General features: G+C 42.3%; 2 protein-coding genes across 2 annotated transcripts; one reads left to right on the forward strand and one right to left on the reverse strand.

Moving 5' to 3' along the window:
- Nucleotides 1–20221: 20221 nt before the first annotated feature.
- Nucleotides 20222–54175, reverse strand: LOC311117489 (E3 ubiquitin/ISG15 ligase TRIM25-like). Its single transcript, XM_084192413.1, has 13 exons — nucleotides 53555–54175; nucleotides 53035–53130; nucleotides 45587–45820; nucleotides 45321–45480; nucleotides 45136–45195; nucleotides 44389–44899; nucleotides 29075–29084; nucleotides 28686–28859; nucleotides 28177–28272; nucleotides 21490–21723; nucleotides 21210–21369; nucleotides 21025–21084; nucleotides 20222–20788 (listed from the first exon to the last, which is right to left on the reverse strand). Exons 1-13 carry the CDS (start codon nucleotides 54134–54136, stop codon nucleotides 20283–20285), a joined length of 2883 nt encoding a protein of 960 aa, XP_084048539.1. The 5' UTR covers nucleotides 54137–54175; the 3' UTR covers nucleotides 20222–20282.
- A 6194-nt stretch (nucleotides 54176–60369) lies between these two features.
- LOC311117490 (G2/M phase-specific E3 ubiquitin-protein ligase-like) lies at nucleotides 60370–64642 on the forward strand. Its single transcript, XM_084192414.1, has 9 exons — nucleotides 60370–60380; nucleotides 60691–60770; nucleotides 61045–61097; nucleotides 62176–62212; nucleotides 62291–62358; nucleotides 62480–62569; nucleotides 62669–62982; nucleotides 63129–63307; nucleotides 63537–64642. The coding sequence occupies exons 5-9, from the start codon at nucleotides 62345–62347 to the stop codon at nucleotides 63711–63713; spliced, it is 774 nt and encodes a 257-aa protein (XP_084048540.1). The 5' UTR covers nucleotides 60370–60380; nucleotides 60691–60770; nucleotides 61045–61097; nucleotides 62176–62212; nucleotides 62291–62344; the 3' UTR covers nucleotides 63714–64642.
- The last annotated feature ends 630 nt before the right edge of the window (nucleotides 64643–65272 follow it).

Genomic DNA, 65272 nt, shown 5'->3' on the forward strand with positions numbered 1-65272 from the left:
TTGCTTTCAAATGTACTCGGTTGCACAACAACAGTCCGTGGGAAGCCAGAAGTTAAATACAATTCCATTTAAACTTAATGTGCCGGTGGGCAGGGCGGTTGGTCATTATGAGAGGGGTAATTTGAGACAAAATATCTAAAGGATAATATTATTGAACAGACTTTACAAACGTGGGTCTGTTGTAGACCCACTTCCTCTCGGCTTACCTCATGTCAAAATAAAAAACTCATTTTTTGTCCACCTATGGCACAAAATCAAGGACTATAATTGCTGGATAGAACATAGACTTAGATAGACATGGCATCATTGTATCTGTCCCATTATGGCGTCTGTGAGAGCACGGGCACTGCCATTAAGGCCATCTCCATTTTGAAGTAGTCCATTTTCTTCTACTACTACTTTTATGAGTTGGTAAACAAACTGAAAGGGTCCATACTGCCACCTGGAGTGTGTTGTTTGAACAGATATAATGCCAAGGTTGGCGATTTACTGCCACCTGTAGTTATGGAATGTTTGCTCACAAGTATAATTCATTGGCTGATCCCTCTTGGTGACCTGGATGGAATTCTGTGATCCTTCCTTAACCCCTAGGAAGTCCCATCCAGTTCACTACTTCAAAATGGTGAAAGTCCTCAATGGTGCTGCCCATGCTAAAACGATCAGGCTTTTGGCCACTAGAGTCCTCGATCTATCTCTATTGGATAGAAGTAGTAGGTCTAACATGAAAGTGAAATAATAATGGTCCGTTTGAGTGTCATTCTGACGTTTTTAAAAGACATAACACTTATTTAATTGTATTTATTTTACAAATATACACATAGGCCTACAATCATATTAATTATATTTTATTTTATTGAAATATTTGCTCTCTGAACAAGCTCATCTCAAAGCCTCTTTCTCTAGCACCAAAATTGGAATACGTCGTGACGTCAAGCGTAATTTCAGCCCGTCCCCTTTTGGTGAATGGAGAATCCGCTGTCCAATTGTGGCAGTCGAAAACAGCAACATTGTTTCCTTGTGTAGAGAATGGGTCTCAGTAACCCGATAAATTACTAAAGAAATGCTTAGATTAAGATAACATTGATACGCTCTCTAAGTCACCTAGTGCGGTGACTTATTGGTGAAGACATGGAAAAACAACCGAGGTTATTGGCATCCCAACTCCTCCTGAAAAACAGCGTCTTCGAAGTATTGTTAAACCATGTGATTCTGACATGGAAAGAGATTCCGGCCAATAAAAAACGCGTTTCAGGCAGTATACATCACCCGTTCAAAGTCGGTAAGTGTCAAAAGATAAACTGGGTATTAAGTGCAAAGATATATGCTACTAATATATTCCGACTGAGACATCTAGGGACAGATAGGTGATTTATAGCCTATAGTATGTTCTCTTTGTTGGATATATTCGCTATCCACATTCGCGTAAACACGTAACGTGCGCATTCACAATTCTCTGGATCTTAGTCTCAAAATATATAAATGTTTTGTTGCCTGCCCCTAACCTTTTTGCTGATGAAAGACAATACATTATTGTTATTGTCAACGAATGACATGGTATGTTAAAGCCTAAATTAGGCGTAGATGTAAAGGGCACTCTATAGGCCTATCTGAAACAGACAACAAGGACAGTTTAGTGCAGTCTTTTGTTTTTATTTTATAGATGCATTTGTATCATAGCAGCGAGACTATCCATTGCCCAGAACTTAGTTTTGAAAGCAAGCCAATTCTGAGTTGTTGAATGTTTGACAGCTGGGCCGCGGAATGCGGCGGCGGCCCTGGCTTGGGTAGATTCACTATGTCGGGTCAATTGGATGTTACGCGATTTGTTCTTGGAGTTTGCAATCACCTCATACGGTAGGCCTAATAACCGCTATAGCGCTTGCACGGTAGCCTTCTATTCCCACTGCATTTAAACGCACAAACCACTGCAAAAAAAAACGCATGAACCTACAGGATCGGGTCACCGCCTTGATGTTAGCGGAGAACGACAGGGTGTTGTCCAGGGTCACGCCAAGGCTCTTCGCACTCTGGGAGGAGGACACAACAGAGTTGTCAACCGTGATGGCAAGATCATGGAACGGGCAGTCCTTCCCCAGAGTGCGAAGAGCCTTGGCGTGACCCTGGACAACAACCTATCGTTCTCCGCTAACATCAAGGTTCAGCTTGAGGTGGTTATCCGTCATCCATACTGATATGTCTGCCAGACAGTAGATTAAGTGAAGCTTCACCTCCATTCAGAGCCTGCTGATCTTCACATATGTTGCTCTTTATATGCCCCCCAACCATAATCTGGAAATATATTAATTTCAGACTTCTGGACATAAAACTTACATATTGTGAAAACCACACACAGACATGTGAAATCCCTTAGCTAGATGAGCCTCAAACATCAGAGCAATGGCCTAGGCGACAACACCTTGGGTGGGCAATTGTCTTCCAAATGAATGTTCATATATAACACGCCATTCTCCAAATCAATATTTCTATATAACATGCCATTCTCCTTGCATTATGCTGTTGGGTCAGGGAGGAGGGAGGTTGCAATGCTGGGAAAAACACCTCCACAGCAGATCAACACAGCATTGCAACATTTTTCGAATGAAAGTAACAGCGCCCTTTAACATTAAACATTAATTCAGTCACCTCTGCTTGACAAAAACATATTTTTCTAGTACATTCATTGTCAAATTCATCAACCAGCATCGAGCCACTTTCACTTGTATTTGTACTGAGCTGTTTGTTTGAACTACTGGCACACAGGTCGGACACCCATGCATACCCCACAAGTGAGGTCAGTGGGATTGGAGAGAGTCCCCTCTCCCTGTCTCCCTATCTCCCTATCTCTCTCTCTCTCTCTGTCTCTCTCTCTCTCTCTCTCTCTCTCTCTCTCTCTCTCTCTCTCTCTCTCTCTCTCTCTCTCTCTCTCTCTCTCTCTCTCTCTCTGTCTCTCTCTCTGTCTCTCTCTCTCTCTCTCTCTCTCTCTCTCTCTCTGCCTCTCTCTGCCTCTCTCTCTCTCTCTCTCTCTCTCTCTCTCTCTGTCTCTCTCTCTGTCTCTCTCTCTGTCTCTCTCTCTCTCTCTCTCTCACTCTCACTCCTCTGTTTTTTTTTTATAAAGCTAGAAAAAAATATTTAAAAAAATAAAAAATATGAAGAAAATATGCATCACTAACTGTAAGTCACAGCATCAGTTCCTACACAGACTCTGAGGCACCATGCAGGTCTGACACCAGAGGAGGCTGGTGGGAGGAGCTATAGGAGGACGGGCTCCGTAATAATCCCCGAGTCGACTAGGTGAAAAATCTGTCGATGTGCCCTTGAGCAAGGCACTTAACCCTAATTGCTCCTGTAAGTCGCTCTGGATAAGAGCGTCTGCTAAATGACAAAAATGTAAATGTAAATGTAATGGCTGGAATGGAATCAATGGAACGTATCAAACACAAAACACATGAAACCACATGTTGGACTGAGTTCCATTTATTCCATTCCAGACGTCACAATGAGCCTGTCCTGCTATAGCTCCTCCCACCAGACTCCACTGCCTGACAACCATTCTATTGTCTTGAGGACTTTACAACCATTTGGTCTGATCAAAGACCAGGACACCCTTTCAAATAGATACATCCTCTCAGCCTTGATGACTAAACTAATCAAAGACTAACACACACACACACACACCACAGTAATCTGATCATGGTGACTCCACAGTAATAACATTTATAACTCATAAGTCACCAGGTGTGATTTACCTTTTGACAGATGAAACCCTACATCAACTACTGATGACTCTTATGGGTGGAAGTGAGCATTTCACATATTGCAGTTTTTCTCAATTGCTAAAACACTAAACCCTATTGTCTGAACCAAATGCTCAGTTGCCTGAACCCACTGATTGAATCAATCACTCTTTTGGCAAAACCATAAGCACTTTTCACCTGTTTAGACATAACTTGCCAACACATTTTCATTGTGATGCACCCGTGCTGCATAATGGTGAGCACAGGTGACAAAAGTCAAACACAATTAGAGCACAGGTGTCACCACTTGAACACAACAACTCAAAATTGATCACACGTGTGGCTAATGATGTGAAGGAACATATACAGTAAGCCAGTTCAGAGAGCACTGGTTTGTGAGGCCCTACAATGGATAGAAATCTGAGAGGAAGAGTTCGTGTGAGAGGAGGTCAAGGTGGTCGAGGTGGTCAGCGAAGACAAAGAACAGTAATATCTGATGAAATCAGAGCTACTGTGATTGACCATGTTCTTGTCCATGGTATGAGCATGAGGGAGGCTGGACAAAGGGTACAACCAAACATCAGTAGATTCACTGTGTCCACCATAATCCGAAGATTTAGAGAAGAGAACAGGTAATTACCTTTTTTTGACATTACAGTACAGTATGTAAATGTTGACAGCAATTACTGTATGACATACTATATACTGTACCACAGTATACTGTAAGTAAATATATGTTTCAGTACATCACTGTACCAATGTACTGTAGTATTGTAATGGAGGGTTGGTCTAACTGTTTGTAGGCCTAGTATTCCATGTATATTTTTTGTAACTCCATGTTCTCTTTTTGTAGAATTGAAAGACTGCCACATGGGGGTGGGAGGACAGGTATGTTCTCCCCACACCAAGAGACCCTAATTGTTGATATGGTCCGTGAGAACAATGCCATTAAACTGAGCGAAATTCAGCAGAAGATCATTGAGGACCATTTACATTTTGAGGGTATCAACAGTGTCAGCCTCTCTACTGTTGACCGTGTCCTCAAGCGCAACAGACTGCGCATGAAACAGCTATACAGAGTGCCCTTTGATCGCAACTCAGACAGAGTCAAAGAGTAAAGATTCCAGTATGTACAGGTTGGCATATATCCAGACACATTCAATGTTGATTACTCTAAGTAGTGATTTACTGTAGTGGCCTAAATCACTTTTTCCGTATCACTTACAAAACTATATCTATTTCTACAGAGGGTTTTTCAACTGGATGCAATGGAAAGACCCCATCAATACATCTACATGGATGAAGCTGGGTTTAATCTCACCAAAAGGAGAAGGAGAGGCCGTAATGTGATTGGCCATCGGGCCATTGTTGGTGTTCCTGGGCAGCGTGGTGGTAATGTCACATTATGTGCTGCCATCAGCAATCATGGGGTTGTCCACCATCATGCCAACCTGGGGCCCTACAACACTCACCAGCTCCTCATTTTCCTCAATCACATGCGAGATGCTTTGTTAGGGCAGCAGGATGAGCATCTATCTATGTTGTTGTTTGGGACAATGTGAGTTTTCACAGAGCCCTCCAGGTTAGAGAGTGGTACAATATGAACCAAGGTTTTATCAATCTTTGCCTTCCACCGTACTCCCCTTTCCTAAACCCCATTGAGGAATTCTTCTCCTCATGGCGGTGGAAGGTATATGAACGCCAACCTTACACCGGGGTAAATCTCCTGCAAGCCATGGGACTTGCCTGTGGTGACATAGGTGTGGAGGCATGCCAAGCCTGGATACGGCATTCCAGGGTTTTTTTCCCCCGTTGCCTGGCCAGACAAAATGTGGCCTGTGATGTGGATGAAGTCCTGTGGCCTGACCCAGTACGGAGACATGATGCTGTGGCTGAGTAATGCACTTATTTGAATATTTTTGTACTTTATTTTTACATGGGCTTACTGTACACAAGTGGCAAACGCATAAGATTTCTGTTTGTTTTTACAAGTGCTACATGTAAATGCACAAGATTTGTTTTGTCTTTTTGTACAAGTGCTAAATGTACAGGTTTTTTTTGTTTTGCAACATGCATTTAGCCTACAGTGAACAATAAACATTTATTTCTCCAGCTTCATGTCCTGAGCATTATGTTTTCTATTTTTCTACGTAGTGTTTAGTGACTGTTCAGTAGTGTTTTTTATTTTGATTGACTCGGGTTGACTCACGATTTGACAACATAGTTCAGTTTTGAGCACAGATTGAACTGTTTTGAGGTGAAAGTTTGGTTTTGCAAGAAGAGTCTGAGGTTTTGTGAATGTAGCTTGAAAATTGGGTTTTGTGTTCACAGTTAAGAGAAAAGGAGAGCAGCTTTCAAGAAATGTGTCTTAGCAATTGAGAAAAACTGTAAGATATAATACAAGGATACTTCCTTTGTGTGTTGTACTTAGTCAATTGAAAATGTGCTTAAAGTTTTGAAAAAACAGCCTTTTTGATGATCTGTTTTGTATTAAGAGTTGTGAAATTTTACCACATACTTGTGAAAATAGTACAAAAGTGATTATAAAATCTATAATACATGGATACTTCCTTAAATGTACTTATTTTGTGTTATGCAGTTATGTTATTGAAACAGAATAAGTCTAATGAGAGAATAAATAAGTCAAGTCCAACCATTACCTCTCTCCTCTTTCACATCCCTCTATCATCACTCCATGGGTGTGTCCCAATAATCTCTCCTTCCTCCTGAAGTGTATCATTCCTTCACTACTCCTCTCAAATGTAAAAGCATTGGATTGGTGTTGGCATGGGGTAGAGGGAGTTTACATATACCAGTCATTTCCTTTTAAATCCATGAAGGGAAGTGGACAAGTTCACACTTAGAAAGGAGATAATAGTTCCACACCCCATGTGTCCTGATAACTACAGGAATGGAACCATATTGAGGTTGTCTGCTTTCTATACGGTTTGATGGGAGAGAGAGAGAGAGAGAGACAGAGACAGAGAGAGACAGAGACAGAGACAGAGACAGAGAGAGAGAGAGAGAGAGAGATAGAGAGAGAGAGAGAGAGAGAGAGGCAGAGAGAGAGAGGCAGAGAGAGAGAGGACATCAGGTAAAGTTCTGGAGATGAGGGAATATGTGTGCAGAAAGAAACCCTCCAGTATGGTTAACCCCAGTTAGGCCCAGTATGGACTATCAATACAAGTGACCATTTAGAATGTGACCCAGTTCAATGGGTCTTAACAGAACTGGGGGATGTCAGCCATGAAGTTGTCTAAACACAACTGGAATATAATTTGTTTGTGATTCATTGTTAATGGATTTTCCATTAGGAACACAGGGGGAAAACCTAACACAACAACACACATAACACACAACCAATAAAAACAAAGGGGGAGGAAACCACTAAAGTCATTACCATATTGTCATTTTCTAACGACAGGGAGAAAACATGTAAAATCTAGAAGACTACTTTAGATCTGGTCAGAAGAAGCCTAGTGCACTACGTAGGGAACAGGGAGAGATTTGGGACAGAGACAGTAACTCCTGTATGGAAATCTTCATTCTAATGACAGTGAGCAAATCTCCACCCTATTCCCTATGTAGTGCACTACTTTAGATCTGATCAGAAGTAGCCTAGTGCACTACGTAGGGAACAGGGTGTCATTTGGGCCAGAGTCAGTAACTCCCCTGGGTATGAATTGTCTCTCTATCTTATCTGTCTATGCTTGGTTGACCTAGCAACTGGGTCTGTTTTAATGTCCAGACAGCATGTACCCAACAGTGAGGTCAGTGGGATTGGAGAGAGTCCCCTCTCCCTCTCTCTGTCTCCTCCCGAGTATCATTTCTTACTCGGCAGGATCCGTCCACGTTATCGGAGGACTCCTGGCAAGCGGGGAGTCGCCGACCCGCGTTCAATGTGCCGGTCCGCTTAGCGAGTGCGTCCCGCACGCCCCCATGTCTTCTTTTTTTTCATTTTCATATTTTTCAAAAAATAATTTTTCATATTTTTTTTTCTGCTTCAAAGTAGATTAAGTCAGCTTCTCCAACATTACGGTTTTTTCTCTGCTTCAAAGTAGATTAAGTGAAGCTTCACCTCCATTCAGGCAGTTATCACACCCCCCCACCCGGATTCGACCCCACTGGTCATTTAAAGACGTGTTTGGCTACGGGCACGTGGTAAGTTATGCGTTCACCTGGTAGTCGTCTTTTTTTTCATTTTCATATTTATGAAAAAAAATATTTTTTATTTTTTTGGTAGTCATTTAGCAGACACTCTTATCCAGAGCGACTTACAGTTAGTGATGCATATTTTCTTCATATTTTTTTTTTTTTTTTATATATATTTTCTAGCTTTATAAAAAAACAAACGGATAAAAACCTGGTTTTCCTATTTGAAAAAAGTTGAAAGGCAACGTGGATCTACTGTGGTGTAGTTCTTCCCAGCATTGCAACCAAATCAGATTTGTATTACATATTGCCTGGAGTGATTTAAAAAGGAAAGAAAGCTCTAATCTTTACCCAAATGGTCTCAAATTATAGGCCTGATCACCCTGGACCAATGCCTGTTGGTAATTTCAGTAGAACCAAGCAACTCAAGTAGCTATTCAACCTCAAAACTACCTGGTTTTGCTATACATTCAAAACAGCAGTATAATGTGAATTTTTTGTGGGCATTTAAAAATGACAGAAAATCTTTTCCAAAATGGTCTCAAATGAGCTGTACTCTCAGGCCCATGGGAGAAAGGGTTTTACTAGGCAGGGAGTGTAGAACAAGATGCATGGAGCTCCAGAGGTCACAAGGTCAATGTGGGCCTGCATGGATGTCAGCAGGGCATGAGGGAGAAGGCCCAAGTGAATAGGTGTGTCTGTGTGAGTGTGTGTGTGAGTGATGTATGTTGTTAAGCTATGGAATTAATTGTACAGCATTGGATTGGTGTTGGCATGGGGTAGAGGGAGTTTACATATACCAGTCATTTCCTTTTAAATCCATGAAGGGAAGTGGACAAGTTCACACTTAGAAAGGAGATAATAGTTCCACACCTCATGTGTCCTGATAACTACAGGAATGGAACCATATTGAGGTTGGCTGCTTTCTTTACGGTTTGATGGGAGAGAGAGAGAGAGAGAGAGAGACAGAGACAGAGACAGAGACAGAGACAGAGACAGAGACAGAGACAGAGACAGAGAGAGAGAGAGAGAGAGAGAGAGAGAGAGAGAGAGAGAGAGAGAGAGAGAGAGAGAGAGAGAGAGAGAGAGAGAGAGAGAGAGAGAGAGAGAGAGAGAGAGAGAGAGAGAGAGAGAGAGAGAGAGAGAGAGAGAGTGAGAGAGAGAGAGAGACAGAGAGAGAGAGAGAGAGAGAGAGAGAGAGGACATCAGGTAAAGTTCTGGAGATGAGGGAATATGTGTGCAGAAAGAAACCCTCCAGTATGGTTAACCCCAGTTAGGCCCAGTATGGACTATCAATACAAGTGACCATTTAGAATGTGACCCAGTTCAATGGGTCTTAACAGAACTGGGGGATGTCAGCCATGAAGTTGTCTAAACACAACTGGAATATAATTTGTTTGTGATTCATTGTTAATGGATTTTCCATTAGGAACACAGGGGGAAAACCTAACACAACAACACACATAACACACAACCAATAAAAACAAAGGGGGAGGAAACCACTAAAGTCATTACCATATTGTCATTTTCTAACGACAGGGAGAAAACATGTAAAATCTAGAAGACTACTTTAGATCTGGTCAGAAGAAGCCTAGTGCACTACGTAGGGAACAGGGAGAGATTTGGGACAGAGACAGTAACTCCTGTATGGAAATCTTCATTCTAATGACAGTGAGCAAATCTCCACCCTATTCCCTATGTAGTGCACTACTTTAGATCCGATCAGAAGTAGCCTAGTGCACTACGTAGGGAACAGGGTGTCATTTGGGCCAGAGTCAGTAACTCCCCTGGGTATGAATTGTCTCTCTATCTTATCTGTCTATGCTTGGTTGACCTAGCAACTGGGTCTGTTTTAATGTCCAGACAGCATGTACCCTACAGTGAGGTCAGTGGGATTGGAGAGAGTCCCCTCTCCCTCTCTCTGTCTCCTCCCGAGTATCATTTCTTACTCGGCAGGATCCGTCCACGTTATCGGAGGACTCCTGGCAAGCGGGGAGTCTCCGACCCGCGTTCAATGTGCCGGTCCGCTTAGCGAGTGCGTCCCGCACGCCCCCATGTCTTCTTTTTTTTCATTTTCATATTTTTCAAAAAATAATTTTTCATATTTTTTTTTCTGCTTCAAAGTAGATTAAGTCAGCTTCTCCAACATTACGGTTTTTTCTCTGCTTCAAAGTAGATTAAGTGAAGCTTCACCTCCATTCAGGCAGTTATCACACCCCCCCACCCGGATTCGACCCCACTGGTCATTTAAAGACGTGTTTGGCTACGGGCACGTGGTAAGTTATGCGTTCACCTGGTAGTCGTCTTTTTTTTCATTTTCATATTTATGAAAACATTTTTTTTTTTTTTTTTTGGTAGTCATTTAGCAGACACTCTTATCCAGAGCGACTTACAGTTAGTGATGCATATTTTCTTCATATTTTTTATTTTTTTTATATATTTTTTTCTAGCTTTATAAAAAAACAAACAGATAAAAACCTGGTTTTCTAATATGTACGGGTTCATGAGGGTTGCCTAATCACACATGTGACATTTTGGAAGGATGTGACCTTTTCAACCCTTCGAAATAGCACCTATGACCACAATGTAAGGCACTTCCGCTTGTCACAGGAAGCTGTAATTAAACACATATCCTCATTGCGACAAGCTCTTACAGAATCCTGAGTTTCAGGTCAATCCGTGAAAAACTAAACTTTTTACAGAGGTTTGAATGTAGCGTTTTCACTATCTGCTGGTGGATACATCTAAACCATGTTTAGGGTCAATCTTCCCACTTCCGGTTGCTCCAGGAAGCTTAAACTCAACACAGGTAATCCTTATAGTGGCCTGATGGGTTGACAAAGAAGACAGTTTGATATGGCAATATAAACCCACATAGGCATCAAGTTGAAGTTAGGGCAGCAGGCAATGTATTTCTATGGAAAAGAGTTCACGGTCAACTGTTTGAATAAATGCACCCTGTTTTCACTGTTAAGGATTAATTCCACATGGTCATGGGTAGGCTTGCACAGATCGGGAGAACCTTAGGAGCGTTCCTGTGGTTGAAATGTTTTTCTATCCTTACCGGATCTACTGCTCTCACCCAAAAGCACCTCAAATTTAAGACCAGGCTTCATTTTGGGCCTTGTCCTGAGACCTTTCTGGATGTCTATATTTTAGCCCAAAAAACGTCAGAGCCTGCTGATCTTCACATATGTTGCTCTTTATATGCCCCCCAACCATAATCTGGAAATATATTAATTTCAGACTTCTGGACAAAAAACTTACATATTGTGAAAACCACACACAGACATGTGAAATCCCTTAGCTAGATGAGCCTCAAACATCAGAGCAATGGCCTAGGCGACAACACCTTGGGTGGGCAATTGTCTTCCAAATGAATGTTCATATATAACACGCCATTCTCCAAAACAATATTTCTATATAACATGCCATTCTCCTTGCATTATGCTGTTGGGTCAGGGAGGAGGGAGGTTGCAATGCTGGGAAAAACACCTCCACAGCAGATCAACACAGCATTGCAACATTTTTCGAATGAAAGTAACAGCGCCCTTGGGCACCCCTGTAGTTTATTTTTAGTCATTTAGCAGACACTCTTATCCAGAATGACTTAATATATTTTTTGTGTAATTATTTTTTTCATACCTGCCCCCCAGTGGGAATCAAACCCTAAACCCTGGCATTGCAAATACCATGCTCTACAAACTGAGCCTCATCCCTGCCACAATTCAGACTACTGGACATAATTATAATTCCTATCTAAACCTAACGGCTTGTGAAACCCCCACACAGAGGTGTGAAATTCCTCAACTTGAGGAGCTTCAAACATCAGAACAATGGCCTGACAACACCTGAGACATTTTTTAGGAAGATGGCATCATCTGGTTCTATTGCCAACATGATTAGCTAAGTTATAAAAAAGTATATTACAGAGTTAGGCTTTCACAATAACATTCCTGGAAACAGATTGTAATTTTGATGCGCATAGGAATCATGAGTGCATTCAGGTGCGTATGCCACGGCTAAGTTTATTCACAGTAGACAAACAGGCTCATTCTGTTCAGAATAACCCAGGGTATGACGTCATGTCATCTTGTAACTATACATCAAATATAGTGATCATAAATGTTGACACTGTATTTGACATGAGTTTTATAATAAGAAAATTTGAAGTGCACATTTGGACTCATGGGTGTTTTGCTTGCTTGTATGACATCCAAGCAGTATTTATTATAGTCCTCAACGTCTCATCTTTCAAAATACATTTAGTCCTCTGAAGCGTAGAGCCTGTGGTCTGAAGTCATGTATAGCATGTTACTGTACAGCCACTGCGTACCAATTTAGGCGTTTATCAGTGCCATTTTCAACCTGTATACTTTAAAGGGCTACATACAAATTGTGCAACAATATTGCATTTTTAAAAGCCTGTTATATTAAATGAAGTGCCCTTTAATATAGACCACATGTAAAATTCAATAAATCAGATTTTTTTATATGAATAAAGACTTGCAAAAGTGCTAAAATTCTGCATTTTGGCATGTCCCTCTGTGCACCCTCTGTGACTTCTAGGACTAGTTTAACCCACTTAACCCCAGAATTCCCCCAAGTTTTCAGGATCATTGTAAAGCCCTAGTTATTCTGTTGCTTTGACAAAGTCATTTCGGGAGATTGTGATTTATTTAATGTGATTAGTGATTCATTTTAAAGGGGCAATCAGCAGTTGCAACATCCATTGATTCTTGAAGAATATAACCTATAAATGAAGAGTGAAAACAGTGGAGTGAGGCAGAGCGAGAAAGAAAGAGTGAAAACAGTGGAGTGAGACAGAGTGAGAGAGAGAGAGAATTGTGAGGAGAGAGAGTGAAAACAATGGAGTGCGACAGAGTGAGAGAGAGAGAGAATTGTGAGGAGAGAGAGAGAGTGAAAACAGTGGAGTGAGAGAGAGAGAAAGAGAGATAGAGAGTTGTGAGGAGAGAGAAAGAGTGAAAACAGTGGAGTGAGACAGCGAGAGAGAGAGTTGTGAGGAGAGATAGATTGAAACAGTGGAGTGAGAGAGAGAGAGAGAGTTGTGAGGATAGAGAGAGAGAGAGTGAAAACAGTGGAGTGAGACAGAACGAGAGAGAAAGTGAATTGTGAGAAGAGAGAGAGTGAAAACAGTGGAGTGAGTCAGAGCGAAAGAGAGAGAGAGCTGTGAAGAGAGAGAAAGAGTGAAAACAGTGGAGTAAGAGAGAGAGAGAGAGAGAGAGAACTGTCCACAATGTTAATAGGAACAAAGATTTGTGTTCCTAGGTTAGGGCCCTTAATATGGAATACATTAAATAGAGTGGTTAGAATATATAAAGGGTAACAGTTTCTATGAAGTACATCCAGTCGTCTGAAAAAGTTTGGGCACCCCTCTGAGGCTGCATAATAATTTACTCTGTCGTCACAGAAAATGATCACAGTGGCATGCCATTCATTTTCTAATAAAAGCTGAGTAATGGGCTATTGTCCAGACAAATATTTTTAGTGTAGCAATATTAAGTTGTATGAAATTAAATCAGATGTGAAAAATAGGCTATGCCTCAGCCCAATAGGGAATGTCCTCTTGGTGTAACGGTCAAGCTGTTGCTTTCTCCCGCGGTAGACCTGGTTCATATCCCGTCGGTTACATTAAGCAGTCTATTCTCTGAAAATAGTCCAGACAGCATGTACCCAACAGTGAGGTCAGTGGGATTGGAGAGAGTCCCCTCTCCCTCTCTCTGTCTCTCTCTCTGTCTCTCTCTCTCTGACTGGAGTAGAGAAGTGAAATGGTGTGTCTCCTTTGGTCAACAATACTCACCTTGAGACACTCCACAGCCTGTTGGAGCTCCTTCAGCTCCTTCTCTCTCTCCTGGAATCTCTGCTGGACTTTCTGCTGACTCATCCCCAGCTGCATCTGTGGAGAATCACTCTTCAATGAGCTATCAAGCTTTATTTGTCCAGTAGATCAATAGTATAGTAATGTGACATAGGGCACATAGAGAGGAAAGTCTAAAATCTTGAGGAAGTCCCTTTACCAAAATGCCAGAAAATCTTTTCCAAAATGGTCTCAAATGAGCTGTACTCTCAGGCCCATGGGAGAAAGGGTTTTACTAGGCAGGGAGTGTAGAACAAGATGCATGGAGCTCCAGAGGTCACAAGGTCAATGTGGGCCTGCATGGATGTCAGCAGGGCATGAGGGAGAAGGCCCAAGTGAATAGGTGTGTCTGTGTGAGTGTGTGTGTGAAGTGTGTGTGTGAGTGAACCTGTCCTACATCACCTGGTATACTCGGCAGCTGGGTAAACACCTCCCGAGTATCATTTCTTACTCGGCAGGATCCGTCCACGTTTTCGGAGGGCTCCTGGCAAGCGGGGAGTCGCCGACCCGCGTTCAATGTGCCGGTCCGCTTAGCGAGTGCGTCCCGCACGCCCCCATGTCTTCTTTTTTTTCATTTTCATATTAAAAAAAAAAAAAAAATTAATATTTTTTTTTCTGCTTCAAAGTAGATTAAGTGAAGCTTCACCTCCATTCAGGCAGTTATCACACCCCCCCACCCGGATTCGACCCCACTGGTCATTTAAAGACGTGTTTGGCTACGGGCACGTGGTAAGTTATGCGTTCAGAGACAGAGACAGAGACAGAGACAGAGACAGAGAGAGAGAGAGAGAGAGAGCGAGAGAGAGAGAGAGAGAGAGAGAGAGAGAGAGAGAGAGAGAGAGAGAGAGAGAGAGAGAGAGAGAGAGAGAGAGAGAGAGAGAGAGAGAGAGAGAGAGAGAGAGAGAGAGAGAGAGAGAGAGAGAGAGACAGAGAGAGAGAGAGAGAGAGAGAGAGGACATCAGGTAAAGTTCTGGAGATGAGGGAATATGTGTGCAGAAAGAAACCCTCCAGTATGGTTAACCCCAGTTAGGCCCAGTATGGACTATCAATACAAGTGACCATTTAGAATGTGACCCAGTTCAATGGGTCTTAACAGAACTGGGGGATGTCAGCCATGAAGTTGTCTAAACACAACTGGAATATAATTTGTTTGTGATTCATTGTTAATGGATTTTCCATTAGGAACACAGGGGGAAAACCTAACACAACAACACACATAACACACAACCAATAAAAACAAATCTTCACATATGTTGCTCTTTATATGCCCCCCAACCATAATCTGGAAATATATTAATTTCAGACTTCTGGACATAAAACTTACATATTGTGTAAACCACACACAGACATGTGAAATCCCTTAGCTAGATGAGCCTCAAACATCAGAGCAATGGCCTAGGCGACAACACCTTGGGTGGGCAATTGTCTTCCAAATGAATGTTCATATATAACACGCCATTCTCCAAATCAATATTTCTATATAACATGCCATTCTCCTTGCATTATGCTGTTGGGTCAGGGAGGAGGGAGGTTGCAATGCTGGGAAAAACACCTCCACAGCAGATCCACACAGCATTGCAACATTTTTCGAATGAAAGTAACAGCGCCCTTGGGCACCCCTGTAGTTTATTTTTAGTCATTTAGCAGACACTCTTATCCAGAGTGACTTAATATATTTTTTGTGTAATTATTTTTTTCATACCTGCCCCCCAGTGGGAATCAAACCCTAAACCCTGGCATTGCAAATACCATGCTCTACAAACTGAGCCTCATCCCTGCCACAATTCAGACTACTGGACATAATTATAATTCCTATCTAAACCTAACGGCTTGTGAAACCCCCACACAGAGGTGTGAAATTCCTCAACTTGAGGAGCTTCGAACATCAGAACAATGGCCTGACAACACCTGAGACATTTTTTAGGAAGATGGCATCATCTGGTTCTATTGCCAACATGATTAGCTAAGTTATAAAAAAGTATATTACAGAGTTAGGCTTTCACAATAACATTCCTGGAAACAGATTGTAATTTTGATGCGCATAGGAATCATGAGTGCATTCAGGTGCGTATGCCACGGCTAAGTTTATTCACAGTAGACAAACAGCCTCATTCTGTTCAGAATAACCCAGGGTATGACGTCATGTCATCTTGTAACTATACATCAAATATAGTGATCATAAATGTTGACACTGTATTTGACATGAGTTTTATAATAAGAAAATTTGAAGTGCACATTTGGACTCATGGGTGTTTTGCTTGCTTGTATGACATCAAAGCAGTATTTATTATAGTCCTCAACGTCTCATCTTTCAAAATACATTTAGTCCTCTGAAGCGTAGAGCCTGTGGTCTGAAGTCATGTATAGCATGTTACTGTACAGCCACTGCGTACCAATTTAGGCGTTTATCAGTGCCATTTTCAACCTGTATACTTTAAAGGGCTACATACAAATTGTGCAACAATATTGCATTTTTAAAAGCCTGTTATATTAAATGAAGTGCCCTTTAATATAGACCACATGTAAAATTCAATAAATCAGATTTTTTTATATGAATAAAGACTTGCAAAAGTGCTAAAATTCTGCATTTTGGCATGTCCCTCTGTGCACCCTCTGTGACTTCTAGGACTATTTTAACCCACTTAACCCCAGAATTCCCCCAAGTTTTCAGGATCATTGTAAAGCCCTAGTTATTCTGTTGCTTTGACAAAGTCATTTCGGGAGATTGTGATTTATTTAATGTGATTAGTGATTCATTTTAAAGGGGCAATCAGCAGATGCAACATCCATTGATTCTTGAAGAATATAACCTATAAATGAAGAGTGAAAACAGTGGAGTGAGGCAGAGCGAGAAAGAAAGAGTGAAAACAGTGGAGTGAGACAGAGTGAGAGAGAGAGAGAATTGTGAGGAGAGAGAGTGAAAACAATGGAGTGCGACAGAGTGAGAGAGAGAGAGAATTGTGAGGAGAGAGAGAGAGTGAAAACAGTGGAGTGAGAGAGAGAGAAAGAGAGAGAGAGAGAGAGAGAAAGAAAGAGAGAGAGGGAGTTGTCAGGAGAGAGAAAGAGTGAAAACAGTGGAGTGAGACAGCGAGAGAGAGAGTTGTGAGGAGAGAGAGAGTGAAACAGTGGAGTGAGAGAGAGAGAGAGAGTTGTGAGGAGAGAGAAATAGTGAAAACAGTCGATTGAGGCAGAGAGAGAGTTGTGAGGATAGAGAAAGAGAGAGTGAAAACAGTGGAGTGAGACAGAACGAGAGAGAAAGTGAATTGTGAGAAGAGAGAGAGTGAAAACAGTGGAGTGAGTCAGAGCGAAAGAGAGAGAGAGCTGTGAAGAGAGAGAAAGAGTGAAAACAGTGGAGTAAGAGAGAGAGAGAGAGAGAGAGAGAGAAAGAGAGAGAGAGAACTGTCCACAATGTTAATAGGAACAAAGATTTGTGTTCCTAGGTTAGGGCCCTTAATATGGAATACATTAAATAGAGTGGTTAGAATATATAAAGGGTAACAGTTTCTATGAAGTACATCCAGTCGTCTGAAAAAGTTTGGGCACCCCTCTGAGGCTGCATAATAATTTACTCTGTCGTCACAGAAAATGATCACAGTGGCATGCCATTCATTTTCTAATAAAAGCTGAGTAATGGGCTATTGTCCAGACAAATATTTTTAGTGTAGCAATATTAAGTTGTATGAAATTAAATCAGATGTGAAAAATAGGCTATGCCTCAGCCCAATAGGGAATGTCCTCTTGGTGTAACGGTCAAGCTGTTGCTTTCTCCCGCGGTAGACCTGGTTCATATCCCGTCGGTTACATTAAGCAGTCTATTCTCTGAAAATAGTCCAGACAGCATGTACCCAACAGTGAGGTCAGTGGGATTGGAGAGAGTCCCCTCTCCCTCTCTCTGTCTCCTCCCGAGTATCATTTCTTACTCGGCAGGATCCGTCCACGTTTTCGGAGGGCTCCTGGCAAGCGGGGAGTCGCCGACCCGCGTTCAATGTGCCGGTCCGCTTAGCGAGTGCGTCCCGCACGCCCCCATGTCTTCTTTTTTTTCATTTTCATATTTTAGAAAAAATAATTTTTCTTTTTCTTTTTTTCTGCTTCAAAGTAGATTAAGTGAAGCTTCACCTCCATTCAGAGCCTGCTGATCTTCACATATGTTGCTCTTTATATGCCCCCCAACCATAATCTGGAAATATATTAATTTCAGACTTCTGGACATAAAACTTACATATTGTGTAAACCACACACAGACATGTGAAATCCCTTTGCTAGATGAGCCTCAAACATCAGAGCAATGGCCTAGGCGACAACACCTTGGGTGGGCAATTGTCTTCCAAATGAATGTTCATATATAACACACCATTCTCCAAATCAATATTTCTATATAACATGCCATTCTCCTTGCATTATGCTGTTGGGTCAGGGAGGAGGGAGGTTGCAATGCTGGGAAAAACACCTCCACAGCAGATCAACACAGCATTGCAACATTTTTCGAATGAAAGTAACAGCGCCCTTGGGCACCCCTGTAGTTTATTTTTAGTCATTTAGCAGACACTCTTATCCAGAGTGACTTAATATATTTTTTGTGTAATTATTTTTTTCATACCTGCCCCCCAGTGGGAATCAAACCCTAAACCCTGGCATTGCAAATACCATGCTCTACAAACTGAGCCTCCTCATCCCTGCCACAATTCAGACTACTGGACATAATTATAATTCCTATCTAAACCTAACGGCTTGTGAAACCCCCACACAGAGGTGAGGAGCTTCGAACATCAGAACAATGGCCTGACAACACCTGAGACATTTTTTAGGAAGATGGCATCATCTGGTTCTATTGCCAACATGATTAGCTAAGTTATAAAAAAGTATATTACAGAGTTAGGCTTTCACAATAACATTCCTGGAAACAGATTGTAATTTTGATGCGCATAGGAATCATGAGTGCATTCAGGTGCGTATGCCACGGCTAAGTTTATTCACAGTAGACAAACAGGCTCATTCTGTTCAGAATAACCCAGGGTATGACGTCATGTCATCTTGTAACTATACATCAAATATAGTGATCATAAATGTTGACACTGTATTTGACATGAGTTTTATAATAAGAAAATTTGAAGTGCACATTTGGACTCATGGGTGTTTTGCTTGCTTGTATGACATCAAAGCAGTATTTATTATAGTCCTCAACGTCTCATCTTTCAAAATACATTTAGTCCTCTGAAGCGTAGAGCCTGTGGTCTGAAGTCATGTATAGCATGTTACTGTACAGCCACTGCGTACCAATTTAGGCGTTTATCAGTGCCATTTTCAACCTGTATACTTTAAAGGGCTACATACAAATTGTGCAACAATATTCTATATAACATGGAGTCAGTAACTCCCCTGGGTATGAATTGTCTCTCTATCTTATATGTCTTCTATATGATGTTCTCCTCTCCTCCTCTCTTCTCTCCTCTATTCACTCTATTCTATCATCCACACCACATGCCAGCTTCAACACAATCCATTTACAAGTTAAACACACACCTTGGAATAAATAGCAAAGGAAAACTACTACTAGATGTATTTTTTATTTCCCATCACCATAAATCATATTTAATAACTGAACAGTAGCAGACCTAACTTCATCTGTTCCTGACTCTGGGTAGTGGATTAAAAAGACCATCAATCTCCAATGATATTAAAGTACAATTCTGAACATTACTGATATACTGAGTGGCAAGTCAAGATATCTGCTGGTTTTATTGCTGGGTTAACAGCACCACCTGCTGGACAGGTTTAATGTTGCTTGACTGAGCAGTACGGGAGAATAAAAGATGCCAAACTTAGGGCCGGTTTCCCGGACATCTCCATTGAACATGCTTTTTAGTCTAGGACGAGGCTTCATCTGTGTCCGGGAAACCGGCCCATATAGTTCCATTAGCAAGTAAGTAACACTACCTGTTCCATGATACTGAGGAAAATGACATTGGGACAGAGAACCAATTGAGAAAACATTTCAATGGTTCTGAATGCCAACCAACATACATTAACAGCACACATCATGATTAATGTAAATGTAGCCAATTAAAACATTGCATTTGATAAAAATACGTTAAGTTTTAATTAAACTCTGAAGATTAAATCAGTCAGACAAAAATAATTGTACAGAAAAACAGAGTATTATATCTGGGGACCATCACCACCAGCATGACTAGTATCTATGTGGACCCTACTACAGTTTAACCAGCTCAGCTATAGACTACACCAGCATGACTAGTATCTATGTGGACCCTACTACAGTTTAACCAGCTCAGCTATAGACTACACCAGCATGACTAGTATCTATGTGGACCCTACTACAGTTTAACCAGCTCAGCTATAGACTACACCAGCATGACTAGTATCTATGTGGACCCTACTACAGTTTAACCAGCTCAGCTATAGACTACACCAGCATGACTAGTATCTATGTGGACCCTACTACAGTTTAACCAGCTCAGCTATAGACTACACCAGCATGACTAGTATCTATGTGGACCCTACTACAGTTTAACCAGCTCAGCAGTACCATTATTGAGCCAAAACCCAGGATAGAGGGGCTGAGTGAATGTGGTCTGGACTCTGTGGAGGAGGGTCACTGTGTCAGAGACACTGTAGAAGGACAGAGTACCTGCCTTGTGATCCAGGTCCACTCCTACTCTGGAGGACTGAGGGCCTGATACTTTAGTCACAACATTATTGTGTCTGAAACAATAACCACCACTAGAGCACACTAAACACCAGGACTTGTCATTGTGTCCAAATCCATCTGTTCTGCTGATGTCTTTATATGAGACTGCTGTATGAACATCCCCCCCACTCCACTCCACCTCCCAGTAACAGCGTCCAGACAGACCCTCTCTACACAGAACCTGCCACCAGTTGGTGAATCTGTCTGGATGATCAGGATATGGTTGGACTTGGCCTGTATTGGTCACCTTTCTGTTCCCTTCAGACAGAGAGAGGCGTTTGTGTGCTGTGTTTGGGTCCAGTGTGAGCTGACAGGAATCTGGGAGAAGAGCAGAGCAGAGACCAATGAGGGGAGTTAGAACAATAAGTGAAGTCAGATACTGTATCTACCCTGTCTTTGATTAGAGCACAGCAGAGATCAAATCAGAGAAATATGAGGAGTCAGATAGATACCCAGTCTTTGATTAGATCTACTATTGCTATATATTTCTAGAGGGATTGTTAGGAGTGTCAGTAAAAAGAGACTGTTAGTTACTTCAGAATAAAGAGACTCACATTGTAAGAACTGTTCTCTGGTCTTGGGCTCTGGAGGCAGTACAACATCCACTATATTCACTACAGACACACAAACACATTCACAGAGAGAGGGAATGTTATCATCATACCATATTCCACATGTATATGACTAGTAGGGAACTTTCAATGGTCTAAAGTTGATGTTCTTATTATTTTCAACACACCTGTAGTGGAGATCTTGGTCCATTCTCCTTTAAGGACGTCTTCTAGTTTCTCTCTCAGTTCAGACACAGTCTTACTCACATCTCCAAAGTACTGAAGAGGACGGACAACGATGCTGGGTAAGTCTGAAGATACACTGGTACCGGAGAGAGACTGATAACTCTGGAGACAGAGACAGAGACAGAGACAGAGCCAGAGAGAGAGAGAGAGAGTGAGAGGGAGCAGAACCAAATGATTGAGAGTTTTAATTTCATATCACATGTATCAAGGCAGTTGAGTTACCTGGAGGAAATGGATGTGATCCTCTGTGTGTGAGAGCTGCTCCAGCTCAGTTCTTCTCTTCCTCAGCTCAGCTATCTCCTGCTCCAGTTGCTCCAGGAGTCCTTCAGCTTGACTCACTTGAGCCTTCTCTTGGGCTCTGATCAGCTCCTTCACCTCAGAGCGCCTTCTCTCAATGGAGCGGATCAGCTCAGTAAAGATCTTATCACTGTCCTCCACTGCTGCCTGTGCAGAGCGCTGTTAAGAGAGAGAGAGAGAGAGACTTGTCTTACTTTAATGAGCCATCCTCATTACACTAACACCCCCACCCCTAAAAGCACATTGCGTGCCACCACAACCTCCACACAATCACATTATCCAGTACCCAACACCACAGTACAATACACCATCCAGCACCACATTCCAACCGTCCATCCAACCCCTCCTCTCCAGCCGTACAGACAGCCCCCCTGAGCCCCCATACCTCCTGAAACATCTCCACACTGTTGATCATTTTGTACAACTCAAACTCAACCCTAAGGCGTCAACAGTAATGGCATTACCCTGGCAACACAGAAAAAACATGATGAACAGTCTGTCATTGCAGAAAACGGACACCCCTCCCCAACTCCCAGGTCAACCCGAGCCAACCAGCTATTGGTGTCCAGGGCTCCATGTAATACCCTCCACTGGACGACCCCTGACCTTTCCAGCACTGGGAGCTTATAGAGCACCCTCCACCTATACCCTGCCATGCTCTCAGCCCCCACAACCCCCTGCCACTGATGCCCCTTCACTCCCACTAAGCTCAGAGTGTTAAAAGTCAGTAAGTCCTCCGGACTCTCCTGCCAGTCCCCAGTCTCTGCTGTCACTTGCAGTGGTGGAAACGGTGGTGGCCCCTCATGTGCATACATTTTTAAATATGGGTGGTCCCGGGGATAGAACCCACTACCCTGGCATTACAAGCGCCATGCTCTACCAATTGAGCTACAGAGGACCACAGAGTTCTGCCCTCTATAAATCAGAGTACAACTCCACAGCCTCATCTCCCCCACAACAGAAGTTACCCACCCATCAGGCTCCCTCATCTCCCCCACAACAGAAGTTACCCACCCATCAGGCTCCCTCATCTCCCCCACAACAGAAGTTACCCACCCATCAGGCTCCCTCATCTCCCCCACAACAGAAGTTACCCACCCATCAGGCTCCCTCATCTCCCCACAACAGAAGTTACCCACCCATCAGGCTCCCTCATCTCCCCCACAACAGAAGTTACCCACCCATCAGGCTCCCTCATCTCCCCACAACAGAAGTTACCCACCCATCAGGCTCCCTCATCTCCCCACAACAGAAGTTACCCACCCATCAGGCTCCCTCATCTCCCCACAACAGAAGTTACCCACCCATCAGGCTCCCTCATCTCCCCACAACAGAAGTTACCCACCCATCAGGCTCCCTCATCTCCCCACAACAGAAGTTACCCACCCATCAGGCTCCCTCATCTCCCCACAACAGAAGTTACCCACCCATCAGGCTCCCTCATCTCCCCACAACAGAAGTTACCCACCCATCAGGCTCCCTCATCTCCGCCACAACAGAAGTTACCCACCCATCAGGCTCCCTCATCTCCCCCACAACAGAAGTTACCCACCCATCAGGCTCCCTCATCTCCCCACAACAGAAGTTACCCACCCATCAGGCTCCCTCATCTCCCCACAACAGAAGTTACCCACCCATCAGGCTCCTTCATCTCCCCACAACAGAAGTTACCCACCCATCAGGCTCCTTCATCTCCCCACAACAGAAGTTACCCACCCATCAGGCTCCCTCATCTCCCCACAACAGAAGTTACCCACCCATCAGGCTCCTTCATCTCCCCACAACAGAAGTTACCCACCCATCAGGCTCCTTCATCTCCCCACAACAGAAGTTACCCACCCATCAGGCTCCTTCATCTCCCCACAACAGAAGTTACCCACCCATCAGGCTCCTTCATCTCCCCACAACAGAAGTTACCCACCCATCAGGCTCCCTCCTCTCCCCCACTACAGAAGTTACTCCCCCTTCTGCTGTCCCCATCTCTCCCAAAAGCCTTGGAAGCTTGAGCAAAAAGTGACATCTTGGAAGAGCTTTACATGGAATTTCCAATAGGACACCTGCCTGGGTCCTGTTGAAACAGAGAACTGAGCCCTGTACTAGGTGCAGACACATTTTGGAAAGCAAAGACAAGGTCATTGATTTAGGCTCTAACCACTAACAACCTACCCTTACACACCTCTTTTTCTACCCCTGCACTAAGATTTGTGCCATGGCTCAGCACCTGCGCCCCCTTCCACCAGACCCCCAATACACTTAATTAATCACATCACTGTGTGTCTCTTGCAAAAAAATCACGTTTAAATGTTTTGGTTTGACATATTCCCCCAGTCTCTGCCGCCGTTCATGTTAAGGAAGTCTAACCGTGAAATCTCCATAAGAGGTGGGAGGGAAATCACCACAATCAGAAACCAGTAGAGAAGCCCATAAAGCCGCCATGCCAGAAAAAAACATCAATTTAAGCAGATTCTGAAGAAATGCCCTTAAGAACCCATGACCCATTTTCTCAGCCTATACCGCTTCCTGGGTGAGAGGACACTAAACCCCTCATTCTTCATCACGTGTTGTACTGACCTTACAAACCTTCCAGGATCAATCAAATAAGACTCCAGCAGAACCTTCTTTTTCCCGTTTAGTCTCCATCAGGAACCTAGAAAGTTCTCTCACTGTATATACTGGGCCCTCAGCCTGACATCCCTCTGGATCCAATGAGCCATCTGAAAACGAGACCGCCTTGTCCTCCGCTCCCGCAGACTCACCTCCCCCCTCTTCCTCCTCCTCCATTGGCACGGTACCGTCCTCCTCCTCCCCAGTCTCTGCCCCCCTGCACTTCCCCCCTGATCAGTGCCTCTTCCCCAATGACAGGCAATATTTCCTGGGATGAGCCCACCAAGCCTTCGCCCACCGGAGTCTCTGTTACTACAGAAACCTGCCTCAGCTCATGTAGCCCAGCTGCAACCCTCCCCACCACCGCTTTCTCCACGGCCTGCGCACCACCACTTGGCCATGCACTACTACCGTGTAGCTCAGTTGGTAGAGCATGGCGCTTGCAACGCCAGGGTTGTGGGTTCGTTTCACAGGAAAACTCCTGCCTGAGCTTTTTACTGTCCCTTTCCACACTGCTAACGCAAGAGGAAGGACTGAAAGTAATATAATGATGATTCATGTTTATTATTACCTGTTTTTATGGTCATGTTTTGAAATTATACTTCATTACTATAATGATTATCAATAAGCCTAAACATTAATTCAGTCACCTCTGGTCGACAAAAACGTATTTTCCTAGTACATTAATTGTCAAATTCATCAACCAGCATCGAGCACTCTGCCTTCTCAGGCAAGCGAGGGGCATGTTGAGGTAAATATGCTAACCGCCAAGGTTGCATTATGTCATTTATTGGTGGGCTGGAAGATGCAGTGTTTTTTCTTTTCTATTCAGAGGCTATTTACTCCCAATATGAGATAATTTTATATAGAAGGTTTTTATAATCCATGTTTCCTAGGGTTAAGGTTAGCGCATCTAAGTAGGGATTATTTGGGTTCAATACCTGTCCTACCTATCAATCATATTGCTGCTTGTAGCCTATAACTGATGATCCCCACACTAGAAACACCCAAAACTATCTGTGCTAGCAAACCCTGTGTTCCACCCCTCCCCTGTGTAACCTTGAGGTTTGTTAAGAAACAAACACTTGTCTACGAAAAGAGACAACATGTTTAACGGATTCCGCTTGGCACCCAGCCGAGAGCACACGGAAACCACTTGCAAATTTACCAAAACTAACCAACTACTTGCGGTCTGTTCGTAAGCAATAAACGGAGGCAGATTAGCCACCACAACTCTTATCGAAAGAGGCGACATCTGCACCAACACACCCCTCACAACAAGACAAACCTTTTTCATTAACACAACCACCGCCTTGTTCATTCTGGATGCAGAGTCCAGATGTTCCGCTCCAACCTGTTCGCCGACCATGAGCAAAACTTCCTCCACACCTTTCTCCGGAACGGACCCGAAGCGACAGCGTTTCTTCTCCACTCGGTTGAGGCCATCACGCCGCCCTAACAAACTACCCCTACTCCCCCCTCAACTCTAAACGATAAACAGTGGAAACCAATAAACAAACCCTCCACCATCAGAAAATAAATTCATTAAATACGCAAGAACCAAAAGAAAAAAGAATAGTAGCCCTCCTCACGAACCACAAATCTCTCACGCAACCAACTTCTTCTTCTATGATATAATGGCGGTCCACAAACCAACGTTAAAGGTGCATGCCGCCACCTACTGTGCTGGAGTGTGTGGTCAATCACGGTTTCCAACATTTCTAAATCCTCCTACCTAACTCAGTACTTCTGAGAAAATAAAGAAGAGCCCTACTAACTTCTAATAGACCCTCCCCCATCCCCAAAATCCCTTCCAAACCCCCCCAACCCCGTCCAACCTCAATGACCCTACACATCTTTCCCTCTCTTCAACATACTTACAACAATATAACAACACATGCTCCACCGTTTCATCGACGTACCCTCCAGACACAAACCATTCACATGCTTGCCAACCAGATGTAATGACGAGTTCAATGTACAATGTTCTAAGCACAATCGAGAAAACACCACCTCTTCCTTCCTAATCTGACCTTTGAATCTTGGTCCACCGACATTTCCCCCAACTGGACTATAATATAAATCCATTATACTTTGTGATACAAAATGGGAAAAGGGGAAATTATAATGATACAAAAAACACCCTTCCAACTAACCCTACACTCATTAAATACCCACTACCCCATTCCACTACTTTGACCCTATCTGCTCCTGCATCATGCCAACGGCCTGGGAGGACGGGACACCACCACTCAACACACCCTGTAACTCTTCTGAAGTCTAATCTTGTATGCCCAAATACTTCTCTGCAGCTGCCACCACAATATCTATTTTCTGTGATTTACGTTCCATTTGTGCGGTACAGTTGATAACCATTGCTATGAACGCTAAGAAGCTAACTTTACTAAAGCATATATCACTCGTTGGCCTATCCCTCTGTGCTGGCACAGATCTACTACTCACAGGGATCCTCTCAGGATCTCTCACCTTTGACCCATCCTCCTCTACTTTCTTCACTGCCTCAGCATACGACACCTTCTGCACTACTCTGACTCTAGCCACCTCAACCTGCCTCTCTCGCACCGGACACTTCCGATCCCCTTCAACATGGGCATCCCAATAGTTGACACACAACTTTATCCACCGAAACTACACAATCCTCTATCCCATGCCCTCCTGCACACTTCCCACATCTTGGATCTCCCTCCTACAAACTGCTGCAACATGACCATAAACGTTGCACCTGAATCAGCACAGTGGATTCGGCACAAAAGCTCTAACAGGATAACTGATATATCCTACCATGACTTTCTCTGACTGACAGTGACTCCTCTGTTTCACCACGCTCAACACCAGGTCTGCACCAAACGGCGGGCATCACAAACACCAGGAATCTTCAACTTGAATTGCTCAACCTCCACACTTAACGCTACTCCAGAAATCACTCCTTTCAATGGTGCCCTGTTCCTAAGAGCAAAGCAAGAAACAGATCTTGACCCAAGTTGCGTGACACAGAGCGCCCACTCCCTCTGATCAGAAGAAACACCAACAAATATCACAAGTCCACTACAGGTTACCTTCACTGATTCAACTGCACCCAACTCCTTTCCCACCCACCCTGAAACCACAAATGGATCTACCAAAAGGTATGGATCCACGTTCTCCTACAATGTAACTCCTACTGCACCAGATTCTTCTTTATCATGTCCATTGATGCCAGGCTCTGGTTCTGAGCTCTTCACCACACCTTCTACCTCACTTAACTCTCCCTCATTCATTTCCATTTCACCTCCAGAACTCGGTCTGGCGAATGGCTCACTCTGTTTGCACTTGAGTTATAACATGTGAAATGTCTCTATTCCTTTGGAACTTTTGTGAGTGTAATGTTTACTGTTCATTTCTGGTGGTTTATTTCACTTTTGTTTATTATCTATTTCACTTGCTGTGGCAATGTAAACATATGTTTCCCATGCCAATAAAGCCCTTTGAATTCAATTGAATTGAGAGAGAGAGAGAGAGAGAGAGAGAGAGAGAGAGAGAGAGAGAGAGAGAGAGAGAGAGAGAGAGAGAGAGAGAGAGAGAGAGAGAGAGAGAGAGAGAGAGAGAGAGAGAGAGAGAGAGAGAGAGAGAGAGAGAGAGAGAGAGAGAGAGAGAGAGAGAGAGAGAGAGAGAGCTCCATGTTAATGTATAGGGGACATGAGTCGGTCATGGTTACTCATGGTTATGTGATGAGGTAGCCCCGCCTTCGACTTCAAAATCAGTGTCGGCCCTCAACCCAATAGGGAATGTCCTCTTGGTGTAACGGTCAAGATGTTGCTTTCTCCCTCAGTAGACCCGGGTTCATATCCCGCCGGTTACATTAAGCAGTCTATTCTCTGAAAGGGGACCAGACAGCCTGTTCCCAACAGTGGGGTCAGTGGGATTGGGTAGGGGCATCTCTCTCTCTCTCTCTCTCTGACTGGAGAAGAGAAGTGAAATGGTGTGTCTCCTCTGGTCAACAATCCTCACCTTGAGAGACTCCACAGCCTGTTGGAGCTCCTTCAGCTCCTTCTCTCTCTCCTGGAATCTCTGCTGGACTTTCTGCTGACTCATCCCCAGCTGCCTCTGTGGAGAATCACTCTTCAATGAGCTATCAAGCTTTATTTGTCCAGTAGATCAATAGTATAGTAATGGGACATAGGGCCCATAGAAGATAGGGATTAAAATGTTGAGGAAGTGTCTGTGTGAAATTATATTATTACATTTTTATGTGAATGATTATAGTTTTAACAGTGCACAAAACAGGGGAGCTGATTGGGTGTTTGATAACAAATTACAATGGTGTTTGACTTTAGAAAATGGTGATACATTTGGAGACTCAGGGTTAACACATCTATATAATCAAGGTTTGTGTTCATATTTATTCTGCTGTGGATTGATTTCATTTGAATGATCTCATATTCAAACAGCCTTAGTTCATACTCTATCTTTAATTATTTGATTATCAGACAGTCACCAACAAGTTGTTCTGGTCTTACCTGTTTCTCAGTCCTCTCTGCTGCAGCTGACACTGTATCATGGCCTTTATGTTCATCCATTGTACACAGCATACAGATACACTGCTGATCGGTACGACAGAAAACCTCCAGCAGTTTGTCATGATGAGAGCAGATCTTCTCCTGTAGTTGTGCGGTGGCTTTGACCAGCTTGTGCTTCTTCTAGTTTAAATGAATACTGTATGTATTGACTGATCATTGAGAATGAGGTAATACTTTACATTACAGTGTGGGTATTACAGTTAGGCCTAGGGTCAGGGTTAGAGTTACTACATTCAGCAGTAACCCTAACCCTAGCCATATCTAGGACTTAAAAGAGAAGACGTTTTATAATCAGAGTTCTTTGTATCTCTTCTTAGTCAGACAGAAACCCCCCAACATCTTATAGGTGGACGGGGTTATGAACATAACCAATGAATTATTTCTGCAACCAGATGAAATGAAACTGCCTTTCAGCAGGAAAAGCTTCTCTAATAATCCTAACCATTGCTGGGTGTCTTCAGAGACTGAGGTATAGAGACACACTGTCATTATGTGGTATTGTGGGTAGAGTGATGAGGAAAATGTTTTATTTAATCAATTTTAGAATAAGGCTGTAACGTAATAAAATGTTGAAAAAGTCAAAGGGTCTGAATACTTTCCGAATGCACTGTATGGCAGCTAGAAATCAAAACTGGATGGTCTTCAGAGATAGATGAGAGGGGCTGAGGGTAGCTGAAGGCGGGGACTAAAAACAAACAAAAGATAACTAATGTAAAATGTAGTGTCTGGGAAATGTATGTAGTATGTACATTTATAAGCTGGAAGTGGAAGCCTAAGTATTGTTTGTCCATTAGTTTAGGAGGGGTGGTAGGGTTAGGGGAAAATAATAAAGAAGGAAAATATATTTAAAATAATATTTACAAAACATATATATGGGGGATTGGAAATGATGCAGACAATTACACAGATAGAAGCCCCAATATATCTGCAATGTTAAAGCTGATCCTATAGCTGTACGGTGGCTTTGACCAGCTGGTGCTTCTTGAAACCAGGAGATTCATAGTGAGGTTGGAGGTGAGTCTCACAGTAAGAGGCCAGACACACCAGACAGGACATGAGGGCTTTCTGCTTTCTGGTCCCAGTTCTCCACCACTTAGGCGAGCACAGCACTCCTGTTCAGAATAGGTCTTGGGGTGAAGGTATGTCTGCACTGCACTCAATCTGGTTTATTTAGTACCCCAGCGCAGGTTAAGTAGTGGAAAGAACATGTTGGGTTATTTTGACCCAGACAGTTTGGTTGCGTGAATAACCCAATATGTTGGGTTGTTAGTATTAACAGAACACGGGTTAATTTAACCATCAGTTGGGTATTTTTTACTCTCATGCTTGGTTGACCTAGCAACTGGGTCTGTTTTAATGTCATGCTCGGTTGACCTAGCAACTGGGTCTGTTTTAATGTCATGCTTGGTTGACCTAGCAACTGGGTCTGTTTTAATGTCATGCTTGGTTGACCTAGCAACTGGGTCTGTTTTAATGTCATGCTTGGTTGACCTAGCAACTGGGTCTGTTTTAATGTCATGCTTGGTTGACCTAGCAACTGGGTCTGTTTTAATGTCATGCTTGGTTGACCTAGCAACTGGGTCTGTTTTAATGTCATGCTTGGTTGACCTAGTAACTGGGTCTGTTTTAATGTCATGCTCGGTTGACCTAGCAACTGGGTCTGTTTTAATGTCATGCTTGGTTGACCTAGCAACTGGGTCTGTTTTAATGTCATGCTTGGTTGACCTAGCAACTGGGTCTGTTTTAATGTCATGCTTGGTTGCCCTAGCAACTGGGTCTGTTTTAATGTCATCCTTACTGTAGGTTATTTTAAGGCGTTTACATACTGTAAACTCAATTTTTCCTTATTAAATTCTTCTATAATATGTAGAGTATTTATTACATATTATAATAAGGTATACCACTGTATTATAGCCCAACAATGAGACATACGTGGACTTTTAGGAAACTCTATAAGCATCATTGAAGCTACAAAAATGTCAATGTTCAACCTTAACATGTGCTAACTACGAAACAGACCAGATGAACAGGAATTATATTTACTCTCATGGGTGGCTAAAAATAACTATCTGAAAGCCACACCCCTACTAAACTATGCCTACAGTCTTCTGATCTGACCTGATGGGTCATATCTCAATAACCAAGCAACAATAACCCAACACCCAGCATCCATAACCCAGCAGTTTTTAAAGAAAACAACCCAACTAAGTGACCCAACGCCAGCAACCCAACATTTGGGTCAAGCAAACAACTCAGTATTGTTTAGAGTGTGGGGACAGGTGTAGACACCTTTCAGATCATCCTGATCCCAGCTTTCTTTAATACAGCCCATACAGTAGCTGTGTCCACAGGCAGTAGTCACCGGATCCTTCAGTGGATCCAGACAGACGGAGCAACAGAACAGTTCTAGATTGTCAGCCATTTTAGTGCTTTCACCTGAAGGTTGAGCAACAGGGTGTCAAAAATGACTTTCTGTTTCATGGAACTCTACACCAGAGGACAGGGAGTGGCTTCCTCTTGACTGTGTACTCTGTATCTACAGGTTTTTGGGGGATGGAAGTCAAGCTAAGAAGATGACGTTGCATACAGCTGTGTCCACAGGGAATAGTAACTGGATCCTTTGGTAGATCCAGACAGCAGAGTGGATATTTTAAAAGGGCTTCTGCAATGTCCATACAACAAACTGCACAGCAGAGTATCAGAGATAACTTTAATTTCTTTGAAAGTCTGAGTGGTGGGGGAGGCCTTTTAGATCTGTTTGGAGACGTTAGTCCTGGATGGATGCACTGAGGTATATAGGGATGGAAGCCATAGTGACGTGTAACCAAATATAAGGTTGTGGTAAAACATTACAACGTTTTAAAGGTTCCATAAATGTACAGTGACCTATTCAGAAGCCACAGTGGTGAATGATGAATATGTAAAATCAAAAGTTCTCTTTCATTTTCAGTCATGTAAAATGATCATAAATTGTAAAGAAACATGTGGATGCAGTGGGGTGCAAATACCTCTGTATAATTAATTAAGCGAGAAATGGCGGTGGAAACGGCTTTATGCACAAATATTGATATAATAACCATCATATTGAAGTAAACTTGGAGTCACACGATGATATGTGGTGTGGTCCTCCCATTACGACTCGGGAAACCATGCAGTTTATTAAGCTACAGATGAAATAAGTTATGCTGAACTTCACAGGGTGGTGAAAGTTCACAGTGAAGAGCTTGATGCTCCTTTCCAATAAATATCGAGGGTATTTTTGTCCATAATAATGTCATCATGTAGGTAGCCTGTCCAGAGTGGGCACGTTCGCTATATAATGCACAACCAAATCTGACAAAACCATCGGTAGAGTTGAAAATGTGATGGAAACCCATTTAACAGAAAGTTTTTAACCGGTTTTTGTATTTTCCCAAAAATATATTTGTATGTGCATTACATCATCATGCACAGCCATTTATCCTCAACAAGTCAATTTGATGGAAACATCTCTGCTGGTAAAATTCACGTTTTTATGAAGATTTTACAATATTCAAATGAAAATCTGTCGCCAGTCGAATGGAAACAGATTTTCATGCGAATTTTCAAAAATCTGCATAAAAACAATATCCTCATCTATAACTGGGTCTGTTTTAATGTCATGCTTGGTTGACCTAGCAACTGGGTCTGTTTTAATGTCATGCTTGGTTGACCTAGCAACTGGGTCTGTTTTAATGTCATGCTTGGTTGACCTAGCAACTGGGTCTGTTTTAATGTCATGCTTGGTTGACCTAGCAACTGGGTCTGTTTTAATGTCATGCTCGGTTGACCTAGCAACTGGGTCTGTTTTAATGTCATGCTTGGTTGACCTAGCAACTGGGTCTGTTTTAATGTCATGCTAGGTTGACCTAGCAACTGGGTCTGTTTTAATGTCATGCTCGGTTGACCTAGCAACTGGGTCTGTTCTAATGTCATGCTTGGTTAACCTAGCAACTGGGTCTGTTTTAATGTCATGCTTGGTTGACCTAGCAACTGGGTCTGTTTTAATGTCATGCTCGGTTGACCTAGCAACTGGGTCTGTTTTAATGTCATGCTTGGTTGACCTAGCAACTGGGTCTGTTCTAATGTCATGCTTGGTTTACCTAGCAACTGGGTCTGTTTTAATGTCATGCTTGGTTGACCTAGTAACTGGGTCTGTTTTAATGTCATGCTTGGTTGACCTAGCAACTGGGTCTGTTTTAATGTCATGCTTGGTTGACCTAGCAACTGGGTCTGTTTTAATGTCATGCTTGGTTGACCTAGCAACTGGGTCTGTTTTAATGTCATGCTTCGTTGACCTAGCAACTGCGTCTGTTTTAATGTCATGCTTGGTTGACCTAGCAACTGGGTCTGTTTTAATGTCATGCTTGGTTGATCTAGCAACTGGGTCTGTTTTAATGTCATGCTTGGTTGACCTAGTAACTGGGTCTGTTTTAATGCCATGCTTGGTTTACCTAGCAACTGGGTCTGTTTTAATGCCATGCTTGGTTTACCTAGCAACTGGGTCTGTTTTAATGTCATGCTCGGTTGACCTAGCAACTGGGTCTGTTTTAATGTCATGCTTGGTTGACCTAGCAACTGGGTCTGTTTTAATGTCATGCTTGGTTGACCTAGCAACTGGGTCTGTTTTAATGTCATGCTCGGTTGACCTAGCAACTGGGTCTGTTTTAATGTCATGCTTGGTTGCCTTAGCAACTGGGTCTGTTTTAATGTCATCCTTACTGTAGGTTATTTTAAGGCGTTTACATACTGTAAACTCAATTTTTCCTTATTAAATTATTCAATAATATGTAGAGTATTTATTACATATTATAATAAGGTATACCACTGTATCATAGTCCAACAATGAGACATACGTGGACTTTTAGGAAACTCTATAAGCATCATTGAAGCTACAAAAATGTCAATGTTCAACCTTAACATGTGCTAACTACGCAACAGACCAGATGAACAGGAAATATATTTACTCTCATGGGTGGCTAAAAATAACTATCTGAAAGCCACACCCCTACTAAACTATGCCTACAGTCTTCTGATCTGACCTGCTGGGTCATATCTCAATAACCAAGCAACAATAACCCAACACCCAGCATCCATAACCCAGCAGTTTTTAAAGAAAACAACCCAACTAAGTGACCCAACGCCAGCAACCCAACATTTGGGTCAACCAAACAACCCAGTATTTTTTAGAGTGCGGGGACAGGTGTAGACCCCTTTCAGATCATCCTGATCCCAGCTTTCTTTAATACAGCCCATACAGTAGCTGTGTCCACAGGCAGTTGTCACCGGATCCTTCAGTGGATCCAGACAGACGGAGCAACAGAACAGTTCTAGATTGTCAGCCATTTTAGTGCTTTCACCTGAAGGTTGAGCAATAGGGTATCAAAAATGACTTTCTGTTTCATGGAACTCTACACCAGAGGACAGGGAGTGGCTTCCTCTTGACTGTGTACTCTGTATCTACAGGTTTTTGGGGGATGGAAGTCAAGCTAAGAAGATGACGTTGCATACAGCTGTGTCCACAGGGAATAGTAACTGGATCCTTTGGTAGATCCAGACAGCAGAGTGGATATTTTAAAAGGGCCTCTGCAATGTCCATACAACAAACTGCACAGCAGAGTATCAGAGATAACTTTAATTTCTTTGAAAGTCTGAGTGGTGGGGGAGGCCTTTTAGATCTGTTTGGAGACGTTAGTCCTGGATGGATGCACTGAGGTATATAGGGATGGAAGCCATAGTGACGTGTTTATTATTTTTATTTTTTTATTTCACCTTTATTTAACCAGGTAAGCCAGTTGAGAACAGGTTCTCATTTACAACTGCGACCTTGCCAAGATAAAGCAAAGCAGTGCAATAAAAACAACACAGAGTTACACATGGGGTAAAAAACATAAAGTCAAAAATACAACAGAAAATATATATACAGTGTGTGCAAATGTAGCAAGTTATGGAGGTAAGGCAATAAATAGGCTATAGTGCAAAATAATTACAATAGTATTAACACTGGAATGCTAGATGTGCAAGAGATTATGTGCAAATAGAGATACTGGGGTGCAAAATAAATAACAATATAGGGATGAGGTAGTTGGGTGGGCTAATTTCAGATGGGCTGTGTACAGGTGCAGTGATCGGTAAGGTGCTCTGACAACTGATGCTTAAAGTTATTGAGGGAGATAAGAGTCTCCAGCTTCAGAGATTTTTGCAATTCGTTCCAGTCATTGGCAGCAGAGAACTGGAAGGAATGGCGGCCAAAGGAGGTGTTGGCTTTGGGAATGACCAGTGAGATATACCTGCTGGAGCGCAGACTACGGGTGGGTGCTGCTATGGTGACCAATGAGCTAAGATAAGGCGGGGATTTGCCTAGCAGTGATTTATAGATGGCCTGGAGCCAGTGGGTTTGACGACGAACATGTAGTGAGGACCAGCCAACAAGAGCGTACAGGTCACAGTGGTGGGTAGTGTATGGGGCTTTGGAGACAAAACGGATGGCACTGTGATAGACTACATCCAATTTGCTGAGTAGAGTGTTGGAGGTTATTGTGTAAATGACATCGCCGAAGTCAAGGATCGGTAGGATAGTCAGTTTTACGAGGGCATGTTTGGCAGCATGAGTGAAGGAGGCTTTGTTGCAAAATAGGAAGCAGAATCTAGATTTAACTTTGGATTGGAGATTCTTTATGTGAGTCTGGAAGTTGAGTTTACAGTCTAACCAGACAACTAGGTATTTGTAGTTGTCCGCATACTCTAGGTCAGACCCGTCGAGAGTGGTGATTCTAGTCGGGTGGGCGGGTGCCAGCAGCGTTCGATTGAAAAGCATGCATTTAGTTTTACTAGTGTTTAAGAGCAGTTGGAGGCTACTGAAGGAGTGTTGTATGGCATTGAAGCTCGTTTGGAGGTTTGTTAACACAGTGTCCAATGAAGGGCCAGATGTATACAAAATGGTGTCGTCTGCGTAGAGGTGGATCTGAGAGTCACCAGCAGCAAGAGCTGGTAACCAAATATAAGGTTGTGGTAAAACATTACAATGTTTTAAAGGTTCCATAAATGTACAGTGACCTATTCAGAAGCCACAGTGGTGAATGATGAATATGTCAAATCAAAAGTTCTCTTTCATTTTCAGTCATGTAAAATGATCATTCATTGTAAAGAAACATGTGGATGCAGTGGGGTGCAAATACCTCTGTAGAATTAATCAAGCGAGAAATGGCGGTGGAAATGGCTTTATGCACAAATATTGATATAATAACCATCATATTGAAGTAAACTTGGAGTCACACGATGATATGTGGTGTGGTCCTCCCACTACGACTCGGGAAACCATGCAGTTTATTAAGCTACAGATGAAATAAGTTATGCTGAACTTCACAGGGTGGTGAAAGTTCACAGTGAAGAGGTTGATGCTTCTTTTCAATAAATATCGAGGGTCTTTTTTCCATAATAATGTCATCATGTAGGTAGCCTGTCCAGAGTGGGCACGTTCGCTATATAATGCACAACCAAATCTGACAAAACCATCGGTAGAGTTGAAAATGTGATGGAAACCCATTTAACAGAACGTTTTTAACCGGTTTTTGTATTTTCCCAAAAATATATTTGCATGTGCATTACATCATCATGCACAGCCATTTATCCTCAACAAGTCAATTTGATGGAAACATCTCTGCTGGTAAAATTCACGTTTTTATGAAGATTTTACAATATTCACATTAATATCTGTCGCCAGTCGAATGGAAACAGATTTTCATGCGAATTTTCAAAAATCTGCATAAAAACAATATCCTCATCTATAACTGGGTCTGTTTTAATGTCATGCTTGGTTGACCTAGCAACTGGGTCTGTTTTAATGTCATGCTTGGTTGACCTAGCAACTGGGTCTGTTTTAATGTCATGCTTGGTTGACCTAGCAACTGGGTTTGTTTTAATGTCATGCTTGGTTTACCTAGCAACTGGGTCCGTTTTAATGTCATGCTTGGTTGACCTAGCAACTGGGTCTGTTTTAATGTCATGCTTGGTTGACCTAGCAACTGGGTCTGTTTTAATGTCATGCTTGGTTGACCTAGCAACTGGGTCTGTTTTAATGTCATGCTCGGTTGACCTAGCAACTGGGTCTGTTTTAATGTCATGCTCGGTTGACCTAGCAACTGGGTCTGTTTTAATGTCATGCTTGGTTGACCTAGCAACTGGGTCTGTTTTAATGTCATGCTAGGTTGACCTAGCAACTGGGTCTGTTTTAATGTCATGCTCGGTTGACCTAGCAACTGGGTCTGTTTTAATGTCATGCTCGGTTGACCTAGCAACTGGGTCTGTTTTAATGTCATGCTCGGTTGACCTAGCAACTGGGTCTGTTTTAATGTCATGCTTGGTTGACCTAGCAACTGGGTCTGTTTTAATGTCATGCTCGGTTGACCTAGCAACTGGGTCTGTTTTAATGTCATGCTTGGTTGACCTAGCAACTGGGTCTGTTTTAATGTCATGCTTGGTTGACCTAGCAACTGGGTCTGTTTTAATGTCATGCTTGGTTGACCTAGCAACTGGGTCTGTTTTAATGTCACGCTTGGTTGACCTAGCAACTGGGTCTGTTTTAATGTCATGCTCGGTTGACCTAGCAACTGGGTCTGTTTTAATGTCATGCTTGGTTGACCTAGCAACTGGGTTTGTTTTAATGTCATGCTCGGTTGACCTAGCAACTGGGTCTGTTTTAATGTCATGCTTGGTTGACCTAGCAACTGGGTTTGTTTTAATGTCATGCTTGGTTTACCTAGCAACTGGGTCTGTTTTAATGTCATGCTTGGTTGACCTAGCAACTGGGTCTGTTTTAATGTCATGCTTGGTTGACCTAGCAACTGGGTCTGTTTTAATGTCATGCTTGATTGCCTTAGCAACTGGGTCTGTTTTAATGTCATCCTTACTGTAGGTTATTTTAAGGCGTTTACATACTGTAAACTCAATTTTTCCTTATTAAATTCTTCTATAATATGTAGAGTATTTATTACATATTATAATAAGGTATACCACTGTATCATAGTCCAACAATGAGACATACGTGGACTTTTAGGAAACTCTATAAGCATCATTGAAGCTACAAAAATGTCAATGTTCAACCTTAACATGTGCTAACTACGCAACAGACCAGATGAACAGGAATTATATTTACTCTCATGGGTGGCTAAAAATAACTATCTGAAAGCCACACCCCTACTAAACTATGCCTACAGTCTTCTGATCTGACCTGATGGGTCATATCTCAATAACCAAGCAACAATAACCCAACACCCAGCATCCATAACCCAGCAGTTTTTAAAGAAAACAACCCAACTAAGTGACCCAACGCCTGCAACCCAACATTTGGGTCAACCAAACAACCCAGTATTGTTTAGAGTGTGGGGACAGGTGTAGACCCCTTTCAGATCATCCTGATCCCAGCTTTCTTTAATACAGCCCATACAGTAGCTGTGTCCACAGGCAGTAGTCACCGGATCCTTCAGTGGATCCAGACAGACGGAGCAACAGAACAGTTCTAGATTGTCAGCCATTTTAGTGCTTTCACCTGAAGGTTGAGCAACAGGGTGTCAAAAATGACTTTCTGTTTCATGGAACTCTACACCAGAGGACAGGGAGTGGCTTCCTCTTGACTGTGTACTCTGTATCTACAGGTTTTTGGGGGATGGAAGTCAAGCTAAGAAGATGGCGTTGCATACAGCTGTGTCCACAGGGAATAGTAACTGGATCCTTTGGTAGATCCAGACAGCAGAGTGGATATTTTAAAAGGGCCTCTGCAATGTCCATACAACAAACTGCACAGCAGAGTATCAGAGATAACTTTAATTTCTTTGAAAGTCTGAGTGGTGGGGGAGGCCTTTTAGATCTGTTTGGAGACGTTAGTCCTGGATGGATGCACTGAGGTATATAGGGATGGAAGCCATAGTGACGTGTAACCAAATATAAGGTTGTGGTAAAACATTACAACGTTTTAAAGGTTCCATAAATGTACAGTGACCTATTCAGAAGCCACAGTGGTGAATGATGAATATGTCAAATCAAAAGTTTTCTTTCATTTTCAGTCATGTAAAATGATCATAAATTGTAAAGAAACATGTGGATGCAGTGGAGTGCAAATACCTCTGTAGAATTAATTAAGCGAGAAATGGCGGTGGAAACGGCTTTATGCACAAATATTGATATAATAACCATCATATTGAAGTAAACTTGGAGTCACACGATGATATGTGGTGTGGTCCTCCCACTACGACTCAGGAAACCATGCAGTTTATTAAGCTACAGATGAAATAAGTTATGCTGAACTTCACAGGGTGGTGAAAGTGCACGGTGATGAGCTTGATGCTCCTTTCCAATAAATATGGAGGGTCTTTTTGTCCATAATAATGTCATCATGTAGGTAGCCTGTCCAGAGTGGGCACGTTCACTATATAATGCCCCCAAAACATCTGACAAAACCATCGGTAGAGTTGAAAATGTGATGGAAACCCATTTAACAGAACGTTTTTAACCGGTACATGGGAATTTAACTGCAAAAATATATTAGTATTTTCTAAAATATATATTTGTATGTGCATTACGTCATCACGTGGTCCTCTGTAGCTCAGCTGGTAGAGCACGGCGCTTGTAACGCCAAGGTAGTGGGTTCGATCCCCGGGACCACCCATACACAAAAAAAATGTATGCACGCATGACTGTAAGTCGCTTTGGATAAAAGCGTCTGCTAAATGGCATATTATATTATCACGCACAGCCATTTATCTTCAACACGTCAATTTGATGGAAACATCTCTGCTGGTAAAATGCACATGTTTTTATGAAGATTTTACAATATTCACATCTGACACCAGTCAAATGGAAACAGATTTTGATGCGAATATTCAAAAATCTGCATAAAAACAATATCCTCATCTATAAACAATATCCCAATAGAATAGAATGGTAAATTGCGTACTGAATCATTTTGGAGTCACTTGTATTGTAAATAAGAACATAATATGTTTAAGTGGCTCCAAAATGACACAATACATTATTTACCATTCAATTCTATTGGGCACAACATCATCTGAAACACAACCGAAACACACTGCAAATGCATCCAACAAGAGTCCCAAGCTTGATGTAGTCATAGCCTGCTAGGAATATGGGACCAAATACTAAACTTTTGACAAAGTGTAATACACTATAAGTGAATTTGTCCAAATACTTATGACACCTACATATGGAGGGCCTAGATAAATAGAGTATATTTATTTCTAAACAGTAAAACAGACATTAATGAAAATACCCTCAAATAAAAGGTGACATTCTGTACTGTCGCCTCATATAAATTATTTAATATCAATTCTAAAATGCTGGAGTATAGTGTGAATGAAAATGTAAGGAATTAATGTACAAACATGTCTAAAACAAATCCTGCAACAAAGGACCAGGTGTGAATGTTCTGGGGGGTCTAAGTCTACCCCTAACCAGTTTGAATACACTGTTTGATTTCACCCCCAGACCCCATTCAAAATAGTTTCAACAGCCCCCCACCCGATGCAACTCAATATTAAGAAGGCATACAGTCAGTGTACAGCCCAATGCACTACCCCCAGGATCACAACAAGCCCCTCACACATTGGACCACACACACACAATGTGAATGGAAATATATTATTATATTTTTTATATATTACAATCACAAGAAAGGGTGTTGGTTATTTTAGTTTTCCAAGTAACATTTCTTGGACATGTCCTTACTTTAGAAAGAAGCATGTTTGGTCTTGTTTGAATCAGCCTAATTCTCTGGTTATAAATAAAATAACCATGATTGGCAGAATGTTTAATTCACATCTCTGGCTATTAATAGATTGTGGAACTATGAAAAATAGGGAATAATGTTCCCAACACACCCACCTCACAGTTCCTACACAGACTCTGAGGCACCATGCAGGTCTGACACCAGAGGAGGCTGGTGGGAGGAGCTATAGGAGGACGGGCTCATTGTAATGGCTGGAATGGAATCAATGGAACGTATCAAACACAAACACATGAAACCACATGTTTGACTGAGTTCCATTTATTCCATTCCAGACGTCACAATGAGCCTGTCCTGCTATAGCTCCTCCCACCAGACTCCACTGCCTGACAACCATTCTATTGTCTTGAGGACTTTACAACCATTTGGTCTGATCAAAGACCAGGACACCCTTTCAAATAGATACATCCTCTCAGCCTTGATGACTAAACTAATCAAAGACTAACACACACACACACACACACACACCACAGTAATCTGATCATGGTGACTCCACAGTAATAACATTTATAACTCATAAGTCACCAGGTGTGATTTACCTTTTGACAGATGAAACCCTACATCAACTACTAATGACTTATGGGAGGAAGTGTGCATTTCACATATTAAGATATAATACAAGGATACTTCCGTTGAGTGTTGTACTTAGTCAATTGAAAATGTGCTTAAAGTTTTGAAAAAAACAGCCTTTTTGATGATCTGTTTTGAGTTTTGTATTAAGAGTTGTGAAATTCTACCACATACTTGTGAAAATAGTACAAAAGGGATTATAAAATCTATAATACATGGATACTTCCTTAAATGTACTTATTTTGTGTTATGCAGTTATGTTATTGAAACAGAATAAGTCTAATGAGAGAATAAATAAGTCAAGTCCAACCATTACCTCTCTCCTCTTTCACATCCCTCTATCATCACTCCATGGGTGTGTCCCAATAATCTCTCCTTCCTCCTGAAGTGTATCATTCCTTCACTACTCCTCTCAAATGTAAAAGCATTGGATTGGTGTTGGCATGGGGTAGAGGGAGTTTACATATACCAGTCATTTCCTTTTAAATCCATGAAGGGAAGTGGACAAGTTCACACTTAGAAAGGAGATAATAGTTACACACCTCATGTGTCCTGATAACTACAGGAATGGAACCATATTGAGGTTGGCTGCTTTCTATACGGTTTGATGGGAGAGAGAGAGAGAGAGAGAGAGAGACAGAGAGAGAGACAGAGAGAGAGACAGAGACAGAGACAGAGAGGCAGAGAGACAGAGAGAGAGAGAGGCAGAGAGAGAGAGAGAGAGAGGCAGAGAGACAGAGAGGCAGAGAGGCAGAGAGGCAGAGAGAGAGAGAGAGAGAGGCAGAGAGAGAGAGAGAGAGAGGCAGAGAGAGAGAGAGAGAGAGAGAGAGAGAGAGAGAGAGAGAGAGAGAGAGAGAGAGAGAGAGAGAGAGAGAGAGAGAGAGAGAGGACATCAGGTAAAGTTCTGGAGATGAGGGAATATGTGTGCAGAAAGAAACCCTCCAGTATGGTTAACCCCAGTTAGGCCCAGTATGGACTATCAATACAAGTGACCATTTAGAATGTGACCCAGTTCAATGGGTCTTAACAGAACTGGGGGATGTCAGCCATGAAGTTGTCTAAACACAACTGGAATATAATTTGTTTGTGATTCATTGTTAATGGATTTTCCATTAGGAACACAGGGGGAAAACCTAACACAACAACACACATAACACACAACCAATAAAAACAAAGGGGGAGGAAACCACTAAAGTCATTACCATATTGTCATTTTCTAACGACAGGGAGAAAACATGTAAAATCTAGAAGACTACTTTAGATCTGGTCAGAAGAAGCCTAGTGCACTACGTAGGGAACAGGGAGAGATTTGGGACAGAGACAGTAACTCCTGTATGGAAATCTTCATTCTAATGACAGTGAGCAAATCTCCAATCTCCACCCTATTCCCTATGTAGTGCACTACTTTAGATCTGGTCAGAAGTAGCCTAGTGCACTACGTAGGGAACAGGGTGTCATTTGGGCCAGAGTCAGTAACTCCCCTGGGTATGAATTCTCTCTCTATCTTATCTGTCTTCTATATGATGTTCTCCTCTCCTCCTCTCTTCTCTCCTCTATTCACTCTATTCTATCATCCACACCACATGCCAGCTTCAACACAATCCATTTACAAGTTAAACACACACCTTGGAATAAATAGCAAAGGAAAACTACTACTAGATGGATTTTTTATTTCCCATCACCATGAATCATATTTAATAACTGAACAGTAGCAGACCTAACTTCATCTGTTCCTGACTCTGGATAGTGGATTAAAAAGACCATCAATCTCCAATGATATTAAAGTACAATTCTGAACATTACTGATATACTGAGTGGTAAGTCAAGATATCTGCTGGGTTTTTATTGTTTGCTTAATAGCACCACCTGCTGGACAGGTTTAATGTTGCTTGACTGAGCAGTATGGGAGAATAAAATATGCCAAATTTAGGGCCGGTTTCCCGGACATCTCCATTGAACATGCTTTTTAGTCTAGGACTAGGCTTCATCTGTGTCCGGGAAACCGGCCCATATAGTTCAATTAGCAAGTAAGTAACACTACCTGTTCCATGATACTGAGGAAAATGACATTGAGACAGAGAACCAATTGAGAAAACATTTCAATGGTTCTGAATGACAACCAACATACATTAACAGCATACATCATGATTAATGTGAATATATAAGACATTGCACTTAAAAAAATATGAATGCAATGAATTGTAATTCATAACATCTTCTGAAGATCAAATCAATCAAATCATTGTACATAAAAACAGAGCAGAATGAATCATCACATCTGGGGACCATCACCACCAGCATAACTAGTATCTATGTGGACACTACTACAGTTTAACCAGCTCAGCTATTGACTACACCAGCATGACTAGTATCTATGTGGACCCTACTACAGTTTAACCAGCTCAGCTATAGACTACACCAGCATGACTAGTATCTATGTGGACCCTACTACAGTTTAACCAGCTCAGCTATAGACTACACCAGCATGACTAGTATCTATGTGGACCCTACTACAGTTTAACCAGCTCAGCTATAGACTATACCAGCATGACTAGTATCTATGTGGACCCTACTACAGTTTAACCAGCTCAGCTATAGACTACACCAGCATGACTAGTATCTATGTGGACCCTACTACAGTTTAACCAGCTCAGCTATAGACTACACCAGCATGACTAGTATCTATGTGGACCCTACTACAGTTTAACCAGCTCAGCTATAGACTACACCAGCATGACTAGTATCTATGTGGACCCTACTACAGTTTAACCAGCTCAGCTATAGACTACACCAGCATGACTAGTATCTATGTGGACCCTACTACAGTTTAACCAGCTCAGCTATAGACTACACCAGCATGACTAGTATCTATGTGGACCCTACTACAGTTTAACCAGCTCAGCTATAGACTACACCAGCATGACTAGTATCTATGTGGACCCTACTACAGTTTAACCAGCTCAGCTATAGACTACACCAGCATGACTAGTATCTATGTGGACCCTACTACAGTTTAACCAGCTCAGCTATAGACTACACCAGCATGACTAGTATCTATGTGGACCCTACTACAGTTTAACCAGCTCAGCTATAGACTACACCAGCATGACTAGTATCTATGTGGACCCTACTACAGTTTAACCAGCTCAGCTATAGACTACACCAGCATTACTAGTATCTATGTGGACCCTACTACAGTTTAACCAGCTCAGCTATAGACTACACCAGCATGACTAGTATCTATGTGGACCCTACTACAGTTTAACCAGCTCAGCAGTACTATCATAGAGATAAAACCCAGGATAGAGGGGCTGAGTGAATGTGGTCTGGACTCTGTGGAGGAGGGTCATTGTGTCAGAGACACTGTAGAAGGACAGAGTACCTGCCTTGTGATCCAGGTCCACTCCTACTCTGGAGGACCGAGGGCCTGATACTTTAGTCTCAACATTATTGTGTCTGAACAAATAATCACCTGTATAGTACTCTAAACTCCAGGACTTGTCATTGTATCCAAATCCACCATCTTTCTCGGTTCTGCTGATGTCTTTATATGAGACTGCTGTATCAACACACCACCCACTCCACTTCACCTCCCAGTAACAGCGTCCAGACAGACCCTCTCTACACAAAACCTGACAGTAGTTGGTGAATCTGTCTCGATGAACAGGATATGGTTGTTCTTGGTCTGTATCGGTCACCTTTCTGTTCCCTTTAGACAGAGAGAGTTGTGTGTGTGCTGTGTTTGGGTCCAGTGTGAGCTGACAGGAATCTGGGAGAAGAGCAGAGCAGAGACCAATGAGGGGAGTTAGAACAATAAGTGAAGTCAGATACTGTATCTACCCTGTCTTTGATTAGAGCACAGCAGAGATCAAATCAGAGAAATATGAGGAGTCAGATAGATACCCAGTCTTTGATTAGATCTACTATTGCTATATATTTCTAGAGGGATTGTTAGGAGTGTCAGTAAAAAGAGACTGTTAGTTACTTCAGAATAAAGAGACTCACATTGTAAGAACTGTTCTCTGGTCTTGGGCTCTGGAGGCAGTACAACATCCACTATATTCACTACAGACACACAAACACATTCACAGAGAGAGGGAATGTTATCATCATACCATATTCCACATGTATATGACTAGTAGGGAACTTTCAATGGTCTAAAGTTGATGTTCTTATTATTTTCAACACACCTGTAGTGGAGATCTTGGTCCATTCTCCTTTAAGGTCGTCTTCTAGTTTCTCTCTCAGTTCAGACAGAGTCTTACTCACATCTCCAAAGTACTGAAGAGGATGGACAACGATGCTGGGTAAGTCTGAAGATACACTGGTACCGGAGAGAGACTGATAACTCTGGAGGGAGAGAGAGAGAGGGAGAGAGAGAGAGAGTGAGAGAGAGCAGAACCAAATGATTGAGAGTTTTAATTTCATATCACATGTATCAAGGCAGTTGAGTTACCTGGAGGAAATGGATGTGATCCTCTGTGTGTGAGAGCTGCTCCAGCTCAGTGCTTCTCTTCCTCAGCTCAGCTATCTCCTGCTCCAGTTGCTCCAGGAGTCCTTCAGCTTGACTCACTTGAGCCTTCTCTTGGGCTCTGATCAGCTCCTTCACCTCAGAGCGCCTTCTCTCAATGGAGCGGATCAGCTCAGTAAAGATCTTATCACTGTCCACCACTGCTGCTTGTGCAGAGCGCTGTTAAGAGAGAGAGAGAGAGAGAGAGAGAGACTTGTCTTACTTTAATGAGCCATCCTCATTACACGAACACCCCCACCCCTAAAAGCACATTGCGTGCCACCACAACCTCCACACAATCACATTATCCAGTACCCAACACCACAGTACAATACACCAACCAGCACCACATTCCAACCGTCCATCCAACCCCTCCTCTCCAGCCGTACAGACAGCCCCCCTGAGCCCCCATACCTCCTGAAACATCTCCACACTGTTGATCATTTTGTTCAACTCAAACTCAACCCTAAGGCGTCAACAGTAATGGCATTACCCTGGCAACACAGAAAAAACATGATGAACAGTCTGTCATTGCAGAAAACGGACACCCCTCCGCAACTCCCAGGTCAACCCGAGCCAACCAGCTATTGGTGTCCAGGGCTCCATGTAATACCCTCCACTGGACGACCCCTGACCTTTCCAGCACTGGGAGCTTATAGAGCACACTCCACCTATACCCTGCCATGCTCTCAGCCCCCACAACCCACTGCCACTGATGCCCCTTCACTCCCGCTAAGCTCCTGATGTGTCTAACCTTGACACTGAGGGAGTCAGAACGCTGCCACCCTGACCATAAAATGTTTACTAACTTGCGCTGCAGGTCCACAAGCAGAACGCCCAGATACACCCCAAGCATCTTGAGCCACTCACAGCCACACTGCAACCCCCCTGGAAGCTGCGGAGGTGCCCTGTCCCTCCATGCCCCACATAACAGAGCCTCACTCTTGCCCCAGTTTCCCTAAGTAGAAGACGCCCCCTCGTACACCCTCAAACTATTCTCCAGGGCCTGTAGGTTCTGCTCATCCCTAACCAACACAGACGTCATCAGCGTATGCTGACACTGCTATGCCTGTCCCCAACCCTATGCCTGGCTCCCACACTCCCTGTAGCCTCCTGCGTAGCAGGCCCAGAAAGGGATCAATAACAAGAGTGTATAGCTGCCCTGACAGAGGGCATCCCTGGTGAATGCCCCTCCCTACCCAGACTGGCCTACTGAGCCCTCCCCACACCTTGACCATACATGAAGCCCCAGCGTACAGCATTTGAACACAGGCCACAAAATTAAGGCCAGGGAAATGTCTATTTGATTTATCTGTGACAGAGAGAGTTTGGAAAGGTCTGTGAGCAGAACCTGAGAAAACCCAGGATAATAATAATAATATGCCATTTAGCAGACGCTTTTATCCAAAGTGACTTACAGTCATGTGCATACATTTTTACATATGGGTGGTCCCGGGGATCGAACCCACTACCCTGGCATTACAAGCGCCATGCTCTACCAATTGAGCTACAGAGGACCACAGAGTTCTGCCCTCTATAAAATCAGAGTACAACTCCACAGCGTCATCTCCCCACAACAGAAGTTACCCACCCATCAGGCTCCCTCATCTCCTCACAACAGAAGTTACCCACCCATCAGGCTCCCTCATCTCCCCCACAACAGAAGTTACCCGCCCATCAGACAAACGTAAAACAAGGGATTTTCTTGGTTTCCCCACTCTGTTTTTCCAACCCCTCTGGTGAAACAGAGAACTGAGCCCTGTACTATAAAGTCTGAAAACGAGACACCTTGTCCTCCGCTCCCGCAGACTCACCTCCCCCCTCTTCCTCTTCCTCCTCCTCTATTGGCACGGTACCGTCCTCCTCCTCCCCAGTCTCTGCCCCCCTGCACTTCCCCCCTGATCAGAGCCTCTTCCCCAATGACAGGCAATATTTCCTGGGATGAGCCCACCAAGCCTTTGCCCACCGGAGTCTCTGTTACTACAGAAACCTGCCTCAGCTCATGTAGCCCAGCTGCAACCCTCCCCACCACCGCTTTCTCCACGGCCTGCGCACCACCACTTGGCCATGCACTACTACCGTGTAGCTCAGTTGGTAGAGCATGGGGCTTGCAACACCAGGGTTGTGGGTTCGTTTCCCATGGGGGGACAGTATGAAAATGTATGCACTCACTAACTGTAAGTCGCTCTGGATAAGAGCATCTGCTAAATGACTAAAATGTTTAAAAAATGTACTCTCCTCCCTCCTGGTACCCCTGCCATTTATTTTGCAATTCTGAGTAATCACTACTTTAGTAAGGATTAGTAAGGAAAAACACTTTATTCAGTACTACTGCAGTTGCTAAATAATTCCAATAGATGGCAGCATAAGACCATGAATGACATTTCAGAAGATTAGTTTAGTTCTCTCCCTGGATACACCACCACTCCACTCCTCCTGCCTGAGCTTTTTACTGTCCCTTTCCACACTGCTAACGCAAGAGGAAGGACTGAAAACACATTACTGTGAAGTAATATAATGATGAATCATGTTTATTATTACCTGTTTTTATGGTCATGTTTTGAAATGATACTTCATTACTATAATGATTATCAATACGCCTGAACATTAATTCAGTCACCTCTGGTCGACAAAAAAGTATTTTCCTAGTACATTAATTGTCAAATTAATCAACCATCATCGAGCACTCTGCCTTCTCACGCAAGCGAGGGGCATATTGAGGTAAATATGCTAACCGCTACGGTTGCATTATGTCATTTATTGGTGGGCTGGAAGATGCAGTGTTTTTTTCTTTTCTATTCAGAGGCTATTTACTCCCAATATGAGATAATTTTATATAGAAGGTTTTTATAATGCATGTTTACTAGGGTTGAGGTTAGCGCATCTGAGTAGGGATTATTTGGGTTCAATACCTGTCCTACCTATCAATCATATTGCTGCTTGTAGCCTATAACTGATGATCCCCACACTAGAAACACCCAAAACTATCTGTGCTAGCAAACCCTGTGTTCCAGCCCTCCCCTGTGTAACCTTGAAGTTTGTTAAGAAACAAACACTTGTCTACGAAAAGAGACATGTTTAACGGATTCCGCTTGGCACCCAGCCGAGAGCACACGAAAACCACTTGCAAATTTACCAAAACTAACCAACTACTTGCGGTCTGTTCGGAAGCAATAAACGGAGGCAGATTAGCCACCACAACTCTTATCGAAAGAGGCGACATCTGCACCAACACACCCCTCACAAAAATCCCCCTCACAACAAGACAAACCTTTTTCATTAACCCAACCACCGCCTTGTTCATTCTGGATGCAGAGTCCAGATGTTCCGCTCCAACCTGTTCGCCGACCATGAGCAAAACTTCCTCCACACCTTTCTCCGGAACGGACCCGAAGCGACAGCGTTTCTTCTCCACTCGGTTGAGGCCATCACGCCGCCCTAACAAACTACCCCTACTCCCCCCTCAACTCTAAACGATAAACAGTGGAAACCAATAAACAAACCCTCCACCATGAGAAAATAAATTCAGAAAATACATAAGAACCAAAAGAAAAAAGAATAGTAGCCCTCCTCACGAACCACACATCTCTCACACAACCAACTTCTTCTTCTATGATATAATGGCGGTCCACAAACCAACGTTAAAGGTGCATGCCGCCACCTACTGTGCTGGAGTGTGTGGTCAATCACGGTTTCCAACATTTCTAAATCCTCCTTCCTAACTCAGTACTTCAGAGAAAATAAAGAAGAGCCCTACTAACTTCTAATAGACCCTCCCCCATCCCCAAAATCCCTTCCAAACCCCCACAACCCCGTCCATCCTCAATGACCCTACACATCTTTCCCTCTCTTAAACATACTTACAACAATATAACAACACATGCTCCACCGTTTCATCGACGTACCCTCCAGACACAAACCATTCCCATGCTTGCCAACCAGATGTAATGACGAGTTCAATGTACAATGTTCTAAGCGCAATTGAGTAAACACCACCTCTTCCTTCCTAATCTGACCTTTGAATCTTGGTCCATCGACCTTTCTGTAAAACTGTATACTATTCATATAAATGCCGGCCCTTGTGCTCAGAGTACCATCTCTTCTGCCACACATCTATCAAAATGGCTCTGATCTTACATTTGGCCTCACCTCTACCCAGTGGAACATTAATATCAATTATATCTCGTTTCAAAGCTCTTTTAGCTAACTGGTCTACAATTTCATTCCCTTCCACACCCGAATGTGCTGGGACCCAGCAGAATCTCACTACTAAACCCATTCTCTCAATTCTCCATAATAACATTAATACGTCCAATAGCAGGTCACTCCTATTAGATTTACCAGATGATAAACTATTCAATACAGACAGAGAATCTGAGTATACTAAAATTCTAACAGGTTGTACGTCCTCCACCCACTGGAGGGCAACTATTATCACCAACCTTTCAACTGAGTATACTGACAGTTCATCTGTTAGTCTTCTACATATCTGCACATCAAATTCAGGAACGTAAACGCCTGCTCCTTTGAGTCAACTATCTGGGTCCTTGGATCCATCTGTGAAAAGCGGTAAAAAAGCATAAAAACTTCTACCAATGTATTTGTCAACCAGTTTCACTATATCACTGACTTCTGACCAATCTTTCCTTTTCTCTACCAAGGTTAGATCAACAACAGGGTCTGGGAGTAACCATGGAGGAACATCCCCTATCACCACAGAAGGGCCAACCTCCAACTCCCTCAAACCACTCTCATCAGCAAGCTTTCCAACTGTCCAACCAAAACCACTGCCTTGTCTACTAGTATATTCCCAACAGTCATCTAGAACAGTAGCAGTGGGATGCTCAACCTCACAGCCTTTCAACCCAATAAGATAATGACCATTTTCTACGCTGTATATCCAAAGGCATCTCTCCTGCCTCCACTAGTAAGGCACATACAGATGTTGATTTAAATGCACCAACACATATCCTTAAAGCTATATACTGGATTATGTCCTTGCCGCTGTTCCATAAACTATACACCCATAATCAATTGTCGTCCTGATTAAAGCTCTATAAATATCCATCAACGATTGTCTGTCAGTACCCCATTCATAACCAGAGACCCACACAACCAACTACCGTGAAAGTGATGGAATGAGAGAGACAGAGACATCATTACAACACTGTACATAGACATAATATAACATTTCTTCTTCTTTAGAATTTAACAGCGGTAGGTATCCAATACATTGCATTACCGCCCCCAACTGGACCATAATATAAAATGATTTTACTTTGCGATACAAAATGGGAAAAGGGGAAATTATAATGATACAGAAAAACACCCTTCCAACTAACCCTACACTTATTAAATACCCACTACCCCATTCCACTACTTTGACCCTATCTGCTCCTGCACCATGCCAACGGCCTGGCAAGACGGGACACCACCACTCAACACACCCTGTAACTCTTCTGAAGTCTAATCTTGTATGCCCAAATACTTCTCTGCAGCTGCCACCACAACATCAATTTTCTGTGATTTACGTTCCATTTGTGCGGTACAGTTGATAACCATTGCTATGAACGCTAAGAAGCTAACTTTACTAAAGCATATATCACTCGTTGGCCTATCCCTCTGTGCTGGCACAGATCTACTACTCACAGGGATCCTCTCAGGATCTCTCACCCTTGACCCATCCTCCTATACTTTCTTCACTGCCTCAGCATACGACACCTTCTGCACTACTCTGACTCTAGCCACCTCAACCTGCCTCTCTCGCACCGGACACTTCAGATCCCCAGCAACATGGGCATCCCATCAGTTGACACACAACTTTATCCACCGAAACTACACAATCCTCTATCCCATGCCCTCCTGCACACTTCCCACATCTTGGAATCTCCCTCCTACAAACTGCTGCAACATGACCATAAATGTTGCACCTGAAACAGCACAGTGGATTCGGCACAAACTTTATTCACCAGAACAATCCTTTATCCCATTCTCTTCCACACACATAAAACATCTTGGAATTTCTCTCCCACAAACTGCTGCGAAATGACCATAAACGTTGCACCTGAATTTATGGATTTGGCACAAAAGCTCAAATCAAGATAACTGATATATCATAACATGACTTTCTCTGTTAAAGACTCATAACTTAAAAGGACTGACTCCTCTGTTTCACCACGCTCACCACCGGGTCTGTGTTGCACCAAACGGCGGGAATCACAAACACCAGCAGTCTTCAACCTTAATTGCTCCACTTCTACACTTAACGCTACCCCAGAAATCACTCCTTTCAATGGTGCCCTGTTCCTAAGAGCAAAGCAAGAAACAGATCTTGACCCAAGTTGCGTGACACGGAGCGCCCACTCCCTCTGGTCAGAAGAAACACAAACAAATATCACAAGTCCACTACAGGTTACCTTCACTGATTCAACTGCACCCAACTCCTTTCCCACCCACCCTGAAACCACAAATGGATCTACCAAAAGGTATGGATCCACTTTCTCCTACAATGTATCTCCTACTGCACCAGATTCTTCTTTATCATGTCCATTGATGCCAGGCTCTGGTTCTGAGCTCTTCACCACACCTTCTACATCACTTAACTCTCCCTCATTCATTTCCATTTCACCTCCAGAACTCAGTCTGGCGAATGGCTCACTCTGTTTGCACTTGAATTATAACATTTGAAATGTCTCTATTCCTTTGAACATTTTGTGAGTGCAATGTTTACTGTTCATTTCTGAATGTTTATTTCACTTTTGTTTATTATCTATTTCCCTTGCTTTGGCAATGTAAACATGTGTTTCCCATGCCAATAAAGCCATTTGAATTGATTTGAATTGAGAGAGAGAGAGAGAGAGAGCGAGAGAGAGAGGGCTCCATGTTAATGTATAGGGGACATGAGCCAGTCATGGTTACATTTCACATTTACATTTTTAGTCATTTAGCAGACGCTCTTATCCAGAGCGACTTACAGGAGCAATTAGGGTTAAGTGCCTTGCTCAAGGGCACATCGACATATTTTTCACCTAGTCGGCTCGGGGATTAGAACCAGCGACCTTTCGGTTACTGGCACAACGCTCTTACCCAAAAAGCTACCTGCCTCCACCATGGTTACTCATGGTTATGTGATGAAGTAGCCCCGCCTGCGATTTCAAAATCAGTGTCGGCCCTCAGCCCAATAGGGAATGTCCTCTTGGTGTAACGGTCAAGCTGTTGCTTTCTCTCGCGGTAGACCTGGTTCATATCCCATCGGTTACACAGAGTCCAGACAGCATGTTCCCAACAGTGGGGTCAGTGGGATTGGATAGGGGCCCCTCTACCTCTCTCTCTCTCTCTCTCTGACTGGAGGAGAGATGTGAAATGGTGTGTCTCCTCTGGTCAACAATACTCACCTTGAGAGACTCCACAGCCTGTTGGAGCTCCTTCAGGTCCTTCTCTCTCTCCTGGAATCTCTGCTGGACTTTCTGCTGACTCATCCCCAGCTGCCTCTGTGGAGAATCACTCTTCAATGAGCTATCAAGCTTTATTTGTCCAGTAGATCAATAGTATAGTAATGTGACATAGGGCCCATAGAGAGGAAGGTATAAAATCTTGAGGAAGTCCCTTTACCATATGACATTTTCTATGTTGCTATGTTAATGATTATAGTTTTTATGGTAGACGTACATGTATCAAGGGGTTGAGACTGAACTTTGAACTCCTAAAAGGGCCTTCGGAATGATAATAGTGTTTGACTTCAGAAAATGGTGATACATTGGGAGCAAACACAATATACTCAAGGTTTGTGTTCATATTTGTTCTGCCATGGATTGATTTCATTTGAATGATCTCATATTCAAACAGCCTTAGTTCCTACTGTATCTATAATTCTTTGTTTATCAGACAGTCACCAACAAGTAGTTCTGGTCTTACCTGTTTCTCAGTCCTCTCTGCTGCAGCTGACACTGTATCATGGCCTTTATGTTCATCCATTGTACACAGATAACAGATACACTGCTGATCGGTACGACAGTAAACCTCCAGCAGTTTGTCATGATGAGAGCAGATCTTCTCCTGTAGTTGTGCGGTGGCTTTGACCAGCTTGTGCTTCTTCAAAGCAGGAGATTCATAGTGAGATTGGAGGTGAGTCTCACAGTAAGAGGCCAGACACACCAGACATGACATGAGGGCTTTCTGCTTTCTGGTCCCAGTGCAGACATCACACGCCACATCTCCAGGTCCAGCATAGCACAGAGCAGGAGGGGGAGCAGCCTGGAGTCCTGTCTTCTTCAGTTTCTCCACCAACTCAGCCAACATGTTATTTTTCCTCAGATTAGGCCTTGGAGTGAAGGTCTCTCTGCACTGAGGACAGCTATAGACCCCTTTCAGATCATCCTGATCCCAGCTTTCTTTAATACAGCCCATACAGTAGCTGTGTCCACAGGCAGTAGTCACCGGATCCTTCAGTGGATCCAGACAGATGGAGCAACAGAACAGTTCCTGATTCTCTGCCATTTTGGTGCTCTCTCCCGTAGGTTAAGCAATGGCAGTGTCAAACATTACTTTCTGTTTCATGGAACTTTACAACAGAGGACAGGGAGTGGCTTCCTCTTGACTGTGTACTCTGTATGTAGAGGGGGTGTGGTTTCTTTGATAAGGAAGTGTGACAGAGTGTTGGGTAGTAGCCAGAGATGTTCAGTATTTCTCTTACATCTATTTGAAATACGTATTTTAATTACTTCTGAGTATTTTGTCATTTGAATTACACTGGGTTGAACTAAACATTTCAAAATACTAAATACTTTTCTATACCATTTAAAAAAAATTGTGATTCACATTTTGCAATAATTGAAAGTCGCTCTGGATAAGAGTGTCTGCTAAATGATTACGATGTGAATGTAAATGCAAAAATGTATAATTGCAATCACTGAAAAACTCAATTTAAAGGGATTCTTTGGGATTTAGGCAATGAAGCCCTTTATCTATTTCCCCAGAGTCAGATGAACTCATGGACACCATTTTAATGTCTCTGCATCCTGTATGAAGGAAGTTTGTAGTAGTTTTGGGAGCCAATGCCAACTAGCGTTAGCGCAATGACTGGTTACTATAGACTTCATAGCGCTAATGCTAGTTAGAAACTTCCTTCAAACTGTAGAGACAAATAAATGGTTCCATTCATTCATTGATTTTTAGAACATTTTCAGGTCATTGTTTGTTTTCAGTGGAAAGTCCAAATACATTATTTTTCAGATGTTGGGGGTAAAACTGGCAAAGCTATAATGTTTATTTATGCTCCATAAAGTTATCCTAGAATCTGTTGTTACCCTGACCTCTCCCACAGATTCCATCAGGTTACGACATTCAGACCATGAACTCTAACCTGCACCTGAACAGCTTCCTCCTGCCCATCGGTGCCATGAACGTCATCAGCATCCTACCTCTGCTGCTGCTGGCCCCTCTCATGGAGTGTGTCACCTCCTGCTACCTGTCCATGGAGAAAACACCCTTCTCCCACGCCAGAGTCATCAGTAAGCACACACACACACACACACACACACACACACACACAAACACACACAGAGAAAGACACACACACACACAAACACACACACACACACACACACACACACACACACACACACCCTACTGGTGTACCTGCCCCCTACTGGTGAATTAGAGACAGACAAGAGACGTTTGAACCAAATGAATGCTTCTTTCTCTTCCCAGCCTTCCTCTCTTCTCTGTTCCAGGCTCTGTGATCTCCTTCCACCTGACACCCAGTCATATCAGAGGCATCTCCCTGCACTTCCTCCCCCTGTGGATATACTGCTACATAGATGACTGGAAATAGCTGATTCATTGTGTCAATCAATTCAATAACAGAGCAATTCCAATGTCATGATGATGACTTTTATATTGAAAGATCACATTGATTCAGAATACAGAATTGTTTGGATTCATACATGTACATGGGTGATTTAACTATTCTCATCGGATCATAAATGGATCAACAATGATCCCAGTTTCTGATTTGACTGGTTTGCCAGTACTACAGTTTACATCAAGAGAAAAAGAGACCCATTTCCAGAGGATTGCAACAGCCAAGAGGTGATCAGGTAGACAGTAAAAGTCTGAAGCCTGAGTGTCAGTCTGTATGTGCCATCATGCCATCTGTTAAGCAAGACCACTAACAGATCTGGGACCAGGCTTTTATTTTTATTTTTACAATAACTTTAAAAAGGGGGAATTGAACCAGATCATAGGCCTACTGGAAGACTGTTAATAACCCAGAAGCTCTCCATCAATATGTCTGAAATGGTTGAAATCATCTGTACCTACTGGTAATTATTGAGATATGATTTTGTACCAATCCCAAACCCAGGATAAAGGGGCTGAGTGAATGTGGTCTTTACTCTGTGGAGGAGGGTCATTGTGTCAGAGACGCTGTAGAAGGACAGAGTTTCTGCCCTGTGGTCCTGGTTCACTCCTACTCTGGACCACCAGGGGACAGATATTTCTGTTTTATTAGCATTGGGCCAAAACCTACAATGGGTGGGATAGCACTCCAAAGTCCAGGACTGACTGTTACCTAGAAATGTAGACTCTGGGACCTTTCCTTTCCTGATGATCCCTCTATATGACACTGCTATTTCAACCCATCCACCGCTCCACTCTACCTCCCAGTAGCAGACTCCAGACAGGCCCTCTCTACACAGCACCTGTCTCCAGTAGTCAGGATAGGGCTGAGCTTTATCAGTGGCTGTCACCTTCCTGTTTACCTCAGACAAGCTGAGTTCTGGATGAGCTGGAGGACGTCTGACTGATGAACAACAAAACCCAATAAGGAAAAGAAAGAACATGTATGTTGTCTTTGAGAGGGTGTTTGAATATCACTTACAGAGGGACAACTCTTCTTTGGTCTTCAGCTAAGGAGACATTTCGAATTCTGTCACTATAAAAAAATGCAACTTCATATCACATGTATCAAGGCAGTTGAGTTACCTGGAGGAAATGGATGTGATCCTCTGTGTGTGAGAGCTGCTCCAGCTCAGTGCTTCTCTTCCTCAGCTCAGCTATCTCCTGCTCCAGTTGCTCCAGGAGTCCTTTAACCCGTCTCACTGCAGTCTTCTCCTGGCCTCTAATCAACCTTTTCACCTCAGTGAGTATTCTCTCAATGGACCCAATCAGTTCAGTAAAGATTGTCTCATACTTACTAACTTCTGCCTGTACAGAGCACTGATAACTCACAGAGAGAGAGGAGGGGGTCAATTTCCACTGTTACTGGATTCCAGACAACCTGTTCCCCAGTGTTGTCTTGGTACTATTTTCACAAGTGTGTGGTAAAATTTCACAACTCTTAGAACAAAACTCATCACAGATCATCAAAAAGGCTGTTACTTTTTTCTTCAAAACTTGAAGCACATTTTCAATTGACTAAGTATAAAACACAAAACCACACAGTAACATTTTCACCAAACCTAATCAGTGTTTCATCTAGAAATACCTTTCATATAAAGTAAATGCCTTTCACAATGCAATGCTCACAATACTTTTCATATGATTCTCTTCTCATTTGTTTAAATACATTTGACCATCACTTAATCTAACTGCGCTTAATGGTTAATCACTTAACCGTTTGGTAAAACTATAGATTTATTTATTTAATGGTTAATCACTTAACCGGGGGTAACTGTATATGCCATGTATGCCTGTTTGTGCATTTGTGTCGGTTTATAAAAGGGATGTCTAAGCCAGAGAGAGAGAGACAGCCGTTTCATGGAACTGCTCGGCTTTTGTTATTAGATAATAAAAGTCTAATTCTTGGATTCACAGGCTCCAGTTTCTTGTGAGATATGTTTGAGTTGACTACTTCATGAGTCATATATATTTCTACAACAACAGACGGCAAGGAACTGTTGTGTCTAATGAAGTCTGGGCCATCGTTGTTGACCATGTGGTAAACAGAGGCCTTACCATGGCAGAGGCTGCCAGATTAGTTCACCCCAATCTGAAAAGATCAACTGTCAATAAGATCATAAGAACATTTTCTCCAAGAAAACCGGTAAGTCTGCTGGATATGCACTATGCTTTACCATTACATTTACAATAAATTACATGTTGTAATGCATGTAAATTCACATAACTTGTTCCAGTATTCTTCCAGTATGATCTACTGACAGTATACTCTTGTTCTATCCTCAGAATTGACAGAAGACCCCATGGTGGTGGTCGTGTGCTGACCGACCAGCAGGAGTGGGCAGTGGTGGAAATGGTGAGGGCCAGGAATGACATACGTCTGTCTGAAATAAAGCAGGCCATTGAGGAGAATGATGACACCTTTGCCAATGTGGCATCCATCAGCCTACCAACAATCACCCGCCTTTTGAAGAGGCACCAGGTATCTATGGAACACATTGACCTGGAGCCTTCTGAGAGAAACAACTGGGGGCCGAGTATGTTCAGGTGCAGCACTATATAAATACACTGTATTACTGTTGCTATTAATGCACATGCTACTTCACAATATCATAATGGAACTATACTGTCAAAAGAACTAACCAAAATATATTTTTAGAGGGTGATGGTGCTTGATGCTGCTGTGAACCATCACTAGTATATCTTTGTTGATGAAGCGGGCTTCAACCTGGGCCAAAACTTGGCGCCGTGGGCGGAACCTCATCTGCCAACGGGCGTCCGTCCAAGTGCCTGGACAACGCGGGGGAAACATTTCCAAGTGCAGCAGCTATCTCTGAAGATGGTGAGGTAGGACGTAGACCATTACTTGGATCCTAACACGCTGCACACCTCATTGTGTTTCTCAATGAAATTGAGCAGGCCTGTCAAGGTGAAGGGGTCACCTATGTCATTGTGTGGGACAATATCAGGTTCCACCATTCAGAGGTGGTTCAGGCATGGTTTCAGGTCCCTCCCTGATTCGTGACCCTATACCAGCCCCACGTACTCTCCTTCCTCAACCTTATTAAATTATTTTTTTCATCATGGAGGTGGAAGGTGTACGATCGCCATCCCCATGAGCGTGCCACCCTCCTTCTGGCCATGGAAGAGGCATGTGACGACATCAATGCAGACCAATGTCAAGCTTTGATTCAACATGCCGAAAGGTTTCTCCAGCGGATGAGAATTTATGGCCAAATGCTCTAGATAGGCTTGATGCAAATTAATGCGTGCTAAACATTATTTTATTTTCATTCATGTAATGTTTCATTTAAATGTCTTACATCTAATTACAGACAGTACTGTATGTTGCAATTAAATCAGAAAAATTAAAAAATTTCCCCATGAATGATTGTAGAGGATGTCATCATTGATCACACCTTTGATTACACATTGGATGGATATCATGGAAATGATAGATTGTCAATGTTGTTGGGTAATGTAAGTGTATTGCCTAATGTAAACTGTCATCTACAGTACTGTAGCATATTAATTTAAGCACTTCTAAGGGTTATTTGAAACAATTATCTTGCAGTGATTGCTATTGGATTAACTGGTAGTTAATTATATATTTTCAATTGAGTAGTTTTAAGTTGTTTTGGTGATTAAACCAATGCTCTCATTACATTTATATTTTGAATCAATGGTTGTGTGGTGAGAGATGTTTCCAATCCAAATGAATGCACAATGACAGGTTTTGAATGAAAGACTGGCTGGTTACAAGCGTGACCAGCTAGGAGTTTTATACTAAGAGTTGTGAAAATGTACCACCTGCTTGTGAAAATAGTACCAAAGTGATTAAAACAAAATCGTAATAGGATTGTTTGGGCGGGGATGAATTGTTAATTGATTTTCAATAAGGAACACTACGGTGGCCGGGAAGTGCAAAGCAACATTACAAAGAATGAAACACTTTTACAAAGCTCGAGACAAATTTACATTTTGGAAAACAAATTTACATTTTGGAAAACAAATTTACATTTTGGAAAACAAATTTACATTTTATAAAACAAATTTACATTTTATAAAACAAATTTACATTTTAGAAAACAAATTAACAAGACGCAAAACACTTTTACCAGTCCAGAAACAAATTTACAAACGACAGATTCGTCACGGAAAGGGAATGTACCATATACCGGAAGTGACGAGCGTGGTCTTTTCGTGTTTTTGTTGTGGAGTTTATGGCGTCAAATAAGTTTATGGTGACCGCCCGAACATGGACTGCGGCCGAGGGATGTTTTGCCCGTTTTTTGGCAAACACATGAACAGCTTAACACGGTTTTGCTTTACGTGTGGTCGGTGTTTGGAGTTTTTAAAGGACGCGGACAAGACGGAAACATTGGAAACACAGGGGACGTCTCGACAGCCGGACAGTGCTATGCAAAGTAAGTTTAGCAAAACCAAAACGCTAGCTATCTAAGGACAGTAACGCTAATGATTTTTTGAGCGGCTTCTAACTTTCTGTTTCGGAACTCTGTCCATTTCTGCAGAACAACCATGCCCATCATACAAACAGTTCATGGAGTACAGAAGCTCGAAATCAAAAGAACGACAGTCTTTTAACTATGGGCCAAAAGGAAGATATAGGCCTAAAAAAGAAAACACGTCCAGGTAAGGTGTACTGACCGTCCTATACAATTTTGCAATGCTCTATATGTATTTGTGTATATTTATTTTACCTATGTATACATTAATTATATCTTTGTTATTTTACTAGATAAACGTAGGATTGATGGTGCCAAGTGGAACTGATTTAAAACCTCTAAGAGGGAAAACACTACAGTTATTTACAGACCCAGAGGTAGCAGCACCTGATCTACTGAAACAAGCTGTCCAGAAAATGACAACATTTAACAAGGACATGCACGAAGGACCTTATGTCCTTTTGTATCCAGACTGCTCAGAGGTGGTTCATGTGCCTGGGTCAGAAAGGCCATTCAAATTGGCAGAATATAAAAAGGAAATAGGAAAGGCATATTCCAGGATCACTTTTTTCATTTGCCTAGAAAAACACTATAAAAGAGGTTAGTGGATCTCATGATTCAATATTTTTACATATTTAGATACTCTGCTGGAGGATAGATAATGGTTGTTTGAATTATTTTTTTCAGTGGATGATACCTCAGACTCTGATTCTGAAATTGTCATCACAACAAGGAGCACAGCTGAACTCAATCGTGCTGACACTTTGGTACATCAGTTATTTCTCTTTTTTAAAATGTTTATGTATGTTTGTATTTATTCATTTTCATATAATTTATTAATTAGATGTACATTGGATTTTAAGCATAAAATCAATGTCCTGGTCAATATTTTAGTGGAAAAAGGCTTGTTTTGATTATTTTGCAGTAACTATTATACAGTAACACAGACAACCATTCAGCATTGATATATACTGTATGTGGTAATGGAAAAATAATGGAACCTGTTGAAAGTTGTTGATCATTTTATCCGTTTCCTCTCAGGTTTTTGAACCACAAAATCGAAGTACTCCCAAACACAAGCTGGACGATGAAAGGTATGTGTTGCACACTTGGACACAAAGGAATTTTCACACGTGCAATAATAATTCATATTTTGTTGGGCTACAGTGCTTTCACTACCAGGTAAAGTGCAATTTCACCTTTTTTTTTTATTTAACCCACAAAACTGATAAAACTACTAGCAGATATTTCACTACTTATTCACATACACATTATACATACATTTATATTGCTGCACATAAGCTCAACGTTGCTACATGCTATCAGCTGTTTCTGTAACTGACTGCGGTGCCCCCTCGCTCCCTACCTAAAGGACCCACAGCTGCCTGTGTGAGCAGAGCTTTACAGAATAAACCCACTGAAATACAGTTGCTCTTGCAGTTGAATAAACAAAAATTAACCAAACCATTAAAAAAAACACGTGAGAATGAAGTGGGGGGTATCCACTGTCCATTCATATGTCCCACATCACTGTCGATCCTGCATAGGTACTATAGGCCTTTACTGAAGTGGCACGGTCATCCAGAACCAACTTAAAGAACTCCAACACGTTTCGGCATCTAGCCTTTGTCAGGGAGTCAAATAGATGTAATGAGAGACACTGGGTTTTTTCTAGTGGTAATCCACCAATAGGAAACATGGGACACATCCATATACATAATGTTTACATGATTTGACTATTGTAGGCCTGAAGGACACCTACTGGTTTTAAGATGTCTACAACACCCACTCTAGCCCAGAACACCTTGGACACTAGAAAATACCCATTGTCTCTCATTTCATCTGTTTGACTCGCTGACGAAGGCTAGATGCAAAAACGCATTAAAGTTCTTTTAAATTGGTTCTGTATGGCTTGGCCACTTGCAATACAAGCATTTTAATAGTTAAAAAATAGTAGTTTGAGCTTTCTTTTATTTTATACCTTTTCCATTAAAAAATAAACTCAAACTAACTCAGATTTGAGTCCAGGAAACGCTCCTATCCACATGTTCTCAAAATAATCTTTTTTTTTAATACATCTTTCTGTTCCCTCTACTACTACATGCTACTCAAAGCTACATTATAGCCTTTATCATGGAGCTAATCATTTTAATATGTTTTATCATGTTTCAGAGATGCACCAGGACAATCAACAATTCAGCCTGGACAGGTAATAAGGCAGAGTGTGGCAGCATGACATTTCTTGCTTTCAGTGTTGTTGTTTCAGACATTTTAATCTTTTTTTCAGATAGTAATATCTGATGCTGAGGATCTGGATCCACCGGAAGCAAATCCAGAAAAAATGTCTTGCTACAGGTAAGTAAAAAAAAAAGAAAACATAATGACTGACATAATTTAAATGTATTGAACTGATTACATGGGGAAGACATTTTTGTTTGTAAGATGTTTTAACATGGAAATGGCAATTTCCCAACAGTAAATACACAGACCTGTATTCACCAAATGTTGAGCAGGAGGACGAAGAGCCGGTTGCTGTCAATGTGAAGAATTTCCAACACACAGCAATGTAATATGCTTTTGACTATAGCACTCCAGTTTTTTCACTGTACAATAGTTCTTGTATATCTGGAATATCCACAAATGAATTAACTTTTTGTCATTACAGGGAGGAGACGGACATTGCATTACCTGACATCGTAGCAAACCTGTCTCTTCCTATTGATCATAAAAAAGTCAGCCGGTTTAACATCTCAAGGGATAATGTTTGGGATGGGGCAGTCAGAGGTTTCAAGCGTACAACATATTCTGAAACCTGTGACATGCTGGTGAAATTTACTGATGATACTGGTGTTCTGGAAGAGGGAATTGACACTGGTGGTCCAAGACGAGAGTTTTTAACTCTACTGATGAAACACCTAAAAGACCGGCCCATTTTTGATGGACCAGAAGGACATCGGTTCTTGGTCTACAATGCAAAGGGTATGCATATTGGTTGGATGTGTACTATAGGCTACTAATGGTTGGTTAATGCTCATTGACCATATATATCACATGACATATGCTTGCATATTACAGTATATACAGTAATGCATTGTTTTAATTTTGCAATATGAATTCATTCACAGCTGTTAGGGAGGATGAATACTACTTGGCAGGAAAGATGATTGCTGTGTCAGTTGTGCATGGAGGTCCAGGACCCCATTTCCTGTCAGAAGATCTTGTACATTATCTTGCAGGCCAGCCTTCATTCAAAGCAACAAATAATTTAATAACTGATGAAGAAATAGGGAAAGCTTTGCAAGAGGTGAGAATAGCATAAGGGTATGGTAGGGCAGAGTTTTTCATACTTACTGCAGTGTTTTTGAGACAATGTTTACTTCCTATATCACGTGCGGAATATATTTAATTAATTTATTAGTTTTTGATAGTGTAAGATTACACCTTGCTATGTACGTTATTAAAAAAATAGGCAAGGAGATACAGTGCATACAGTTATTGACTGGGGTGTTTTTGCCCATTTTCATGTCTTTCAGATTGAGAATGCTGCTTCATTGGATGCTCTGCAAGAATGTATGATGAGACACAGCACAATGTTACAGACAGCAGGTTGTCTGAGACATGTGGCTACTGTGGAAGAAAATAAAGAAATCGTGTCAGACTACCTCCAATGGTATATCATTGACCGCAACTCATCTGTAATTGACAGGTAAGATGATATTTGTAGTGATGAGATTTTTATTTATTTATGTATGAATTTTTTGTTTGAAATGCCTCATGGTCCCCATCTTTGGTTTATGCAAGTATGTATATCTGTTATCAATTTGTCCTTAATCAGAATTTGTACCTTAGTGTATTTCAACGGATATGTGATGTCACTTCATTCTGTGTCAAACTACAGTGCCTTCATTAAGTCTGCACACCTTTATAGATTCAATTTAAAATATATTTAAATCCTTTTCCTCATCAATCTACACACAATACATCATAATGACAAAGCAAAAACAGAAATTAGATCTTAGGTTTCTCCTCCTGACTAACTCTTCCATAGAGGAAAATCAGTCCAGTTACCCCTTAAAGTGATCCATCCACCTCTGCTGCACATCTGGCAGCAGAGTGATGGTTTGAGGCTCACTTTACCCATCAAACCCTTGATGACTTGCTGCTGTTTATCCAACCACCTGCTCCATACTGTAGCAGTGTCATTTACATATGGATCTATTTCTGCCCTCAGTTCTCATAGAGATCCTGACATGCAGAGAGGTTTTAGTATCTCTTGTAAATGTCCCTGAAAATCAGATATAAAGAGTGTGGTGATGTTGTGTGTAAAGCCTGTAGCTTCATACACGAGGAATCCAGGCTGGAATTACTTCCAAAGGTGCTTCAACAGTGTACTGAGAAAATGGTTAATTAACTTGTGCGAATGTGATATTCCAGTTTTTAATTTTTATTAAATTTGCTACAATTTCTAAAAACGTGTTTTTGCTTTGTCATTATGATGTATTGTGTGTAGGCTGATGAGGAAAAATATTAATATTACTATTTTAAATTGAATCTATAACGAAACAAAGTTGTGAAAAAGTGCAATGGGTGTGTAGACTTTCTGAAGGCATCGTGTGAGTGCTCAAGCCACCCATCCGTCTGTGTCATTCTAGTCTTTTGTTTCTGTGTGTTATACTTACAGTTTGTAACAATTAACGTTTAATGTGCAATGCAAAAATAGGGTTTTTTAAATCAATTTTCAACAATGTTAAGGTGGATAGTAATTGTAGAGAAGATAATATTTAATAGTTTTCTTTAGATAATTTTAACTCTCTCCAATCCCACTGACCTCACTGTTGGGTACATGCTGTCTGGACATTAAAACAGACCCAGTTGCTAGGTCAACCAAGCATAGACAGATAAGATAGAGAGACAATTCATACCCAGGGAGTACTGACTCTTGCCAAATGACACCCTGTTCTCTCTCTCTCTCTCTCTCTCTCTCTCTCTCTCTCTCTCTCTCTCTCTCTCTCTCTCTCTCTCTCTCTCTCTTCTCTCTCTCTCTCTCTCTCTCTCTTCTCTCTCTCTCTCTCTCTCTCTCTCTCTCTCTCTCTCTCTCTCTCTCTCTCTCTCTCTCTCCTCTCTCTCTCTCTCTCTCTCTCTCTCTCTCTCTCTTCTCTTCTCTCTCTCTCTCTCTCTCTCTCTCTCTCTCTCTCTGTCTCTGTCTCTGTCTCTCTCTCTCTCTCTCTCTCCCATCAACCGTATAGAAAGCTGCCACGCTCAATATGGT

This window comes from Coregonus lavaretus (genome assembly GCF_964263955.1).
Source record: "Coregonus lavaretus genome assembly, contig: HAP1_SCAFFOLD_3293, whole genome shotgun sequence".
Classification (NCBI taxonomy): Eukaryota; Metazoa; Chordata; class Actinopteri; order Salmoniformes; family Salmonidae; genus Coregonus; species Coregonus lavaretus.

Excerpts from the sequence above, each read along its gene's own strand:
- LOC311117489 (XM_084192413.1), bottom strand. The coding sequence starts at position 54,136 with ATGGCAGAGAATCAGGAACTGTTCTGTTGCTCCATCTGTCTGGATCCA. Across the intron at positions 45,821-53,034 it reads AGGCTGTGGAGTCTCTCAAG|CGCTCTGCACAAGCAGCAGT; the intron begins GTGAGTATTGTT and ends CTCTCTTAACAG. Across the intron at positions 21,724-28,176 it reads AGGCTGTGGAGTCTCTCAAG|CGCTCTGCACAGGCAGCAGT; the intron begins GTGAGGATTGTT and ends CTCTCTTAACAG.
- LOC311117490 (XM_084192414.1), top strand. Across the intron at positions 62,570-62,668 it reads AATTTCCAACACACAGCAAT|GGAGGAGACGGACATTGCAT; the intron begins GTAATATGCTTT and ends TTGTCATTACAG. Across the intron at positions 63,308-63,536 it reads TAGGGAAAGCTTTGCAAGAG|ATTGAGAATGCTGCTTCATT; the intron begins GTGAGAATAGCA and ends CATGTCTTTCAG.